Source organism: Syngnathus floridae, chromosome 10 (assembly GCF_059516105.1).
Source record: "Syngnathus floridae isolate MCC-2025c chromosome 10, RoL_Sflo_1.0, whole genome shotgun sequence".
Lineage (NCBI taxonomy): Eukaryota > Metazoa > Chordata > Actinopteri > Syngnathiformes > Syngnathidae > Syngnathus > Syngnathus floridae.
Genome location: NC_142422.1, coordinates 881,529 through 948,815, shown reverse-complemented (window position 1 = coordinate 948,815; position 67,287 = coordinate 881,529). Strand labels below are relative to the sequence as shown.

Sequence of the window (67,287 nt, the reverse complement as noted above, 5' to 3'; positions counted from 1 at the left end):
GAGAGTCCAGACTTCTGCCAAAGTTGAACTGTAGGAGAAATTGTGGAGTGATATATTACTATTCATATTTCTGTCTGTATGTTACCACTCCCTGGTTTACAGAGTTTATGCAGCATATTTGATTGTGGGCAGGAGGAACGTAAATGGCAGGGAACAAAAAGAGAGAGAGAGAGAGAGAATCGACATGGCCGAGTCCAGTTTAACAGAGATGTGACAACTGGAGGATCGCCACGGAGGTGATGGGCGCAATTCACATTTTCTGGGTTATGCTCAGACAGGCAGGCAGGCCCACGTGTGAATGTAAATATCAAGTTTTTCACGCGCGGCGGGCCCCCTACTAATTGTCCGAGGCGAGGTTTGCCTCACGAAAAATTTGCAGGATCAGTTGTGATCAAGTTTTCCAAATGTTTGGGCCACTACTTGGCTTGAGAACATTCCATGGTGTCATGGCTGCCTGCCTGCTTCAAATGCCAAGCAGCTCACCCAAAGAAGTGCTACAGACATTTTCCAACCATCCAAAGATCAGTTAGTATTTGCCAATGACTCTTCTAAAAATAAGTGGCTTTGATGATTTACCCTTTTTGAGGGAAGGAACCATATTTGGTTACAATGAACTATTAATAAATATTTGCATTCAAACATGTGCATAGTGGAAGCCGCTATTCATGGGGCATAAGGAATGGTGACGAATGGGTTAGGGAAAAAACGGTAAACCCCAACAATTCATTCAAGACATGCCCCTGTGCTCAGCAAAAAAAAAAAAAAAAAAAAGTTGTATTCATCAAGGTAGATTTGAAAAAGCCCCAAGTGAGACTGTCTTACAGATGCCTTCCACTTTGTGTCACTTGAGAATTTCCATTTGCCAAAAGCTGTGATGAGCCCGACCTCCGACCCTAATTGATTATCATCCTGTGGGCCGCAAATGCCGGACCCCTGCTGTCGACTCCGGCATTTTTGCTGCGAGCGCCCCAGAAAGAGTTAACACAGAGCAAGAACTGAAAGGAAAAAAAGAAGCTCAAATTGAGACATTTGATTCTTTCTACGAATGCACGTTATTAGGCTGAGGGGACCTGTGCGTTCGTTGTACAGTGAGGTCAGCAGTGGTCATCACCGCCTGACCAGAACACAATGGAAAATCAAACTCATACTTACTGAATGCGAAAAGGAGAAGAAGACTAAAAGTGAAGTGGAAGAGGTGAGGGCAAAGTCAAACCATTGTTTGATGTTACAGTCTTGTAAAGCAGCAGCTGGACAGGGTTGGCCCTCGAGAACCACCGCAGCCGGCTAGTAAACCACACACAAACACAACACACGCACAAGCGCATAGAGAGAGAGAAAAAAAAAAAACCAGTCTTTAATAAAGCGATCGCCAAGGAAACCGAGCAGACTTCCGAGCAGACTTGAGCAATGTTGAGGCTCTTTTGACAGAGTCGTACAGCTTGATATCCGCTCCGCGAGAAGAAATTACTGGTTGTTGCAAAAAAAAAATAACATGTCTCCCACTTTGAATCGTACAAATGGAGCATCTCATTGATGGTGCCGCCTAAAAAGCACAAGTTGAAAATACAGCAGAATCTCTGAAGTTGATGATGTACCATTCAGAATTGGACTCCAATTCCATGCCTTTAAAACATAATACAAGAATCATTGTCTGAATATTTTTCTTCTTTATATTTTTCTTGCTTTTTGTATTTTGAATCGCTATGAGAAGAATACCTCAATGACGTGAACTTTCACAAAAATCTGTCTGCACCATTTGCAGCTCACTCGTGTGTCATTAGGTACCCCCCCCCCCCTCCTCCTGATTGTAGGAATTATAGCGGCATGATGACATCATGCTGCAGCTGACTCGGACCAAAGTCACCAATTTAGTTTCCAGGGAGATGATACTACGTATGCGGCAGTCCAGATGAGGATTGTCTCATTATCACACACACCGCAGCTGACTGTGTGTTTATGTGTTTGTACATGTGTCTGTGACCATTTAAACTCTACTTGCAGTCAATTACCAGAAAATGACTTGCGCCGACTGTTTTCCCTCCAGAAAAACTAATTACAGGCTTTGGGTTAAGGTTAGAATTGGGTTTAGGATTGCAGGAAAGTCCAAGATTGAGTCGTTCCATGTGGACAACGCAAAAGCAAAAGCAAAAGCAGGGCTCGCCACTTCGTGAACACAATCCAAATCCTAACGCTGCTTCTCCCAAACGATATATTTGGACATTCAAACTGGGAATATTGCATCATCTTTGAAGATACTTTGTTGTTCTTCTCGTTATTAATAGAACGCTTGAACACATGAATGATTCACTCGGCTGAATCATTTCTCATTTGACCAAAATTGGAAACTACTGGAAAACTATCGAAGCCTGCAAAGTGATGTGAGGAAATTGGAATAACGGTCATTGTTTGACTTCAACGACCTCAGAATAAAAAATAAAAGAATTGCTTTGACATACAATAGTGACCACGTCGTTTTGCTTCGTTCTATTTCTACTTACAAGTCTGCCGTGTAGTAAAGCCCTTGCTTGCATTGTGTCAGAGAATGTATGTCATGTTTATGAAATTTTGTAACCCAAAAAATTCTCTCCGTTCTCCCCAGTCTGGAACCAAGGCCAGAACCAAGGCCGGGTAATGGAACCCGTTCGGCGGTCAGGGACCGACGGAATCCTCAACGGACAATGCGTACGTTACAATCTATATTTACAGGCACGCCGATACGCTCGGCCTTGAATTACGGCCTCCGAGCCGAGCCGGTCTAACCCCGAGACTCATTTTGGTGGTCGTCATCGAGTTACAAGCCAAGGAAATAAACGGTAAGAGAATCATCCAATTCCAAAAGCTTAAAAGGTATCGTATGAAGCGCGCTGTTCTTTATAACCCGCAAATGAAAGACCCTTAAGAAGAATTTATGACGAGGTTCACATTGCTTTTGTGCATTTGTTTCTACGCTGCGTATAAATTCACATGTCAGTGGTAATCATAGGCCTGAATTCACTTTCACTGCTGTGACCATTCATTGCACTTTCCAACAAGGCTCTTTGTAAGTTCTCATTTTGACCTATGACATGTGGCCCACAATCAACCACTTCCGGCGTGAGAAGCAACCTTGTTTGTTTCTTCCCAAATACTTGAGATATACTTCTTTGAGACCAGGAACACAAGTCCACCCCGTCATGAAAACAGAGGATGCCTGCGATTGGCTGATGATCAGTCCAGAGTCTACCTTGCCTGTCGTCCCAAAACTCTGCTCGCTAATAAGAACATGTGTAGAAAATGGATCGGTGAAAACAATACTTATCACTTGTCAGCATTCTCTGAAGTTGGATCTTCAAATGGACAGGAAAAAGGGGGGGTGGACGAGGACGTAATAGGGTTTCCGACAGTAGCCCAGACCTGACAGGTTCCTTCATATCCGACTTTATTCAGTCCCACGGAGGGACTCCACACATGGTAAAAGCATCACGGCACAGCGACTCCCACGCACTTACGCACACGGACGACACACATGGTCGCTCTCAATCAGGAAATGGTTTTTACTTCGACTTGAAAACCTCAAAAAAATCCAGGCCGAGGGGCTCTCGGTAAATAATTGGTGCCACTGCAGACTTGAAGATGGAGACCAGCTGGGAGAATGTGGACAGTAGAAGAGGACAAGGTGTGCTGGCAGGCAGGGAGATCTCCCTCCCTCCCTCCCTCCTGTCCTGTCCTCTTTGGCAGGCAGGGATTTTGAAAAGAAGCTACTCACCTCAGTATGAAGTTGTAAGAACGGGCTGAAATGGAACTAACACCCGCGCACATGGAGACAAAGTGTGTCTTGGGTTTCCGCACTCAGCGCAAGCACGCACGCACAAACGCCCTCTCCCACCTGGACTTGGCTAACACCTACTGGATGTGAGAGTGATGTTTATTGACTTCACCGGAGCATTTCATATCACAGTTCCTGCCAAGCGTGTTAAGTTGTGGACCCTGGGACTTGACTCCTCCCATTGGAACTGGATCCCAGACTTCCTGTGGAGCAGATTCCAGGTGGGAAGATGGGCAGTCTCACATTCGCTGACTTGACCAGGAACACCCCCTCATGGAGGTAGTGCGTTCACAGATCCAATTTCTGATCATTCGATGAGAGCGGCCCCCCAACTACATTGGACAATACCATCTGCAAAAGTGTCGCCTTGATTGAGAACTGCAGGAAATGATGATTGACACGATTGATTCTTGTTGATGAGGATGACCTCAACTTGTCCAGAGTCCCTTCACAGCTGGTAGTCAGAGCAATTTTATATCTGAGCTCTATCCAATTATTTTTACACTTGGTCGTTATAATCAAAAGCCAATTAGCATTTCCTTATAACTCGGCAAATGTGTTTGCACAGACCATACTAATCCTGTGAGAAACGCTAACAATTGATCCATTTCATGCTTACTCAAAAAAGTGCTGAAAGCATATTTGCGGGAGGGGGACAAATGACCCAAATCTCAGCAAGGCAGTATAGGAACGAATCCAAGTCTCCACTGTCAAAGCAGGAAAATATTTCATACCTTTACCAGCATATCCTGCATGCTAGGAAAGTAGCCCCTCGTGACTGGAAGGATCCACTGCACTATAAAAAAAAAAAACCCAACAACTTGACACTGAATGCCCAGTGATGTGGAGAACGTGTGAGTCATTGAGCATCTCAATTTTTGCCCCTTTATTGTCACATTCATCAAAAAGTAGCGTACTGTACATTCCATTGAAATGAAACGTGCCAATGCACTCTCTCAACCCAATGTCTTGGCTAATAATCAAATAAACACAATATAAATGCGCAAAATACACGGTCACATCTTTAGACCCTTTGGGCTGCCCAACAACATGCCATTCTAAAAAAGAATTATTGTATAGTAATAGTTTACGTGTTCTCCCCGTGCCTGTGCCGGTTGAATGTGAATTGGACATGTGCGCCCTGCCTGCCATCGACTGGCAACCACTTGTGGGTTTGGATAAGTCGAGTCCTAACTTGAAAGTCAATATTCTTCATCGTGGACATTTAGCATTTGCTTATGACATGGACCACAAATGTTCATTTTGCTTGGATGAGGTGTAATTTTGCCTGTTGCCACGAGACGGCGTAATAGAAGTGGATGGGGTGGGATGGGATGGGATGGGATGGGGGCGGCCAAACGTTCTCAGCCATAATAAGCTGCAGACGTGACTCATTGAAGACCACAGCAGCCACAGACAGGTCTCTGGCAGACGCATAAATGAAAGGCAACGCTGCCTGCCTGCCCGGCCGCCCGCCTGCCCACTTTGTGAATGGGATTGCAATCATTTCATCCAACACATTTCTTGATGCTTCGGCTTAGCTAGAGTAGAAATATGATGGCAAAATATGAAGGGTTCATTTCGAGGAAGCTCCTTTCTCTCCCCCCCCCTCCCCTCCACAGTGTGATTTGCTGCTCTGATTTTCTTGGCCAAAGTCCCGCTCATCAAATGGTGGTGTGGAGAGCCTAAAAGGCAGCACAAAAACAACATATCACCTTGTCAGAAGTGATTGTAGCTCTGATCCTCATCATTCTTGCCCAGACTTCCCCCATGGAGAGGTCCACTCAGCATGAAGACTAACACATGTTGGACAGACAGCCTGGTGTGGATTGGGCCGGCCAGCCCGCCTGCCTGCCTGCCTGCCCGGGGCGCTCGCTAATCTGCGGGCACTGGAATAACAGCCAAATAACATATTACACAACATAAAGAACGGCAGCCAGCGAGCCAGCGAGCGGTCACATTACATGAAAAGTGCGGGCAGGAAGTGTTTTGCAACAGTGGAAAATCTTCAGGTCCACCAAACGGTCACACTTCATCTGTGGTGAGGAGATGGATACCTTCCCCACCATAAAGCTCGCTGTCATACATTTGTCCGTGACTCCCCCACTTTGGCTCCGCTCGTATTTTATTTTTCTTCCTCGTTCCTGTCAGTCTGACAATCACAGTCCCTTCTTTGCTCATCTCTTCAAATGTGTCAAATATAGAAATAGCATCCGTAAGCCCTGAAAATGCAGCATTTCAGTTTCTTTTTTTTTTTGCACATTTCTTTCCACCGACTGCACTGCAAAGTCAGCAAAAAAAAGTACGTTTCTCGGGTGTCCTGACTGTTAATCTTGTGTGTTTTCCTCCCTCATCTGCTCAGAAAACAGACATTCTTCTAAAGAAGTATAAATACATTGATTTTCTTGTCTTGAATTGTTTACAGTAAATAGCACTTTGTGTTGTGATCGGTAAAATCCATTTGAAATATTTTTATCACTGCAATATATTGTTGAGACCGAACAAGATTGTATGTCTTGACTTATAACCTGAAATTTAGTGGCAGGTCCACAGTAAATTGAGACTTGTTTGAAAGATGAGCTTTATGACTTCCTTGTGACTTGCGCACCTGTGATAATACCAAATTTGAATGATTGAAAAAGAAAAAAAAAGTTCACGCTCTTCACTCTGCTTTCTTCTCTCACACTCGTGGCCAACAATGAGGCGCCTTAAAAATGGCCATGATGGGGGACAATGTTGGTTCTTTTGCAAGCCTACTTGATCATCTCTCTTTCTCCACTTAAGCTTGACTCTTTCTTGGTGGTCACACACACTTGTGCCATGCACCCATCTGTTTGGCTTCATTGCTTTGGCCAGGTCTGCTTTTGATTAAGATTACATCAGGCTTTGACCTATGAGTGTGTCGTGATCCTTTTCAAGTCATTCTGTGGTTACAGGTTCAGCTCAAAGCCCGACACTCTTCCCACTTCAGCCAATGCAAATGCAAGAGGGGACCCAGGAACATGAGATCACTTCAACGTTTTTGTCATGTGGAGTCTCACAGGATGAGTGGCCGTCTGCCTGCGGACCCATTTGGCATCCCAAAGCATAAACCAAGGTAGCAATTTGTGAATAGATTGTTCTTTTAACCTCATATCCTGAGCATTTATGATTCTTTTTGGAAGGTCCAATTTCTGTTCCTTATTAGGCTAACATTTCAAAGTCAAGCTCATGCAGATGTATTTTAGGAGCCAAATGATAGACCTTTCTTTCATAGCATTCGCCTCATTAAAACACTAATGGTGCACACATCAAACAAAGAGCTTCCATTTCCAGATGTTGATCACAATATCATTTCTAAATACGACGCAAAACTAATCCTTCCAGCTTCTCTATGCAGCTTGAGTGAACTGATGGCTCCTTGGGTTCATGACGGAGGCCAATGGTGACGTTAAGATGACATCTATTGACTGTAATGTGGCAGAGCCAAATGTTAAAGTCATTTAGACTCATCAGACTAAGTGGACACGCTTGACTGAAAGGTCTTTCAAGCTCCCCGCGTCTGCTTTGGGATGCTGACTCTTTTTTTTTTAAATTGATTGCGAGTACTCATCATACACCTGCTTGGAGTGTTTAGATCAGAGAAACAATATGACCTTCTATTTAAAGAAATGTCTTTTAGGGCTTCTAGTAGAAGAAGATGCATGTTGAATTTGTGCAGAGCGTGCCCAAAATTTGACGCACACATAATGGATTTATATCGATGCTTCGCTTCGCTTCATTTATAGCGGACAAGAAAAAGAAACAATGGTCAGATCTTCATTCAAAAACCTACCAGTGGATGTTGTTTTTGAACATTTATAGGTCAATTTTAAAGTATGAACTAAAATAACTCATTATTAGCAGATCCATATTTTATGGTTTGATGTCCAATTTTTGCACAAGCACTGTGTGAGTTAGTTTTCTCCAAGGAGCGATGAAAATGGAAACTGAATTTCTGCGTGTTAAGCTTTATTTCAATTTGAGTGTGTCAAATATGAAGTATTTCCCTGTGGAGCTGATTGGGAAAAAGAGCAAAATGGAGCTTAATGTAGAGTGAACTTTTGATTTGTGTCTGCATGAGATGGCCAGAAAGAGCACTTGAGCTGCATACTAATGTTTCTCTGTGGATGCGTTAAAGTGAATAAAAGATGATCATATGTCAAAGTTAATAGCCACACTTGCAACCCCAAGAAAATCCAAACTTAATCCCTCACTTAAGGAGTGAAAAACAAAAGTAATGCTTTGACACATCATATATGTAGATGACAGCTCAGCAAGTTGGCGGTAGAATTCCAACAAACAACATGCACTTATTGAGAATAGTGGAAAAGTGGAGCAGCCAACAAACACGGTGTCGTCGCCATCTTGTTCCACGGGACAACTCAAGATCATCTTAAACATCATCATCTGAAACAAAGAAAGACTCCTCCCACTGCCCCCCCCCCCCCCCTCTCCCTCCCGCAAGCAAGGCTCCTCATCAGCAAGCCAAGTGTCATTGCAGTGAAAATTTGCCCCATCTCTGTTCAACTTGATTAGCGGTGAGTGATTTGTAATATGAAACTTGCATGATGCTGTTGGTTGCATTATTATTATTTTGATCTGCTCCAGCTTTTGCTACATTTTCTTCTTCTCTTGACGTCCCAGAGATGTTGTCAGGTGCGCTACTCCTGGCCACGCTACTTACAACTTTACCAGGTAGGTGAACATTTCTGCAATCCATCACATTTTAGAACTGATGATTTTTTTTTTTTTTTGCATTATGTCAAGAGAAGTGGTGTGTTTTGATGGACAGATAATAATTCTATATTTATGAATTGGAATGATATCATAAACCAAATTTGAGTATGCTTTTTTTAGTTCATCAGAAATGAAGCAAAAAATGGAAGAGTGACATAGGTCAGGTCCCGCATCCAGGTGCCCTTGCCTTTACGCTCAGGTTCCTATTTATAAGTATTGATTGTCTTTTTGTGCAAGCTTGCAGGCTGCAAGCAGCGCACTAGCAGCAGCAGCAGCAGCAGCATGGAATGGCTTCCATTTGATTTGATGCTGTTTGACACTTTATTCTCCAAGGAGACATATTTTCACTTGTGTGTTTTGGAATGAAGTACGTACTGGATCTGGTCTTGAAGTACACCACGTAGTCCAAACCAGAAAACTCCCCATTTCTCATACCAAGGAAAAAATTTGTCCACGGTTATATTGTTATCCGTGAAGAAGACGAGAGCAGGCGAGCTTTATTTAAAGATCTTCTCCTGTCATGGCTGCCGTGATACTTTGACAGTGTGTCGTCAAATTTGACCTCTTGCGAAAAATCAAAATCCAATATGCTTTGATGCAAATTTGATTGACGACCTTCTTTTTTCCCCAGAGTGTAGTTGACAAATGAAATATTCACACAGAGATGACACGGAAATCAAAATGTAATCCATAACTGTGTGAGAAAATAAAAAACAGTCTTTTGAGTAAAGAAGAAAAATTCGATCTCATTGTGCCGCAGGGGGCCAAGGCGGGTGGAGCGTGTCCTTTTCCCGAAAAGAGATGTGTGTGTGGGCAGGAACCACTGTTACGTTGCCCTGTCGCTACGATTATCCAGCAGGTACGTAGCTAGCTTATTCGAATAATGTCTAATTTCTCGACCTGGTAATGTGAGCACTTTTACACGTCATTGATTTTGTCTTTATTTTCATCTTCGTAGGTCACACCGTGAAGCAGGTCATGTGGTTTCGGGTTTCAGCAGATGGTCAAAGGGAGTTCAGCCATCACACAGACGCAAACCAAATGGGCTTGTCTTTTCGCGGACGCACGCGGTAAGCGAATTTACAACTGGGCTGTCACTAGCCATTATTTTTGGAATTGATTATATCATTATTTTAGAATGAATTTTCTATCAATTAATGGAAGAATCTCATCAAATTTCATTTATGAATATATATGTATATATTAATATACTAAGTCTTATATCGTCAGTATAATATATTTATAAATCATATTTGTATTTCCTTCGCATTGCAGCTACATTGGTGGAAGCTATTCCAGCTGTTCGGTCCAAATTCGGGCTGTCAAGCTGAGTGATGCAGGCCTGTACCACTTCAGGTTCGAGACGGACCAACCACTGGGCAGATGGACCTCTCCAGACACCATCAGTCTCCACGTAACAGGTTGTTGTTGTTTTTTGCCAACTAAAAGTGCTGAATCGGCTGTGACGGGGAGACTGCGGATGAAATTCAAGACGTCTGTCCAAGCAGCACGTTCCTTGCCAGACATTGACTTTGCTTTGGTGTGAATGTGTCAGACCTCCAGGTCCAGCTGCATCCAAGCAGGCCATCCAACATGTTTGGCTTTGCAGAGACTGTGTTTGTAGGCTGCCAGGCCACAGGATGCGCCGCTCCAGGAAGAAGCCTCGCATTGTACAGGTGAGGGGAGGGCGGGAGGTGAGTGTGCAACCTAGCAAAAACAAAAATGCTTTGAGCACAGGAATGGGCTGAACCTGGGTTCCTATGATAAATGGATGATTATCCAACGCTTTGACCGAGCCCACGTCGGAGCGTATATCTGTCGGCCAATCCCGCCGCAGAATGTGCAGTCCCCGGCCCTCTCTCTGGCTCTTGGCCGTAAGTAATTGCAAACAAAATGTGCATTCCGAAATAAAACCAAATGAAAAAAAATCTATGAAACACCTGCTATAGTAGAAAATGGATGGACCTGTGATTGCATGACACTGATTATTTTATTTATTTTTCCATCAGATGCTCCTCGTTCTACCTCCATCCACATTTCTTCTATAGGAGAGGTGTCGGAGGGTGGCTCAGTCACTCTGTCGTGCAGTAGTGACGCGGCTCCACCCGTAGAGAGCTTTGCCTGGTTCAAAGGTATTGCGCAATGGAAAAGCGCCGTGTGAACCCTAATTTCAACAGATGTCGTCCGCAGACATGGAGATGGACAGCATCCCAGACTCTTTTGGGCCTCACCTCCACCTTTCTCACCTGAAATCCACAGACAGAGGAGAGTACTTTTGCGTGGCTCGGAACTCCTTGGGAACTGAACGCTCCAAAGCGCTTCTTCTCAATGTGACATGTACATGCTCACTTTATTCATTGCCAAGATTTATAAGAATAAGAGTCGATGTTTAAATACTGTTTCAACAGCTAAAAGATATGAGAATTAGTATTCATGTTTCGTTGATTAAATGGATCGAGTATGTTTCCACCAATCATAGTTTGTTTTGTTTTTTTAGTTGGTGTTTTGTTCACACTAAGAAATTCTAAGATGTAAGTCCAAATCTAAAATCCTACAAACTGTAATTGCTGACTGTAATTGCTGCTATCAACAGCTGCATCGAGAAAAGTATTGAGCAAGGGCTGTGAATAAAAAAAAAAAAGTCATCTATTTGGCTGCCTTCCGATCTATCTATCGATCTATCTACCTGTTTATCTCTGGAAGGTCATGTGAAGTCACAGAGTGTTCTTTGTCCCTTTTCAGTCTCCCCCAAAAATACCCGTGTGCTGATAACACCGCCCGGTGACATTGGAGAAGGCACCTATGTGAACCTCAGCTGTATCAGCCATGCCCAGCCACCTACCAGCAGGTAGCCAGCCACTTTGCATGACAGTCATCTGCTCTATCTTTTATTTTCAATTATTTTCTAATATCATTTTTATCTTTAATTAAGATCGAGTCAGTCCTACCAATGACTTGAATTCTTGGCATCTTCCTTTAGGCATGCATGGTATCGCATCATAGGAGAGCAGGTGATAGCAAAAGGAAGCGTCCAGAATTTGACCTTCCCCTCGGTGCGCGCTCACCACGCCGGTCTGTACTACTGCACGGCGTGGAACCCATTAGGACATCAAACTTCTCATCCCACCACTCTTAGCGTGCTGTGTAAGTTGTTTTCATGTGTGCTTGTTAAAACCGAGGGAACATCATCCAGGGACAAAGTCATCCTGGAAAAGCCAACAGCTCCGAAAAAATGGGATGCCTGTCGTTCATCCCAAAGATGTTATTAGATGAGGTTGAGGTCACGGAGACGGGATGGATATCTTTTCCTTCCACTTGGTATCTCTCCAGAAGGACTTTTCAAAGAGAGCTGTCACCAGTTTGAATTGTGGTCGTCGTAAGTGATAAAAACGCAGACGCGTGCACAATTGGGGTTGGAAGGCAGGTAGGCGCCCACTTCACAGCAGCCAACTTTCCACATATTCACATCTTCTTGTACTTTCAATCTTCTGCGCGGTCTCCAACCAGTCCGATCTGCTTCTGCGCCTCTTCCGAGGGGAGCCGCTTGGATTGGTTGGCAATTAAGTAGGATGCGTTCACTCCCACAACGGCGCAAAACGCCCATTTCTAAATGTGCCTATCTACGAAAATGTCAAATGAAAGAAAACGCCGCATTTTGACTTGCAGAGGGCCCAAAAACTGCTACAAAGCAGAACGTGAAAGTGGCTTGATGTTGTCACGCAGATCCTCCCAAGAACACTTCAGTGCTGGCTCGCCCTTCCAGCGTGCTGGACGCCGGGCGGCCTTTGACTCTGACCTGCAGCAGTCAGGCCAACCCGGCCGTGGACAACTTCACTTGGCATCGTTTAACGCACAACGGAGCGCCAGTGCAATGTTAGTGAGTGGCCAAACGTTTGCTACACGAACACGTCAATTGATGTATTTCCTTCTCTGAGGTAGCGTGGGGCAGCCGGACCGGTCCCGTGTTCACGTTCTCAGAGGTCGGACCCAGAGAAAGTGGCCAGTACTACTGTGAGGCCAGAAACCGCATGGGAGTCCACAGCTCTCCTGTCCTTACGGTGCAAGTCCGAGGTACTGCCTTTGGGCCTTGCCAGATGGCTTTCTGTTTCTTTCTCTCAGATATGCATTTCATCTCCGATCCACGCTACAAGAAGTTTTTATTAGTGGTGAAATGAAAGTTTGACAGCACCAAAGTGCATCATAACAAAGTTAGGTTAGGATAGGTAGGTAGCGCCATGCTCATGCAGCAGACAAAAAACTGTACATGTGAGTCCCATTCATTTCCAGTCTGGAAGACGTTCCGTCGACATTTTCCACTCAAAACAAAAAAGGATTTTCCCCTATAGGTACGTTTCGAAGAGAAACTGAAAGCGATGTCATGACGAATTTCATTCCGTTTGCGAGGATGAGCGCAAGGAAAAATTCCAATTTCTCTCTCTGGACTGCGTTGCATCTGTTTCTATGAGTCAGTGTGACTCATGTAAAGCTGAGGGAGGAGCGTGAGGAGATGAGGTGTTGTGGAAAATGACTCCAAGAGGCGAGACAGCTGAAGAAGGGGAGCTGCCTTTGGAAATCACAACTGGAAAGACCAGACTTGGGTCTAGACATTGGCAAAGTGTACACAGCTCTTTTTCCATATCGCTTTCTATTTTTATGTCTGCTGAACTATTTCGATCACACGTATTGCGTACCCATTCTCTTTCTCTCTTTCTCTCTCCATTTCCGTCACCAGGACGACTAAAGGTTATTGCTTTGGCATCAGCGGTGGGCGTGTCTGCTGGGCTCATCACTCTGACGGTGGCCATTATGATTAGGTGACATTTTCATTTTTACCATTGCTCCAAGTTGCCCCCAAAAACCTCGTTTCGGCCATCATTTCAAAACGATGAACTGTTGAAAAATTGCACTTTGGAAGTAATATTATGTACTCAAAGGGAATATTGGTATATGGATATTAATCATATTTTCTTAATTGTGCACAGTAAGAACATGCACACAGTTGACATGGAATCAGCTGGAGTAGCATCCAAGGTATGATCTTTGACAACTTGTACCATGAGATTCAGGATGGTTCTTCTAGCAGCCTTTGTTTCTTTTAGCGGCCTTCGCTTGCAGCAGACACCATGTTCTATGAGGCAACCCAACCAATGAGAGAGACCTTCATGTCTGACATACCGGTAAGGGAAGCAACATTGCATCATATCCAAATGGCATGACGTCAGCCACTCTCTTGTACAGGAGGAACCTGAAGACTTGAGTGACAGCTCCCATCCTGCAATTGTTCCTCTCAAGGACGCTCCTCCAATCACAAAAGCTCCTGTCTCCAAATCGGTTACCGTCCACGACTCCAGAAGATTGTCAAGGTATTTAGCTTCACTGATGTGCTCCTCACATCTTCTGCTCTCTTTCTTACTCGTTCATTTGTCATCTGAAACGCAGACCGAGTGTTAACACGTTTATATTCCGACGACATCATCTCATTGTTCTTTGCTTTCTTTATTCTTCTGCGGGCTGTTGAAAGGCAAAAGTGCAGGAAGTGCTAATGATGATGCGAGTCAGATGTGCTCATGAGCTCATATGCTTTGCCTTTTGCCTTTTGCCTTTTGCTGCTGCTGCTGCTGCTGATGTTGTTGATTCAGGGGCGAGCAAGTGCAGGTCCAAAAGCTACCACTTGAGGGCGACACAAACACAAAGGAGTCGACGAAAGTTGTTTCCATTCTGCTGCCGTCGCACCACTTTCACCACTGACCTACATTTGTCACTAAATGTAAGTACATCACGTTGAAGGCCAACTCATGAAGTTCACATGCCATTAGCTCACAGATGAGGATCAAAAAATGATATTTCAAATGCACTCATTGTCAACTACATCCACAATAAAACAATTATGATCAGTCCGCAACTGTTTTCTTTTGAATGATTTTTATTTGAGAAAGCACTTAGCAAGTCTGCCACACAAGCTCAGGCGCTCCTGTCGGCATCTTCTTGCTGTGCTTACGTGGAGTTTGTTCTTCGTCCCTCGACTCCAATTGACCGTAGTTGTGGATGTGAGTGTGAATGTTTATTTGTTGTTATGATGATGACTTCTTTATTTGACAGGAACTACGCAGGCTAACAGTTACAAGTCCTTTCAATTAAGGTGGAGTATTTATTTTGATGACATTCAAATCAATGCATTTCACAATACAGTGCAGCCACACAGCCGGTAACAATCATCTTTTTATGTTGCAAATATTTCTGCAAGGATCTTTTACATTGGTTTTCTTTCTAAAAGGGGGCGGGGGTAGTTGTAACTTTTTTCGTACAGCTACATCACTGGGTATTCATAAAAGAACGTGGGGGGAAAAATGTGGATAAATGACCTCCAAAATTTTCATCACCTCTAAAATACTTGTGTAGTAATTACAGCACAACTAAATGTATTTGCGAACATAATTCATGACGCAATGGTCATTTTATTGGTAAAACAATGGCTAAAACATGCTACATAAACAAAACATCAAGCATTATTTACAAACGCACACAATACGGATTTCAATATGAGCAGTTTAACCTCAATCTTCAGACATAGTTAAGGAAGGAGGTGGTAAGAACATCATTGCCTTTGTAGCAACTTGTTAAAATTACCTTTACTTGCTGCTGCTGTGCTGCTGCAAAAAAAAGAAAAAAGTCCAATAACACTCTAAAAAATAAAGGTGCTTCTGAGTTTCGTATTGCACTCCTGGTTGGATAGAGCACCCCTGGCTCTCCATAGCACCATTGCACACCACCATTCTTCTTCTTCTTCAGGGTTTCTCATTACTAGTCCTATATATCATGCATGAATGTATATGGCACCATGGGCTTTTTTAGAAATGTAACCCATTTGGTTCCCATTTGGTGCTATAGGATATAGAACCAGAGAATAGAAGCGCATTTGTAGACGCTTCATTTTTTAGAGTGAACGTGAGCCTGGCTTTGTCTATCACAAAGGGTGCATTTGTCTTTTTTCAGGATTGGTTTATTAAGCTGCTGTAGTGTCGGATAAAAGTGCTCATGTGGCAGCAGAGGACACCACTTTGTCAGCCCACCTTTGACTTTTTGGCTGTTGTACTAAACTAATTTAGAACGCAGAACATAAGGAGCAAAAAAACAACAACAGGAACTGAAAAGATGAGAACTTCCAAAACATTCATATTGACTCTGTAGTGGGAGAAGCAGTAAGCATAAGCGTAGCAACATAGGTGCTAAGTCATGTCCGTGCCATTTTATGAATCCCCGGTGAGTTGTTATAGTTCTGCAAGGCCATAGAAAAACAAGAGATGAAGAGCAGGTGCAAAACAGCTCAGCTGGACGGTAACAAAGCTCTTACCCTCATGGCGGTAGATAACCAGGGCAGAAATCGGGACACGGTGGTGTAAACGCCGGGCTTCTTGGCCGTGGCGCATCCGATTCCCCAGCTCACCACCCCCAGCAAACGGTATCGGCTGCTTTTGGACAAGCGGTCCTCGGCCATAAAGGGCCCGCCGCTATCTCCCTGACGCGTGGATAGTGATGAGATTGAGAGATTGCTCTAAAGCAATCGGATTCATTGGATGATGATGCATTCAAAAGACCAGACCATTTCGAATCATGCATTAGCCATAGATGGGTTTTTTTTTTTTGCTCCGCCATACATGTGAGTGTCCCCACACTGACCTGGCAGGCATCCGCACCTCCCTTCTCAAAGCCAGCGCAGAACATACTGCCTGTGATCTGATTGTAGTAGTAATCAGGCGCATTACACATGGCGTCACTGATGACGGGCACGTTCACCTCGTGCAGAACGTCCGTTTGATGACCTGGACGTAATCACAGAGTCTTATTAAAGGTGACATCATGTTAATAATGATGTGCTTTCCTCACCAGAGTCTCCTAAGCTCCCCCAGCCTATGACTGTGCCCATCTGTCCATCTCTCACTGTTTGGCCGTACACCGGCAGGCAAATGGGTTGGATATATTCTACAAACAGCAGAAAAACACACATCTATAGAAAGAAAAAAACCACACGTGTGGTGTTTGTGTTATCATGCATTACACATCATGTGACACTAGAGGGCGCACACGACCAAGGTGAAATGCTCTTTTGAGAGCAAGCAAATGTTTTCACATGTTTGTCAGACTGTATAGAAAGAAAGTGGTTCCTTAACTTGTCTATGTCCTACCATTGAAGGTGATGGGCTTAGCGAGGGCAAGGACAGCAATGTCGCTGCTGTAATCGTCAATGTTGTTGACCACAAAGGGCAGGTAGTTGCCGTGGTAAACGATGGTTTTCACTTCGGCCACGTTGGCATTGGCTGCTTTGTTGTAGATGGAGCCCATCAATACACGCCAATGACTAATGAAGCCATTGCGCCTAGTGAAGAAGAAGAAGAGGAAAAAAAAGAGACATTGGATATTATTCTTGGAATTAAACATTTATTTAGAAAACAGCTTTTCCAATAAATAGTGTATTGAGTGTCAAGCATTTTTTTTTGCTTGATTTAAATTCTAATGATACCAAATAAATCTGAAGGACTTCCAAAAATTCATTTTCTCTTATCCTACCACGAATGACCAAATTGAATCTCAAATAGTTATCAATTGCTCTCAGTATGTGAGTTCTAAAAGAAGGAAATGACTTAGTGCGAAAATAATTTTTTGTTTTGTTTTTTCATTGTGCAAAGTCATCACAATGGTTAGTCAACATGAGATTTTGCAGTTCAGTACATTTTTTTGTACTTTTAAATAGTAAAGCTGTTGAATTAGGACTTGTACTTGTGATTCTGAAATTCACAATGTGACTATTTTTGTCAGCAATGGCCATAAGCCATGATGTCAATGTCATGCATGAAATCAAGCTGCGCTGCGCCTCAACTCTTACTTGGGGAAGCAATGAGCTGCAGTGACAATCCAGCGGTCCGAGATGATTGAACCTCCACACTGATGAACTCCATCATACTGCAAGCTGACCTGCCACGGCCACATGCCCTGGCGCGCCTCCACACCGCCGACGATGCGATCTGCTGCAAAACTACGCCTTCCGCAGTCTGGTGGGGTAAGAAGGAATGGATTTCTGAACAAAACGTGAGCACAATCGTTTGACATAAAAAGAAAACAAAGGTGGAAAGGTCGAGATAGATGTTATGTTGCTTACCTTGGCACAACAATGTGACCACCTCCTTGCTCTCGCAGTCACTGCAACATACGTATGGGACACATGTTAAGAGAAGAGCAACCTACATCATCTCAATTTCAAAGTACAGATGGAAGAAATTGAAATGTCGACGTAGGTACCATGGGAACAAAGAGTCTTTAATTTTCTTGCCATAGCGTAGCTCTTCGGGTCGGACACAGAAGAAGCCGCCGTCGCTGCCGTCTTGTACAGACGTAATGGAGTAATTGACCACGCTTAAAGAAAGGCCCGCCGTTACTTTTGCCACCCACGCTCACACCGCAGGCCTTCTCAGATGTTCTCACCTGACAAAGCCCACTTCGGCACAGCTGACACGAGCCAGAAGCTCATTGGCCGAGGACGAACACACCTGACGCCACCGCTTCTGAGTCGAGTCCAACACTCTCAGATGTTGGTCAGCCGAATTGACTTGGACTGTTTGGGATAAAATCAAACTCTTCATCCTTTTTGCCTTTAATCTCAAGCATTTTTTGACTTGGTGAGAGCAGTGTTCATTTAATCATTTGTTTATTATCCTGGCTGTAGTTTGAACATTTGATAGAGCTCTTGTACTAGATGCCATGCATTGTCAAAGTGGTTCAAATTTTGGAGGTGCTAACAAAAAATTACCATCATAGTATCCTGTGTCTTCCTCCACAGAGCAGTACGTGACTACAGAGGAGATCAGAAAAGCGTACGTCAAGTAAGGCAGTGCATCATTTTTTTTTTCTGTAATTTCCACTGTGCGTGTTTGTATCCATATCTGACCTATGACCCAGATTGCTGATCCAATGGCTCCCAAGGTCATCAGCATCACACACACGCCCATCAGGCGGCAAGGGGTTAACACACAAGTGAGCGAGATCCCCCTGTTCCCTGCATAGAAATGAGCAGAGATAGCAATCACAACATTGCCTAATAATGTAATCAAGGCGTACAGCAGTTCCCACGTTTAAATAGCCATCAAAGTTGCTTTTGGCATCCAGCCGGGCGATGGCAGCCACGTGATGAACGACAATGAATGATCTTTCTGCTACCTTGACATTCTTTTCCTTTTTCTCCCCCTCGGGACATCCCTTGAGGCAATTACAGCCGAGGGAGAGAACAACAACTCTTTTGTCTGCTCCACTTCTACCTGAGATGGACGGCGAACGATGGTGGCTCTCCACTTGCCGGGTTAGTTTCTGCTTTATTCGAGCTTATAGGTACATTGGTTATTTTTAACCAGAGGTGTGTCTTGTGCCATTGCCACACGTCACACAAATGGCAAGGAAAAGTCTTTTCACTTTCGTTCTTGACACTAGAAATGTGCCAGAGAATTGATGGTGGCTATTACTGTTTTGGTTCACTTCCATGAGAATTATTATAGCAGTGAATATCCTTTTTGACCTGTTACTGACATTTGGACTTTGGGAAACAGATTGTAAAACAAACTAGAAATCCGGGAAGATTTTTTTTTTTTGTAATTCATCCGTGTTTTTTCAGTTTTGCTTTTTTTTTTTTAATGCTTAGCTAAATTCAACATCATTTCTTTCCAATCTAAATAGGAAACGTGCCATTCATGTGTCAGCAGCAAAGACGGCTTGCTTCCTGACGGCAAAGATAACGTTTTTCAAAAGATCAACGGCAAGAGACATCTATGCCATATAATACAGCAGCGGCATGAATATTCTTTCCATTTTCATGCACATCATCATCGTCTCACAGGCACACTAGACAAACTTCTCAGCCAGTTAGGGAAGTGTCCAATGCAAGCACAAAGGCTCATTTGATGCCATTCTTTGAGGATAGAGCAAAGCGTTGTAAATAGATCATTTATCTGCTGTGGGATGTCGAATTGACAAACAGAGGTAAAACAGCAGCAGTTGGCTTGGAACAAATCTGTTAATAGTTAACAATAGTCAAATGGACTGATGTCTGCAAACTCTCCAAATGCAGACAACATGCAGCATCTGAATATGAGTGTGAGTGTGTGTGTGTGTGGCGTTTACCCATCTTCCCCTCTTTTACAATTTTTTCCGCATACATCTGTGCAGAGTAGGAGAGTGGTGACAACTATAGATGTCCTCTTCCTGGCTTTCCTCTCAACTCCCTTGATTTCCTACGGCATTAAAAGCACACATGGATGGATGGATGAATGGATGGATAGATCTGATATGGAAACTGGCTAAGAACCTAAAAGTTTCAAATGTTCCACACGTAGTAAAGCAAGTTTTGTAACAATGTACAAAGTATAGATAGGCAGGCAGGCTAGGATAATATTATTACTGACAACATTAACAAAAAATGCACATTATTTGGAGGGACAAAATGGCTAAGCCTTCAAGAAAGCATAGCGCTTGGTAACTATTTCTATTTCTAAATGAAAATCCAGCTTTCAAGTAGGCTCACCTTGTCTCCTCTGAAAGCAGGTGTACTGGCAGCTCCCTTCAGAATTAAACTGCAATTTGCCTCAGTCCAGTGGTGGAAAAAAATAAAATAATTATAAATGACCAAAAGGTATTTGAGTCCCAGTATGCAAATCTCTTCCCCCCTTTGGGTTCCTTCACAGGTTACTGACCTGACTTCCAAAGCGCTGAAAAAGACAGAAAAGGTTTTGGACGTCGGCTTTTTCTTCTTCTTCTTCTTCTTTTCTGGCACTTGCGTCAGCTCGCAATAGAAAGTGCCACACCATCAGAAAGAGCAAATTGCACGAAAAATCACTTCGGATGACTTTAGTCGAAGTTGCGTCGTTCTAAAGTGCTTGTCTTGAGTGAGGGGCAAAAGAGGAGGGGCCTGCGCGCGCGCGTGCGTGCGTGCGCGACTGCGTCATTAGGCGCACAAGACAATTTGTATACATTGAGTGCAGAGTAACCTAAACAACTGAGTTTTAAAACGGATTCGTTTTTGGATTAGCTTTTCGTGTGACTAAAACATGGCAAATTGTTTCTTGTAATAAGATATTTTTCTTGTTGATCATGTCATTCAAATGAATGGTTAATTGACCTAATAAGAATAACAAATATATTAGCATTATTATTTTACTATTATTATGCGGTAATATTATCATTTGAAAGCATAAGGTTTGTATGCCACTAAAATTTGTATGTTGATTTGTATGGTGTGCTGTCCACCTTGACCCTGACCTGCTCGCCAGCCACTTGCAGGCAGGCCACATGTCACATCCACACCTATGGACAATTGACATTGACCAATCAAGCTAGCATACATAAAGCAGAGTATCCATAGGAAAGCCACACAGTAGCTAGCCACTGTGACCTCTGCACTGTGCTAATCAGTCGGCCCAAAAAGTCAATAGTGAAAGCTGTGTGAACTGTGAACGCCCCACCCATCTCTCCTCTGATTCACCGAAAAGTCATGACAATTCAAGCCCAAGCAAGGAACAATCAGAGGCAGCAAATGGCAGCAAACGTTTGCAAATTGTTCACCGACAATTTCAGTGATTTTGCAAAATGTCCTCGCAACAGCAAACGCACAGGCAAACTTTTACCTCCTGATTGTGGCGAGTATGGTCTCGAAAAAATCACATTTTCGTTCAAGTGACTGGGCATGCTATTAATAGCAGCTGTATGATGTATTTATCAAAGTTCAGACATGATGTCCGGAAAGATCCAATTAAACAAGCAGTGAGAGAGCAGGCAGGGTCTTCTTGTTGATGGAAATTCTCAAGTTGCGATAAGGCAAACGGTCAACAGATACTACTCAAGTCAGGATGGAAACCAGAAGGACAGTGACTCCCAAAAACAGGCACACTTGTTTACAAAATGCTTTTGGACATCAACGCTTTTGCTTATTGAGAAGAAGAGAACATTTTTCTGCATTTGAATTGGAATTCATTTCACAAAAGCTTTCTGATTCTCATTTCAATTTGAATTCAAAATTTCTGATGATCTTACTGACATTACTTGCCCCGAAATATTCATATTTTTCAATGTTAGGTTAGGGTTAGGTTCTTGGTGGCTGGCTGTTCAATCCCAAAACATCTTAACAGGCCAAGTCACAACCTCTTTTTTTTAATTTAAAATTATATCACCTTTTTGATATCGCCTTCACGATTCTTGCTTTCTGCTTGAGTTTCTCTCCTTTTAGCAGCCAATAACACAGATGTAGGTATTCTTTGCTGCATGGTCACGCATGAAGATCATTTTGCTCAGAAAGCCTTCCTAATAGTAGAAATATTTTTGTTGTTGTTGCTAATAGTAGAAGTCGTCCAACGGAATGTTTTTGCCAATGTGCATGTGTCCACCCACCTCAAGGAGGCAGCATAGCTATTTGTTTCAATGTATGAATTGGAGGTCTTGCAGTGATTACAGAGCCTGAGCACCTTTCAGCAAAACTAAATGTTTCAATGAATTGAAATGGTGAGCAAGTTAAAAAAAAAACAGGAAGTCTTATGAGGAGTGATCATGGCTGTCTAATGAGCCACTTGCATGTTTACACGCTGCCTCTATGTTTCTTGGCTGTGTGTGCAATAGCGAAAAAAAATCTAAATCACAGCCACTTGAAGCCAGCTCAACCTGTTTGCTTTCTTTCTTTCTTCTTCCTTTCTTTCTCCACTGCACAGACTTTGCTCTCACGCTCATCCTCTGCTCTGCACCTGAAAGAAGACGGAAGATGATCCATTTGTTTGATGATCCCTAATTTATCATTTGGAGCAATTGATCGGGTTTATTTCCAAAGCGGTGTCGGTATCATCGTTTGAGAGGTGGAAAGATTTGATTCAAGGTCAGTTATGTTTGATGATTATTCCTTCACTTCCTTATATTGAACAGATTTGTATGAAATGAAGCTGGACAATTGAAAAGCTCCGTTTCAAATCATGAACTTTTTTTTTGTATTCTTCATCTTGAAGACCAGAACAAACTATTTCTGAGCCGCTCAAACAATGAACGTTCACAAATCTTTAGTCTTTGTTTGATTCTTTTGAGAATCATTTCTCAATTGCCTTAACAGTTTTTCTGAAACATGATTGCGTGACAGAACTGAATAATATTGTCACTTGTTAACGTTGTTATGAAGTGAGCATGTCCACATTTGAACAGATTGAGGATGAGGAAGAGCATGAACCTGCTGCTGCTGCTGATCTTGATCCAAATCCTTCAACCCTCATCAGGTATGCGCTTTGTTTTTTTGAAACAGCTAATCTTGACTTTTTTACAGTGGCGTCTTCTTCTTATTGTTTTGCATGGGATGTCACACCTAAATATTTCTCATAAAACAAATGTCAATATTCAAAGATAATACAGTCAGCAAGTCTGGCTTGGGTGGCGTCAGTGAAAATGAACTCCAAAAATGTGTTTAGCCACAGTCAGTTCCTCATTGAACAAGGTGAACAGGTACTTTTTTTTCACACAGTAGCTTTGAAGATTATTTTCTGCTCCAAAAACTCTAATGAACATTTAAAAACTGCATTTTATTGAATGTTCTTTTTCTTTTATGAAGCCTTAACTTTGGTAAGGTACGTGTACCCCTTGCAGTATCTCCCAACGTGTACCCCTTGCGTATCTCCCAACACGGCAGCGGAGATTTTGATCCCACCAGAGGATGTCTCGGTGTTTGTGGGGGACCCCGCCGTGTTTACCTGCGCTGTGCCTGAAACATCTCCCGCCGTCACTTTCAATTTATCCGGGGGTCACGGAAATTACAGCCTCACCTGCCCCGGTGGCCGTGTGGAAGATATCCCCCAGGTCAGAAAACAGAAGATGTTCCCGTTGCCTTGCATTTTAAGCAAGCAATTGACTACAATCCAGCAAAAATGTAAGACGTGATTATTAATGATTGCATGCAGTCTTCTCCGTATGTCCATAGGCTCTTTATGGAAGTTGTCTCATAAAAAACGGACAATCGCTGGCTGTGTGGACCTTCAAAGGAACCTCCAATTCAGACAATAACACCAGAGTTGTTTGTCAGCTGCCAAATGATTTGGGCCGCTCCACTGCCACTCTACGTATTTATGGTGAGGACCACCACTGCACCCATCATTTCTTGCCATTTTTATCTTCCATGTCGAATGTGTTTCTTTAGATAATGGCGGTTACTTGGCAATCCTCATTGGCTGCGCTATCGGGGCCTTCTTTGGTATCATCCTGGTGTTTGCTTTGCTGTACGTATATCTGCAAAGATCCGAGGGCTTCCGCAAATGTTTCCGTAAGTAGTGCACCGACATGTTGATATGGCGAGCTATTACTTGAAGTTGTTCAAGTTGCAATGTTTTTTTTACCTGCAGGGGGCAAAGAAGATGAAGATGACATACTCTCAATTATAGCCAAAGATGTTAAAAAGAATAAGGAGAAGGATTGATAACATCACCTTCAAAACAGTAAATCAGGTGACCAAATCAGGCTTGAAACCAATCATCTGCTAATATGAAATGGTAAACAATACATCATAAAATATCCCCAAAATATACATATATTAATAAACAAAACAAAAATCAGCCTTTTTTGTTTTTCTGAGGTTTTATTGACACATTCTGAGAATAATCAGTTGAAATGAATGTTACAGAGCTGTTTAGGTGTGGGGCAGTGCTTGGAGGTGTTTTGTTTAAAATTAACAAATTATGAACCAAAATAAAGGCCAATTCCATTTGTGTTGTGACACCTGTTGTGTCAGACCTACGCACGCACGCACGCACATCAGCCAGCCAGCCAGCCAGCCAGCGGGAGGCAGGGAGAGAGAATTCTTGTGTTGCTTCAGCTGCTTCCTTAAAACTTCTTTGTGCATCTAGTGCAAGAATGAGAGTTGAGTGGTTTGTTTTGTTACCTAGGATTTGCAACTGTTGATTGACGGGAGGGCTTGTCAGATCAGCTCCTCTAAGCACTTCCACGTACTGTTTAGAGCCAAACACACCAAATGCCACCATAACAGCACAACTAACTGTGTGTGTCAGTGACGTTGGAAAAAATAGCTTGAGGCCTACTGCCCTTGACTTTCTTTTCCAACCAATAAGCGATGTTAAAATACAGTCATGTAAGGTGTATGCAAAGTTTGGACATTATGAAATAATATTAAAAATAAATCTGAGTCATTTATGGCTGTCACTATCAAACCGTTTTGTAATCCAATGGACTATTATTCTATCCATGAATTGGTCAAAGGAACACAATTTCAGCCTCAAGGTGTATGAAAACAATTTCAGGCAGTCAGGAGAGGGCACCCTTCACACCCGATACTTTTTGAAAACATTTTTAGTATACTGACAAAGCGTCCTGCTCAGAGGAATCAGACCATTTTTGAGAAATATATTGAAAGCCGTTCTGAAAATGCTCATTGAAATTGGGATGTGTATTTATTTACTTGCTTGTTTTATTTATTTATTTATTTGTGTTTTCATTTATTTTTGTTGAAAATCAGTATTCAACATCAAGTGCTTTCAGTAGCTATTTGACAATGTGTTTATGGGAAAACATTTCGTTGGCCTGCCTCCAAGCTAGGTGCGAGCAAGTCACCCCTGCACCTCACACACACGTGCACGCACTCACACACTCATACGCACATGCTTTCACATGCACATACACTATGGTTTATACTCCAAACAAAGAGGAGGAGCAGGTGAAACAAAAACAGGTGCTACTGAAAAGAAAGACTTCTGTCCAGGCTGCCGCTGAGCAACATTCGCACACCATTTGCACCATTTGCTCAGGTAAGCATTAAGAGGCGGGGGGTGGGGGGGGGGGGGTCAGCTTTCTTTAAATAGGTTGCTTTGAGTTTTGTTGCAAGTTAATGAAAATCAAAATGATATCAAGAAGAACAAATGTTTAAAATGAAGAGTAAGTGTTGGTGTTGTTGCAATCTTTGAGATTTGAAAGTCAAACATCTGCATGGCCTTCACCAATGTCATGCTAGCTGATAGTCACGGTGACCCAGAGGTCATGATGCCAAATATTCTTTCTACTATATGTTCATTCCTTCCATTTGGGGTGGACTAACTCCAAGAGATGCACGTTGCAGATCAGAACAGAAAAAAACAAATGCTTTGGCTCATTTTCAAATTGACTTTTGGAAGTTCACCTTGCTTCTGCTTCATTACTTTGCAAGGTCAAAGGTGAGTTTCTAAATAGAACATTTCTGTCACGCTACAAAAAGGTTCGAAATGTCTACTCATTAATAGAAATAGAAAATGACACCAAATTAGATGTACTTGTTATTTTCCAAGAATGTTTTTTGATAAGGTTTGATTACGTAAGACCTTTGATTTTGTCTTTGTGTGACTGCGTGTGTATTTAAGAAGGGTTTTATGAAAGTTGATTGGAAACTTTGCTGTTTTTTCTCCAAACATGCAAAGTGCATCCCTGCTGATGGGATTGTGCCCTTTCACACCCCAAGGACGTGCCTTCTAAAGAGTGTGTGCGTGTGTGTGTGTGCGCGCGCATGTCCAAAGCAAGGGCAAAGTCATGAGAACCAAATAGCATGTCCTATTCAATTTCACTGTGATGTTTTCTTTGACCTCTCTCCTTTCTGTCCAAACAGAGTTGAAGATGGGACATTTCACACTGCTAACAGTGATAGCAGGTAGCATGCAAAATAAATCCACAGCATTTATTTCTTGTCATGACACATTTTCCTTTCATAGTAATAATTAATAAATAAGAAATATAATAAGAAACACAATAAATAATAAAGAAAGTAAGAGTGCCCCATTCGCTTCAGGCTAACAAGCAATTCCACAAGTAAGAAATTGTCTGTTTTTCTCTTCTAGTACTCTTCAGTCTCTTCGCTGAAACTGAAGCAGGTAAGGCGAAAACTTTGCCCCCCCCCCTCGTCTGCCTTGGCTTGTAAACTGGTTGGTGGGTGGAGAAACGTAACCTTGCTGTTTTCTGTCTCTCCTGTTTGCTGTGTAGGTGCATTTGTTTATAGTAAGTACACATCCTCGATTTCATCTATTGAAAGGGCTCATTGTGTATTTCGACATATTTCTAAAATGAACAGATTTATTCTGGCCAAGATAAATATCTGCTCTTACATAACGTGCTTGAATGCAAAATCGATTTCATATTTGATGAAGTTGATAGATTTATTTTTATGAACTAGATCAACATGGAAGAGAAGTGAATCCCTTCAATGTGTAAACTCTTTTTTTTTTTTTGACAGACTATGAAAGGCTTCGAATTGCGGGTCTGATCTGCTCAGGCTTTTTATTCATCGGAGGACTTGCTGTTATACTGTGTAAGTGCCGCACACTCAAACGGAAATTCAAGTTGCATTATTGACATTATTTCACATTGCCTCAGGTCACTCTTTAGGAACGAGTCAATATTCTGTCATATCATAATTTCTTATTTTTGATAATGAGTGATGAGCTTTCAAACATAATTGCGCTTCCATGAAAGCTTGTCACTCCACATATGATGATGATCACACAAAAATCTGTGATCTCCTCTAACCAAATGACCTTGGTTTTCTTTCACAGACAACAAGTGCTCCAGAGGCTCCAAGTAAGATTATTTATCTCTGTTTTTTTTTAACTCCCGCCCCTACTATTGAGTGAATTTGCAAACAGCCTCCCCTAATCCGTTTGTCTGGTTTTTGTTTGTTTGTTTTCCACCATGCTAAATAACTAACTGCTGCCTTTCCTCCCCTCCCTCCCTCCTCCCATTGCAGGAAAGACAAAGATGACAGCAGTGAAATCTGATATGGAACCTGCCAAACTGGTTTTCTTGTGGGACAAGAACCGACTGGAGAAGGATAGGAGGAAACGCGCCACCTCAGGTTGATCCGCAAATTTCAGGGTGGGGAAGAAAAAAAAAAAATAATGGTAGACAAAACTTCTCAAGACTTGATGCTTTCATAAGATCTGAGTAAGCGCAAATCTATTGCAAATGCAAAATGTTATATAATAACACTTGCTCAAGCATGATTGCATGAATGATATGTTTTAGAAGCTCGTTCCCTTGGTCAAATATTTCAGTAAGAGAAATGAAATAAAAAGATATAATATTGTATACAATACAACATGAAAGCCTTGTAACTAATGTCAATGCGGAAAGGTTGATGGGTGAATCAATGACGGGAGCGAACGAACTCGACATGTTCTCTCTCGTTGAGCAAACACTGGAGCGAGCAAGCGAGCGAGTGAGCCAGCGAGCGAGAGAGCGACACTCCCCCTCCCTCCCTCCCTCCCTCCCTCCAGATTGCAAGTCCTGACCCAGAATCAGCCCGGTTCGTCAGAACGTCCCCCCTCAGCTGCTTGTTACGACATAAGAAACCGATTTGGGATCGGACCACGAGTCCACTCTCTTTTGAACTTCCCATTTGCAAACTCCTGCCAACCTGTGGGAGCGTTTGGGTGGTGACGGACGCTGACCCACAAGAATCCACGGCGGCGATTGTGTCGCGTGATCTTCCATCGTCTTCGTGACACAAACTTTTTTGGGATTCCCGGCTGTCGAGGGTAAGTCAAACGAAGCGTTTAGAAGTGACTTTTTTGAATGTCCTCCTCCTTTAAGATATGTGGTAATCAAGCTCCATTTTCGGAGCATCTTTCAAGTCAGTTGACATATGTAGTGTGGTTCCTTGCGCAAAGCAATACGCAGCATAATAAGACGCTCTGTGTCGTGCTTACAAAAAACTGCTTAAAACTTTTGGTATTTTTCAATCACCTCTTACAATACTCAACAACCGTGGAGGGAGGGAGGGACAATAGCTGATCGACTGGCTTTCAAAAAGAAATGAGTGACACTCATTCTGTGAAAAAGCATCGAAATGTGTGCACATGATTATTTCATTTAACAGGCATTACTGCGCCTTTCTATTCTGTTCTGTGCGTACGCGCGCGCGTGCGCGTGTGAAAAAGGCCAGCTGATAAACGCACTGCTGATAACTTTGACTTCTGTGGACTTAGACAAATAGATGTAAATAGATGTGCCCTTCAAATGAATGCGCATTCTGGACAAGTCATATCACAACTATTGCAACTATTGAGTTTAGTGACGTCTAGTTGATAGCGGGTGCTTTACCTCCCAAGCCCAATTCATGGTTTCAAATGTTCATTTAGTGTTGATTGATATTCTCTCAATTAAAGCTCTCCATTATCATTTCGAAATGTAATTTCCTCAAGATCGTGGTCGTGTTTTCATGAATGACTTGACCTACTCGTAATTGAACAGTTCAGATGTTGGAGGATTTTTTTTTAAAAAAGTTCCTTTTATAAAAAATAACGTAAATGAAATGTGCTTGCCTCTGGTAACCATTCAGGGTACTGCCTACTGCCTGAAGTCAGCTTCAGAAAATGGATGGCTGGAAATGTGCGTTGCAAATGAAGCAGAAAAAAACTCATAGGTCAACTAAATAGATTCGATACATTTGCTCTTTATAAAAGTTCCTTTCAAAAGAATTGTATGACCAAATGATGGTGTGAAATGCCGTTCCAGAAACAAAATGCAAAATTTAGATATGAAGGGAATTGCACAATATTATACTAGCTAGCGAGTGTGAGCATCACAGGCTTGACTTCTGATGAGACGTTTGATTGACCACTTTTTGGAATATTGTTGGTTGAATCTGGTGAGACAGGTTCAAGTTAGTATTAAACTTTAGGCAGCGCTAGCATTGTTTTGCGCTCAATCGCCAGAGAGAGAAATTCCCGGCCATTTTCACCGTGATTCCCGTCGCTTGGCCTTGAATACTTTATTTTAGCGTCCGCGTTACGGCTTCCGTGATTGGCTTCAGCATGAACCGGCTCCTCATCTTCATTAGGGTTGGTTGAAAGTGGCAAACATTTGCCACTAGTTTGAATGTGTTTTCTTGTCACCAGAAAAACTGACGCCGACAATTACAACTGTCGACAAAAGTCTTTACGACCCTGAACAAAAAATCAATATGCACAACCCTCGCAAACGTTGGCCAGACAGAGACAGCTTGATCTATCTTTCCTTTCCCAGACGAGACGAGACGAGACGAGACAGAGTCTCCTTTCTTCTGTCCTTGTATGACTGGAGACAGAAAGAAACAAAGGGACTCGGAAAGAACGGCCAAGAGAGGGCATCTCCACGGGGAGCTGCTCTTGCTCTTAACATTATTTTTCGGAAATAATTGCAACTTTTTCCTCCTGATGTTCTCATCCAAAAATGCCTTCTCAATACCTGATACAACCTTTGGAAAATGTTTTCTGGAGGGAAGTCCTTCCTGATGGCCCTCAATGACAAGAGAATGTGACTCACTGCCTCAGTATGTATCACTCCCTTTTTTCCCCGCCTTCCCTTTCCTTTCCTGACAGTGTCACTCCTTCCTTTCATAAGCGCTCCCTCTCTTTTCCTCACTCACTAATTCCTTCAGGATGAAACTTTTCACTTTGTCATGAAAGTAGTTCAACTATACTAGCGTCTGTTTCTCAGGCTTGTGTGAAAATGTGGAATCCAGTGCTGCCAATGTAGGAACAAAAAAATGCCGCACAACAACAGCTGTCTTTGTTGTGTTCTACAGGAACGCACACACACACACAGGAACAATGACGACAATGACGATATATCTATCTCCATTTTTAGCAAAATTCTGGGATGGCAGCGGCCGTGCTGAAGTTTGACTGTGTACATGAGCTCTCGCTTTCCGCTGTCTCCACCTTGAACTAACATTTCAACTCCACAAGAGAAGCGGCAGTGGCGGTGGTGTCAATTCGTCTCCGCCCACACTATGCACTTTGTTTGTCCTTGCATCTGGAATCACACACCCAACTTAGCCTTTTAGTTTTCTCACCTTCAGTTTGCCCCCCCCCCTGGGGCTTCTCTTCTTCTTGCTCTCTGCCCTTTTCTCTCCTCTTTCAGTCTTCTCACCATGATCCTCCCTCTCTCTCTCTCTCTGTCTGTCTGTCTCCTGAGGTTAAGCGTCCTCTTGTGGTTGTTGGCTCGTTTCCCATGCTGCACATTCTCACTGCCTCATCCTGGGTTGCTGTGGAGAAGCACCAAGAGTGAAGAAGCACTTTGCCCTGCTCTTCCTCTTTCCTGCCAGCCTACCATCAGCATAGCCCTTTTTGTTTTCCATATCTTAGTTTTCACTCTGAGCTCCGTTTGTTCGTGCACTAACAACGTGATTTGCTCGCCAGTAAGCGACACCGTAAATGAAGTGTTCTCGTAGATCTACAGGCAGCAGCACATTTACGTATGTCATGGGTGCAAGAAAACAGGCCCAGGTGTGTTTGCTCTTGAGCTCTCAAGTGCTCTCGTGGAAAATCACTGCAGTGATGCAGAAGATGTTTTTCTTACCCTTTGCTGCGTCGTCATCGTTACGTAGACGCCCCGAAATGCTTTGGGATCTAATTATACACCGCTCGTAAAAGAAGTTCCATACATACGTACATATTTTATATGAGGACTTTAGAAAATAGGATTAACATTGGGACAAGAAGGAGCTTTGAAGGCTTAGTGCACGCTAACAATGTTGTCATGGATTTTTCTGTCAGCCGAGAAAGCCAATTTGTAAAAACAGCATCTCCTAGGGGACATGCATGATTCATATTTAATGTCATAAAGTTTGAAAAAAAAAATAGAAGGCTATGAGCGATTCAATTGCACAAAAGTCTTGGCTGAAATCAGCTTTGGCAGTCAAATTGGAAGACATTATGCTTATTGGCACCATTGTTACTGGAGCTAATATATTCACAAGCGAGCATTTGTTCATTGGAATAGCAGGAGTGCAGCACCTCCAAATAATCTTTTCATTGTCATCATGTTAGGAATGAAGGTGGCAAACAGGTAATTTCATATTTTCACATGAGAACAAGGGACTAGGCCAAAATTTTGTTGTTGTTGAATTTACTCAATTTCATTTCATCAAGTGGTTGCAAGAAATAAAACCGTCTGACCCCGGATACATTTTGAAGTAATTCATGCATGTAATAATCACCATTAAGTTGTGTTTTGCATCCTTGTTGATACCCATTTCTATCTTACAGGTGAGCAAGCGAGAAGATGTCAAAGATCTGTGCTTTGGTGTTAATGACAAGTGAGTCAAATTAATTACATTCTATGTCATCCAAGATTATCCACAACAATTAAGTCTGAATAATTAGAACTCTGGAAGTAGTCGAACGAAAGAACAGGCAATCTGGGTTGGCAAGTGAAGCCCTGCCGCCCTCTGCTGGCCATTTTCTGCATGTGAATGTTAAAGAAAAAAAAAACATCGCGACCATTGTGAGGTTAAGCGGTTAAGAAAATGCTTGCACGGATGGACATTATGTTCCATTTTAGGCTCCAATAAAGTAATCATCAAGTTCTTGACTAATATAAAAGCACAACCAAATGTTTATTTTGTTCAAAGAAAAGATATTTAAAAAAGAAAAAACACAATGATCATGACTGTCTATATTTTAATGACGCTAATGTTTGTGTTTTTGCTGCTATTTGAAAACTAATGTCTGCTCACCCTATGATGTGCTTCTCCCATCTTTTCCAGCCATCTCACTGGTGATTGCTGAAGAACAGAAACGTAAGAATGCCTTGACTGGGTGTATATTTTTGCCCCAAAAAAACCCCCCCATCTTGACACTGGTGGTCAATCATTAGTTAGGACCTCAAACTAGGTCATAGTGTCCACTCATTTCACATTGTGTTGACTTTTATGTTCCTGCTGAAAGTTCTAGGACTGTCACAAAATCAATTGTCACCTCTTCTTGCTCACTGAACGAATCAAAGTTCACAGGATCTCTTTGTAGACGTGCTGGTTGGATCCTCTGGCCATCAATGAACGGGAACATTTGTTCAAATCTCTTGTCCTAACAGTCCTGGACCTTTTCTGACATGATTTCCTTTACCTGATCCTCAAACCAACTTTGTTTTGTGTCTTACAGCTGACGATGACCCATTTACCTTTGGTAAATACTCTTATTTGACCTGTTTGACGATATGACCTGCTTTTGTATCATCTTACGGAAATCCCGCTCCCCACAGACTACCACAGACTGCGTGTTGGAGGTCTGATTCTCGCAGCGGTCCTTTGTCTTATTGGCATTACCATCCTGTTCAGTAAGATGCAAACACACACACAGTTCCTTTGACAGTCATGTGTAGATAAGAACCGTCAAAAAATAATAAAAGAATGATCTCCCGTATCACATAAAAGCTCCACTTTTCTCTTGGCACAGGTGGCCACTGCAGGTGCAAGTTCAAGCAAGACAAAAGGTGCACTAAAGCATGCTTACAAGATTACAGTTAAAAGTGTGGAAAAAGGGATTTAACTTGTCTCACTTATGGCGCTCATCTTTCTACAGGAGGAGGGCAGGAAGCAACGTTCAGGCAATGCTAAATGACCAAGGTAATGTCAACTCATCGAACAGACACGACAAATGCTGCTCAAGGCCCTGGCCAAGTCACATTCACATAGCGGCTCAAAAAAAAAAACATCAGCAACTGGAAACAGTGCAATCTTTGCTGTTGAAATATTGACAATTTGATCACCATCCTGCCAAAGTCTAAACTTATGTTTACTCCATTCATTTGTCGACTATGAATGGACTCCAAAAATCAAATAAACTAACCCTTGGTTTTACTGTGGTTTTGTGCTGGTACTCTTGGAGTCATCATGTACCAGCAAGACAAAAACAAAATAGCTGAGATTCAAACAGCCGAAACGTTGGGCAACCCGTGCTAGCTGGTAACGGCCTGTTTGGTTTTGCTTTTGCTGCTGCTGTTTTAACTTGCTTTTGAGACCAGCAGAATAAAGAAATTGCATCTGCAGGAAGGGAAACGTAAATAATCCATAATAACATTCAAATCATTTGTGTGTCACCCCTTTCATCCCCTTTGTCTGCAGGTCATGCTTGTGATTGCTAGAAGTTCACAAGAACACGACTTCCCCGAAAAAAGCAGCAGCAGCAGCAGCAGCAGCAGCAGCAGCCTATTTGAGGCGGGGATTTTCAACGTTAGGGAAACCAACAGGAAGTTGTCAGATGTCGGCTTGTTCCGATAACAGTTGCTCTGTAGCCAGCTCTTCCCGGCACTCACAAACACACACACACACTTGCATTTGAAAACACACACTGTTATTGAATTCCATTTTTTTTTTTACTTTGTCATAATTATTCATCACTTTGGGTTAAAAGCTTGAATTTATTAAAGTTGATGTGACCTGTTACACAAACCAATTACCAAAACATTTTCTTATATACAGAAGTTGTGTCAATGTATCTCACTACTCTGTATTGCGTGTTCAAGAAAAATTGTAGAGCTAAACATTAGCTATGCTATTAGCAGCCTAACGCGTGTTTCATGTATCCATGCCAAATACATCAGATGCACCGAGTAATAATTATTCATGAGCTACGTTACATTTCGAGTGGTATCACTAATTGCTGATCATCTTTTAACTTTCCAATTTAGCTTCTTTGAGCAATGCAGTTGATGTCACCATCACCATTCAGAAACAGTTTCTGCCATGTCCCAATTAAAGAATTGTTCAAATAAATACGAAAAGCACTTTCATTTGGGTATTTCGAGGGTGCGTGCGTGACCGACCGAAGCGACTGATGCGTTAAAAGTAGGGGGGCGTTTTTGTGAACCAAGGATAAATCTAATAAAAATGATTTGCGTTTATAGAGCACATTTTTGAAATGCCAATATTTGCTGCGGATATCTGCTACGTCACGCACGTCTGAGCGCGCTGATTAAATGGATGCTTTTATTTTGAAAGTGTTGAGGAACCTGTAGCGTTTTCTCGCTCAACCTGACACAGCTCTGCAAAGACGAGCCCTCTTCGTTTCTTCAAACATCACTAGGTCAAAGTGAGGTTAACTTGGTAAACGTACAAAAAGTATCCATCTCTATCAAAAGGATACTGACCTTGGATCTTATCGGCGTCCTATTTTCCGTCTCTCTTTCCGAAAGCAGACTATTATGGACCCCAGCGGACCTCCGAAGGAATGGCCGAATGAGAAGTCGTCCATGGGCCAGGCGCCCCCTCCGCCCTACCAGGACAATCCGTACCCAGGTTACAACCAGCCTGGGCCGGGGTATCCCCAGCCAGGGCTAGGGTACCCCCAGCCAGGAGTCGGCGGTTATCCACAGGCTCCGGTGAGTTGTGTATGCCTGTTTGTGAAGTTATGTTAATTTATTTAGATCTAATAAAAAGCCATGTTTTTCTTTTGAAGAACAATCGAACAGCATGTTACTTTATTTAGGTATAATAAAGTCCTGTTTTTCTTTTGGAAAACAATCAAACATTTTGATGAACGCTCTCAAATTGTTCGCTCCACACAATTTCTGACCTTGTTTAAAACATACAAAAAAGGGTGATATTCTGCCATATTTATTTTATTGAAATTTTCGATTTTTAATGTCAAGTTTTGACCTCAGAGGACAGGACGGCGTCGAGTTGAGAATTGCGGTCTCAAATTCACAACGTAGTTTTATGACGGCTGTGATTGGGAAATTCACTACCCGTTCTGTAGTATGTCAATTCCATTGGAAGTAGAAGTGAATATTGTAATCATGGCTCTTCCAGGAGTCTGGATATCCGCCATATGGCGGCGGCCCTGCGCACGGACAGCAGCCGTACGTGTCGGGTCAAGCGTACCCGCCCCAGCAAGGCATGGTCACCGTTCAGCCCACGGTGTTCGTGACGCGCGGGCCGCTGGAGAACCCTGTCAACGACCACCTGTGCTACTCCATCTTCACGCTCATCTGCTGCTGCCTGCCTCTTGGAATTGCAGCCCTCGTCTACTCCATTAATGTGAGTAATTCAAGTCATTAGCAATTTTTCAGCCGGCCGTCCATCCGTCCGTCCGTCTGTCCGTCCGTCCTCAAAAATGGGCTGGGAAAATCCAGGGCTTGTTTTTTTCTGAGAATGCTTGGCATTCAAAGAGTTAACGTTAAAGAAAACAAAAACAAAAAAAGGAATATAAAATATAATTTGATCCACTTTTTCGTTTGTAGCAGAAACAATTTGAAGTGCATCAATTTGCCTGAAATGGAAAAAAGACGAAATCCTTATTTCAACTAGAATCATTTTTGGCATATGAACAATGAAATGAAAGAAAATCAATAAATAACAATAATCAATTCCAATTGATCAGCAACATGAATTCAGGAGCACAATAACATATTAACACTTGAACCTACAAACCAACAATTTGTGCTGTTTTTTTTTTAATCATCAAAATGAGGAAGCCAGAGCGAATGACTACAATGAGCCCGTTTTGCAGCAGCCAGGTTTGAAGCGTGACACTGCCACTCCCAGCTCCTGTTTAATGTTTAGCTAGCACCCACTGGACCTGCTCTTTGTCTTAAGTGCAGCCACAGCAGAGATGATATGATGTTGCAAAAGGGTGCCCATAGAATTCCCTCAGCCTCAGCCTCACCACTTTTCTCCCCAGTAAGCGTGCATCTGCACAACAACAAAAATTCACAGCAGGAAATGAATCTGTGGTGATTTCATTAAGGGCTCTTGGAAGATGAGATTTATGAGAAACTGGTCCACCCACGTTCGGAGCTGGCTTCCTGTTTCTCAGTGTGTCTACAGCCCAGAAGTCAGAGGCAGGCAGGCAGGCAATGTCATGTATTTTGTTTCCTCCCTTGGTTAGTCATGTTATCTTGTCAAACTTGGGCTGTATTACCACCAAAATTCATGTTTTAATAAACAATGGCTGCAGCATATTCAAAGTTCCCCATGTCAAGGAATAGCTTCTCTTTTCACATGGAGCCAGTTCAGTTCCCACTTCTGCTGCAGCAGCTGTGGAAAGCAAAAACACACTTGAGTGGCTGTCGATGATGCAGATATATTTCCTCGTTGAGAAATGGACTCAGACGGCACGAAACGTCGTCTGAAAAACAAAATGCCCATTCATCACATTGGCAAATGTGAACACTCATTGCATTCAGCCACCTTCCGTTCTTCTAGCTACAAATGTTGCTATCCCGGGACACAATTTCTTTCTTTCTTCCTTCCCATGGTCCATGTTCGAGGTCTCATGCAATGCACCATGCAACAGGGCCATCCTGCTGACTTTGTCTTCTTCCACCATACTTGGCAGCGGCTGGCTGAGAGCCCCGAGTCAGGAAAGCACCCAAGATAAAGAAGTGCCATCTCATTGGTTATTCAAGCTTTTGCGTCATTGCGACAGCTTCTCTTTCAATTTCCTTCATACAAACAAGCTTTGCCCATGACAAGCTCCAGACTGTAGAAAGCGGGAACATGCCTGTTTTACATCATCTTTCCACTTTGCTTTTCAAAGCCATACAGCACAATTACCTCCTGAAGTAAGCTTGGATGGGCTCCAGCATTCCACCGACCGACCCTGGCGAGCGAGCGAGGGGGGAGGGAGGGAGGATGGATAAGCAGTTCCGAGAATGCATTTGAATGTTTTGGGAAAACTAGGGAAAGTACATTAGTTTCATTTATGGGATCTTTTCCTTTACATTGAAGGTTTTTTGTTAAGATATGAATTAGATGAAAAAAGATTCTGTAAAAAAAAAAAAAAAACTCACACCAGAAAACAAGCCTAAAATTACTATTGAATCTGTTCTGGAGTTTATTTTCCTGAATACGCTATTTTTAATGCCCATGTACGGACCATCAGAGAGGTCTTATGATGAATACTAAACAGATACTCCCAATATCAGAAAAGGGAAGGGAGGGGGCGGGGCGCGTTGCACAAGTAATGCACTTGCAGGAACACATTAGGGAAATACTGTCCAATAAATGGACATCATTGCTTTCTACAATAGCACGTGACTAATAGAGTAGGGAAAGATAGAAAGCAGCTCCCTCGCTGAACTGCTAAGAAAAATGAGTCCCATATTTGTGTTTGCTTGCTGCACTTTCAGCAGCCGGCCGGCTGGCTGGCAGGCTGGCTGGCTGGTTGCACTTTCAGCAGCTTGTCTTTTCTAAATACGTTTGTCTTGCTTTTGTAACCTCTTGTCATGTCCTATTTTGGGTATCTTAAAGTCCAATTCCCCCCTCGCTCAAGCTCACTGGGCCTGCTACATCTCCACCAATCTTTGGCAGCGCTCGGACTTTTGCTGGCGCCAATTTATGTAAACAGTCTCATTTCTTCATCCACTGCACGGCTCACGTTGAACTCTCTCTCTCTCTCGTCCGTCCGTCGATAAACTCCATACGATATTAATCCTGGCTAATGTTTTTGCTAACGTTAGCATATTCCATGCCAAAGTTCTTTTCTTCACATTTTCTATGCTTCAGAATAAGACAAGTTTGGCGAGTAGATGTGCATACTCGTGAATGCTTAGTTCATCTAATCATTGTACGTATGTGAACTTGAGCTCAATGGGACCTTTTTGAATCCTGATCTACACCTGCTCACTCGCTAACAAAACAAAGTCAACAATGACAAGAATGGCCGCCTTACTGTTGTCTTTTTGTACGTGGCAATCGCGATCATATTCATCATTGCGTAATCAAGTGCGTGTATTGTTACAAGGCTCCAAATCCTAATGATTTGATCTCTCAGGAGGAAGGAAATTTGAAATGCAGCATCCATACAAGAAGGGTCCTGTGACTGTGTCATCAAACACGTCTTTGTTCCCCAAATGGTTAGCAAGTAAGGAGCCCAGACAATATCAGCCACTGTTTGTTCTCTCTGGCTGAAAATATGATTCGTATTTCCTGTTGTTATCAAGTGCCCTTGGGCTGCCAACAAGGTACTAGTCCTCACTAAATGGATCATTCAAACTAACACAAAGGTCCATGTGCTTTTAATACAATGTCCATAGACTAGACTTCAGCAGTTATTGCGTAGGTTTTTTTTTTTTTTGCTTCTGCAATGTTGACAACTCTCATTTTGATGCAAATGTGGAACAGGATGTAGATTGGCTGGAAATAAAAGTCTAGTTTCCATCCCACAACGGCACACAGAGCGCTAGCTAGACCTGCGCAACCAAGATAGGGCCCTGAGTCTTTTATGACTTTTCAGATTAAAGTTCAACGCATGGAAAAATTGTTCCACGACAACCTTTTGGACAGTAAAGCAGCGCCATTGTGTTTTGAACAGTGGCGACAAAGTGAGAAAGGCAGCTGCTGGCAATCGTGAGCTTATGCACAGCACGCCCACAAACATGTGTTGTATATGATCACATAGCTCTCTCTCAGATTTCCACAATTGTCATACCTTGCCACTTCCACTTTCCCCTTCTTATGTATGTCCCGCAAAGCAAAAGCTACACTCATGTAACCAAGTGTATGATAAGGCCGCTCCTTTCGTGGAATTTGAACCAGCATTTTGGCTCCAGACCATCTCAAACTTCATATCTTTGAGGATTATTTGGTATTTCCGTTGCATAAGTGTGTTAGTATAAGAAGGAGTGTCCTTCCTAACTTTATTGGGTCAAACACAGTTGGCCGGCCTTGTTTTTCTCCACAGTCATATAGTGTAACGTGATCCCTGTATCCCCTGCTGAGAGGGAATTTCAAGCGTTTGGTCCTCCTCCACCACCACAACAAGGGCGGGCGGGCGGGCGGGCACGGCACTCTCCAGGGGAGGGGCGGGTCCAGTTAAAGAAAGACCCATACTTGAAGTTGTTTGGTGGGGGCAACATTTGATTTCATCTGGCCGTCGGGGTCTTTGTGTTAAAGGTACGTTCTCCAAACATCTCCTGCTAAACCTTGCTGGTGTTGCACGGTATACCCATACCAGTACTGTCCCTCCCTCAATATTTCACCGGCTTGACAGATTTGAATGCAAAAGTCAATCACAAACACCAACCATGACACTGACAGCTGATTTATTTTCTCATCTCGTTATGGAAGAAGTGGCCCGCTGAAGCCTCCCTTGAAACACTTTGTGTTGGATAAAGACTTGTGCTATAAATATTAAAGAGCCGCCTGCTTGTTATTGGTTTTGGAATGACGTCAAAGGGAGGTAGTATTTAACGTCAGCAGCCACTCAGAAGCGCCACGTACTTGAACATTTTGCTTCTTATTTACGTATGTGACTTTTTTTTACATCAGACCCGAGAAGCAAACCACAGCGGGGATCGGCAAACGGCTGAGCGGTGCAGTCGGACGGCCAGGACCCTGAACCACGTGTCCCTGGGACTCGGCATCGGGGGCTTCATCCTCTTGATTATCTACGCTGTGGTCGTTTTCAGCCTGGTGTAAATGGTAAATGACTCGTAATCCGATTCCCCGTTTTCAAATGTATTCAGATAAAAGGCTGCCGTACAATTGAAGTCACCAAAGGAAAAATGTGCGAAAAGCGTGTTAGAGCATTCGATACGTTTTGCTTTTTTTGCAACTTTTTGCAACAAAATTCAAGTTATTGCGACCAATATTTGAGCCAGGTGGATTGTGAAATCTTTACAAGCCAGCTTCATTGGTGTTTAGTACATGCATGATCATTACCTCCACTAAAAATATCTTGTTTTCAGAATTGGAATTTCTCCCTGAGAAATGTTAATCACTTCAATAAATTGGGGATTTAAAAAGATAAATAAATCAATGTCTTGCAACTCCCCCACCAAGTTTCTTAGAAGTCGCTTATGTAGGTCTTTTTTTTTTTTTTTGGGTGCAGATAAATGTTGGTGGGGGTTTTGGATTCAAAAGGGATCACAAGTGGTCTTCCTTCCCCTGTAAAATGAATGTCAAGGATGATTTCCTCGCCCTTTACAAAGATGTATGACTTGTATTATCTCTGGCTTAGTGGTTCGCCTTTGATGCCTTAAAACTTGATTGTTGTTCCACCGCACATGCCATTGTCAAAAAATTTACTTTTACATTATTATTACTGTAGCTTTCTTCTACCGTGCTTTTGAATGTTACCTGTGATAACTAACCTTCAGAAATGTATGCTTTTCCATCACGTCATGAAAACTAATCAAAGAATTTGCTAGAGGAGAGATGTCATCATCTCCTTCTCCAAGAGCTGCCATAATTAAGTGATTTTTTTATTTTTTTTGGGTGAAGCCAAATAGTACAATGTACCCCTGGTCACAAAACCAGCAGAAGGTTGGCCATAGCCAATCCATGGTGATGGTTATGAGGTGGTTGTTGTTAATTGCAATTTGTCCTTGCAAAGTGTTTATGTTCTTCTCTCACGCAAAGCTGAAAAAACATCGTATGTATACTTTGTAACAAACTTCTTTATAAATAAAGTTCAGAATAATTTGAAACTAAAAATGCACACTTTGCTTTTGACTCATTTTACCACCAGACAGTTTTGATTTGATCTGTTATTTTTCAACAAAATACAAAGAATAATGGCAGCATTTATTTGACATTATGACAAAGTGGGTCAATATTTGTCAAGTTAGCGACTGATTTCTCCCATTGGCACGGAACAAGAATAAATGATCTCTGACGTAATACAGTTGAGTAAATATCCTGTAAATCATTCAACTACAATGTCGTGAATCGAACGATTTGGTGAACGATTCTTTTGAACGAATCTTTTGAGTGAACTGATTCTAAAGATTCAGTCCACTTTAAAGAACTGGAATGCACATCACTACAGTGAACTGGTGTGCCCACGGTAAACGAGAAAGCTCAATTCAAATAGAACCAAGCGCGGGTGCACGCGCTGTCTTGCCATGCAGGTTTCCTTGTTTTGACGCAGAAAATATTGAGTTTAAAACCTGAATAATTTTCACAACTTTGCCCACATTTACAAATACAATGGCCTGTTATTAAGTGTGGCTAGTTACGGTCTACCTAATAAAGTGTCCAGTGTCCCTTTTTCACTTTCAGGTAAGTTTTGACTATGATTTTTCCCTAATGAAGTGCTCTGTTATTAGGTACACTGGAAAATGGCAGCTTTAATGATACACTCTCCTATTTTCAACACTTTATTGAACATCGAATATCACAAACTATGAAAGGACCGAAACAGTCATAGAATATTCAACCATAGAGCATTGGCGCCCTCTGCGGGAAACATGTTGTACTGCACCCAGTCCACTAATTTCTATGCCTTTTGACCACCACTTCTGAAACTCATGGCTTTGTCACGGACGGCGAGGCCGGAAGGTGCGATTGGGACGGCGTGGACGGGAACAAGCCTTAAATGGGAGCAGACATTAGCCGGAAGAACGTCATTGGAGAGCGACGATGACGGCCAATCAGACAGCACCCAACCCGAGCAAACCTGTCAATAAACGTAAATAATAAATATTTTCATTTGAAATACAAATAATATTTTTTCAGTACCATAAAACACCGACGAAGGTTTGCGAACTTTTTAATTCATTATTGATAGGAAACAACTTAAAAGAAGAAATACAATAATTTATTATTATTTGGCTTTTATCACAATGCCGATGAGCTATTGCAAATGTTTGATTGAAGCGGTAATTATTATGTAACATAAAAAAGAAACGCATTCATGCTTCTTACACCACAATATCGACAGAAAGCGGACAGCGGTGCTGTTTGGCGGGCCTCATCTCCGACATACGGCAGACGTTGGGTCTCTATGAACGACACAAGCCCAAAAAGACATTGCAACGACCCGTTGACCATCAGAGAGTCCCCTTCTACCAGGTTTGTTGGAAACACGTCTGTAGCACTACAAAATCAAGCAAACTTATCGAACAGGGCGTACCAAAAAAAAAAGTATAAACCAATGGATGAAGAAAAGGACAGAGATGGTGCAGGTAATGGTTTTGTATCTGTCAAAACAAGCAGTGCTGGTAGTATGTCGCAGTCCCACCGAGAATTACAGTTAGCATCACATGACTAGCTTACATAAAACTGCAAAGTCGCTATCAAGATGAGACAAACAATCCAATATCCTATTTGAATGTTTTACCACGGGGCACAATGTGCCATTCTTGCAGTAAGTTACTTGTGTGCTACCATTGACAATGATGAGTTCATCAGAATATTGCATTTGCTGCCAAATGCTAAAATTGATAGGCTAAATGTAACGTAGTCAAACAAAATATGTTAATACGGAAATGATTTGAGCTTAGTGTTTTAATTGGCAGATGAGCAAGATGGCAAACTATAATGTTCTTTTCTCTTTTCTTCCTCAAGGTTCTATACAGTTTTGTTGTTGAGGAGAACAACAACACAAAACCTCTTCAAATCCAAGTAAGTCTTTATTAACTTTGCTTCTGGTTTAATGTTCTAAAGTCAACTTTGTTTGCCTGCTGATATCTTAGTGAGAATAAGTGGTATAGAAAAATGTCTCAGCAGAAACATGTTGCCGCGTATGTTCCGCCATATTGCAGATAAGTGCATTCTTGCAAAATTTTATAACAAGGGCACCATTTAGGGAACAGCCACAAATGTACAGTGAGTACACAATCATGAACAACACACTTTAAGAGCCGTCTGTGCAATGCCTCCTAGTGAGGATTTTTTTTACTGCAGTGGGAATCTGCTTGGAAAACCTTTGAGGATATACATATGACAAACATATGATGATCCAGATGTTTTCCTGTGTGGCAGAGGTGCTCGGAATCTCTACGCAGTTGTGGCTAAGGTTTAAGTTAAACAAGCTCAGTGTAACATTGAAATGTACTTCACTGTGTGCATTTGTGGAGAATATTTCAACGCTCGCAGAGTCTGTGCTTTGAGTAAAAAAATAAAATAAAATTTGAAGAAAAAATGGGAACACCAGCGAGCTCAGACAGATGATGATTGACAGCTGATGAAGACTATTTGGAGGAGTTTTGCATTTTGTCTTACTCCTATGCTGAATTTGTTGTATTGAAAGAGTGGCTCAAGATGAACCATAGTAAGTCATGCGTGGAGTGCCAAGCTTAGAGTTCCTTGAAAGCTTTAGTGATTTTCCGGAAAGAAGAGTGTGCCAAAAATCTGGTACAAGAAATCTCTCATTGCGCATGCTAATAAGTCTTCCTCCATCAAGTACAAACACATGTTTTGATTTGGGTTCAAATACTTCTTTAATTCTGTAAATTGGTCACCATTTTATGACTTGTGCTTTTTTTCCCCCATGCTTTTTTTTTAATTGATGACAAACAACCATGGTTATTTGAGGCTATTCATTTCTTATGTAAGTGAGCAACCTTTCAAATTCCACATGGGATCAATTATTCCTCCATTTATATGGCTTCCGAAGAAATACAAATAAATGCAAATTCCGCATGGGATCAAACAATTATCCCTCCATTTATATGGCTTCCAAACAAATACAAATAAATACAAATCCCTCATGGGATTAAACAATGATTCCATTTGTATGGCTTCTAAGAACCATTTAAAGGACCGATGTGGACCAAAAATCATGCCAGTCACCATTGTGTCAAAACTGATTTTGGATACTACATTTATTCCATCGAAACATTTTGGAAGTTCGCAAGAAGAAGAAGAAAAAAACACCATCACAAATCAACTTTCACTATCTTGAAACTTGAAAGCCACTTTGTAACACCGTCCAAGAGTTATTTCCTTCACAGTTGTCATTGGAAAGGCATTTTTGCTTCCATTGGTAAGCACTGGAAAGGGAAGACGCAGCTAGGAGCTTCTGTCTTCTTCTGTGTCGCACTCTTCATTTCTATGCTGAGATACCACGGCCCGTTTTGACAATTGACTGGACCCAGAAGAAAATAAAGATCATGTGAGGATGAATCCCACAATATTGATCCTTTCCAAAAGGTGATAAAGTGATTGAAAATGTTTTTGTCTGGCAAATGTGTTGGTAATTTGTAACATGCCTTCAAACGGCCCCAAAAGTGAACAAATCTGGACTTGGAGAAGTTTAAAGTAGCCTAAGACTTAGCTAGGAGGAGACCAAGACTTTGAAGGGTCAAGATCAATCCAGTCCAGGTCAAGACTAAAACTGTCGAAGGCTGAGACCAAGTTTATTAAGATCCAAACTTTGATCTGAGTCAAGAGTGAGACTAGAACCCGACCAACGTAGGCTGAGACCAGGTCCTCAAAACCCAAGCTTTTCTGGGGTTGAGATTCAAACTCCGCTTCATTTCACATTTACGTATATGACCGTTACAGATGTTAAAATGTCAATGACTTTATTTTCATAAAGACCCCACGCTGATGACAGCAATAAAAAAAAAACCCACTACCTCTTTTTTTTAGGAAATGATGTAAATCCTGAGAAAAACAAGCTTGGACTGTTTGACAATGAATAAAGGCACGCACGTATTTGTGACTAAGTGGAAAATGTGTTGCTAATGACTTACAGAGCACCTCTTTAAGCTCTTTGTCACCATCAGGCTGTGAGCCACAACTGCTGTTCCAAAACCAAAACTTCATTCATTATGGAAAATCCCTCAACAAGTCCTCCAGGTGAACTCAGTGAGTTAAACTCTCTTCTTCTTTTTTTTTTTTTTTTTCGTTAAGCTTTCGCTTGCTCATGGGGAAATTATTAAAGGAGCGTGATAGTATAAACAACCGTAATTTAAAGTGACGTTAATGGAACCATTTTGCAGGCTGCACTACGTCATTTTGTGTACCGTCTCACGACAATAAGGGAATCGTGACTATTGTCTCCACGGATGGAAAAAACCCAAATCTCCTTAAGTATTTGTACTTGCTTTCTTCCCACCATTTCTAGCTGCTAATATAAACAGCGAGTTGAAGATTGGCTTGGGCGCCAGAGCGCCTCTTGCCAACAATGTTCTCTGGCTGAATGGAACCAGTGTCCACCCTTTCCTCTATCTGGCCGCATCCCATCTTCAGCGTTTATCTGCTGCCCTTTGGATTAGATAGGGATGACAGAGAGGCCTATGGGCCTATGTGCCGGGGAGGTCTGCGTCACGGCGAGGCTGTGAGCTGCCACCGCTGAAGTCATGCCTCGTAAGGGGAAGCGAGGCGCTACCGTTTCCCCCCGAGCGGCCTGCAAAACAAACAATTACGCCGGATGATCTTTCCAAGGGATCCGCACTGGTGAGGATCAAAAGCCAGACCACCTGGAACCTGTCTTGGTCTCCAGACAGTGCTCGCGGAGGGTCGAGGGTCTGTGGGAAAAGCCACTTCTCCATCCTGATCTCACTGAGAAAACACGACGGACGGACGGACGGACGGTCCTTTTCGGATTCGTGTCACGTGCGTGAAAAGAAGAGCTGACTCTTCTCAGGATCTTGACACAGGCAGGCTCTTCCAATTTTCCTTCTCATCTGCCAACTTGATTAAGGAACTCAACTCAGGAGCAAAACAAACTTTCTGGTGCCATTGTAAGTCAAATAAATGGTTGAAGCAGTCAGGAAGAAGAACCCCACCACTTTTACTTCATGTCTTTGGTTGATTGGAAAGCGCTTTGGGTCCATTCTGTTGTTTTAAATTAGCAGTGTAAATAAAAGGCCATTTGAAATGTATTTCTTTCAGCTCTCCTTGCAACATATCTGTAAACGCACCAATGTTTATGAAAGGAAACAGTCTAAAAATATTCTGCCAAGGGTTGTAACAAGAGCAAGTGAAAGTGTTGGAACATTTAGGGCCAGAATTCCGATCGCTCAGGCCAGTAGTGTATTTTGGCCCCTTTCAGAGTTTTGTGCAAGAGAAGCTTGACCTGGATGGTCAACTTATTTCTTTGGCTATTTCAGAAAACAAAACCAACGAGATCCAAACTCAATCTGTCCTTTGTGGTCAGAAAACGTATCCAAACTGACATTTGCTGTTTATTTAACACGTTGCATTGTACAAAAAACAAAAACAGTAGTCGGAGTTCTAATGAAAACAGTGGAAGTGGTCACAGATACTACGTAAGTCAAAGATTCACTTCATACTTAATGGACGAGTGGTAGAGTTAGTAAGAACCGGACCAACGTAGGCTGAGACCAGGTCTTCGAGGCCAGGTCTTCGAGACCGGGTCTTCGAGACCAGGTCTTCAAGACCAGAGCAAGCGCTCACTGACTTCAATTCAAATGTGTTGACCCTGGAGAAAGTCGAAGGTTCTCTTGCCTTCCTTGTTTCTAACCCTGAGCACCTAACCAGCATGACTTTGAGAGAAGAAATGACCCAGATGGTGGTGTTCATGGTCTCCCAGCTCAGAAATGCCATTTTGGCCAGTTTGCATATTTGTAAGGAAACGAACCCCAGCGGGCCACTTTTCACGGCCGTTTCATTTTCACGACCTATTCTGAGCTGGGTACTTTTGAGTGGTTGTGAGAAAGCTGCCAGAAGAAAAGGAAGGAAGGAAGGCCACTATGACCGCTTTACGGAGTGGACCGAAAGTTGGAGCAAGAAGGGGAAATCCTGGCAACGAGTCTTGGTAACGGCCATGGAAAACTGACTAATCATCGAAATTAGGTCCTGCAAAGACCCGTGCGTGCGGGTCAAAGTCGTTTCAAGTCCTTTAACGGCCACCGTCAAGGTGATGGGGAACGTCATGGATGCGCCTGCAAACAATGACTGACCTTTCCCTCCAGATGTTTGAATGGAACATTTGATTGTCTTAGTCGCGTTCACATTTGAGCTGACCGCACTCGAATTTGATTTGCAAACAGACCACTTAAGTGGTCTTGTTTGGTGCATACCAAGTATGAAGGACTTGGAGTGTCTCGGTCCGACTATATTGGGCGCGCAGCAAGGTTCGGAGGGTTCACCGTCGATTGCGGTGACGGGAATCCCACCAGATATTGTTTGCAAACGGACCGAGCCCACCTCTTAGGTCGTCTCGGTCTGTGTGTTTGGTGTACGCGAGGGGAGGGTTCGACGGGTTCGCACTTCTCTGGTGAACTCTTGTGATCTGATTTACTGCTGTAAACCTTCCTGGCTATCTGCCCTACTCGAACCGTGGTGAAGAGAACGGCCATTTGGCCAACGACAACACTCTTCACGGTGGGAACGAGGACCTGTAAATTAGACTTGCTGCCTTCAAACCAAAGTCACTCCCTCAAACTGGATGCAACGGAGTTTTTGGCAAACCCCGTGATCGTCTCCGCGGGATCCCATAAATTTCTTGGTGCTGCTGCTTGTCTTACTCCCTTGCTGGGGTAATGTTACGTTCAACTTTGCCCAATATCCCTCGCTTGCCTATGTATGGGCTCGCTCATGCCGGAGTCACTCAGAAGCCTTCCATTGTCCGTGCGCCCTTTTTATGAAACGGTGACATTTCTTAGCTCACATTCGGACAAATATCGGCATCAGGCTAAAAAAAGAATCCACAATTGTCGGGCCCTCGTTTAAAAACAACCCATTTGTTCTCAGAAGCGTGCTTTGTGATTCGGTTCTATCCTGCACAGGACTAAATCGGCGTTAGATAGCGTCGGAGGACCACCAAAGGCGAAGCGGCAAAGGCGGGGCACCGCCGCGCTCGTTGAACGTTGACGAAGCCACACCGTGAAATGTATAACGAGCGTTTTTAACACCGTACGCAAAAAGCTGCAACACATTTTTGGCAGAGCTTGGCAGAATGTAATGGTACATTTTTCCCGTTTTAAAAGGTAATTAAGCTTAAATAAACAGTGCGCTGGAGGCACCTTTTTGCAAATTAGACTAAATATTCACTGGCACCGTGATGTGCACATAATCATTGGAGTCTTGTGTTTGTGCAGCATTTAGGGATAATCCGTTTCTGGCCTGCGAACAATTTGTAGACAGTCGAAGTGACTCATAAGCTCTTTCCGGGAACATTAATCGTGTGAAGATTTTTGCCTTTGTTTTGTTGCACTCTGAACCGCTTTTCAAAATGGGACATCTTGATGTGTAAGGAGCCCCGTTTTGGCGATCGTGTTACAACGGGCTATGTAATTTGGGTCAAACAAAGCGTGTCTTGAATAAAACGTACCCTCGTGCAAGACCGCACAATTGACGTGTCTGTAATAAATGAACATCATTTTTCAACCACGAGGCTGACAGCTTTAAGACGTCCGACTCACTTAAACTGTCTAGCAGACATGTCTTTGAGAAAATAGGCTTGACCATTTGTTTTGGGAGCACGCACAAGGGAGAAGGTCCCAGATGATTTCTAATCTGTTTCAGAATGACGTCAATCCGCATTTTGTTCAACTCGAGCTCATATTGTCTTCATCCCTTAACACTAAGCGAATCACCGTGGACTTCTTTGTGTCATAACTGGCTTTTCTCCCGTCTGGATCAATGTTCCATCCTGACAAAAGTACATTGGACGCTGAGAAAAAAACAAAACAGGACGAAAGTACTTTTCTGGCGATAGGGGACGTCCAATTGCTAATCTGAACAGGCCAGCTTCAATCAGCGAGAGAGGATCCAGTTTTGATACAGCCGTCTGTGACTCACTGGGCTGTTTATAGCCGCTTACTTCACATTTGGCCAATGGATGGCTTCCTCTTTCTTCAATTAAAGACAAATCTTGTGAAAAACAAAACATCTTCAATAAAAATCCTCGCTGGATAAAATTGCATGCTAGGAAATGGACAAGTGTAATTGAGTTATGATTGGATTACACAACCGTTTTGTTTATATCATTAAAATGCGTGTGTTTTTGTTTTTTGCTGTTCTTGAAGGATTTTTTTTTTTTTAAATCAGGGCGAAAATAAGGGTAACAAGAAGTCCTTTAGCAATGCGCTGTCAAGAACTTGGGCACGTTGTAAAAAAAAAAAAAAATAGTGAAAACATGGCCATTGTGATCGAGTAGGGTTTTAAAATGTAATCCGTACCAAGGCCACACTTCTTTTATGAGGTATTAAATGATGTTTACTGTTTATGTCAGTAATGCAATCTCTTGTTTATGACCTCCGCAATTACACAAAGTCAAATCGCCCTGACCCAACCTTTCCAGTCTTAACCCCGATTGAAATGCATACCATTCGATTCCATTTTCACTGCTGGAAGCAGAACTTCATGACCAAGCGGCCAAGTTACACAAATTTTAATGACTAGTGGAGAGAAAAACATGTATGTGCAGGAGCATTATTGTTAGCTAGTGCTAATCTGTGCTGAAATTGCAGCTCAGGCTACTTTATAGTTGAGACACGATAATTCGTCTTTGCTTGAAAGTGACACCGTTTTTTTTTTTTTGCCCGGGCAAGCTGTCATGTTATAGGCAAAGAAACTTGGCGTGGGGGAGGTCGGTATTATGCAAATGAGCCGAATCATGAAACAACCAACAGTCCTGCAAAATAATTGATGTTATGTCCTCTTTAAGAGAGTTAGCAAAGCTTTTGCGTCCACAAAGAGGTCCTTCCACCTGGTATGAAATAAAACTTATGTTCGTTGAAGTTGCAAAGTGCAAATTAGTCATGTCCTTCCACCCCCCCCAAAAAAAACCTGCCCCCACATTTTTGGTTTTATTTTTGAGCTTGAGTGATTTTGACACGAGATGTGACTGGACGTATTAAGAGCAAGATTTAAAGAGCCAGCAGCACGTCTTGCAGTAAGGTGATAGCGAGTCCGTGAGCGCCAATATGGCAAACACATGTTAGCCGTCTCCCGGGCACGTCGTTTGAAACGTGATAAATCTTGTTTTTGGAACTGCAATGATTCCAATGAACAAGGGGGGGGGGGGCGGCGATCTTATTTTCACTTGGCATTTTATGATTTTATGAGGTTGAATAATTGCGATAAAATGCTGTACTCCTGATGTTTATGACCGCAAAGCAGCAGGCTGCGAATGTACACAATTATTGATTTACCCTCTTATGTTCTGACATTAGTCAAATAAACTAAAATATTGAATATTTGAGTTGTACGCACATGCTACGATGGAGTTTCCAAAAGTACCAACTGTAGGCTTTCCAGTTGAGTATGTGGGAGAACATAAACGAGCTAACACCTTTTTTAACAATACTCTCAATTTAGATTCTGTGACTAAGCAGACACCCAATTTTCAAATTCAGAGGCTGGCACATAATTAATAATGAATCAACTCGGTGATGTTGTCTTGACGTGGATAGTCCGGTTCTGAAGACTTGGGGAATTTAGAAGGCTAAAAGCAGGTGAAGGATATCTCTCTGTTCACTTCCATGTGCTTTCTGAGTTGAGATACGAGTATCCGCAATGATCAGGTTTCACCCAATGTTCTTTCTTGGCGCATTTCGCTTTTTCTAATCCAAGCACAATTGCAGTTTTATCCCACTCGTAGCAGATGTCTGGCCACCAGATGGAGGCCTTGGCTCTCGCACTGTGTCTACTCCTGGTAGCTGTGGATTTGATTCAGGACATTTGTTCCCAGCGGTGTATGGATGTTTAGGTGTTCAATGTTGGTACAAGCTAGGGTCTCGCTGACTCAGAATAGCTTTTTTTTTTTGTTTTTTTCTCTGCAGGCCAAAATGATGCAAGCACCTACTTTTGGATGCAGGTGTCTAACTGCATGGTGATAGAACTTCATCATCAGCTTGTTTACTGCCTCAACAACTGCCAGATCCATTGTTTTTTTGGAATGTGTAGAGCCTTTTAGTGCCATGTGGTCCAGATCAGAAAACGTACCGAGATATTCTCAGTGCTTGACCTCATTTAAGAGGTTGTATCTATCTGCTCTTTCAAAGAATCCTTTCTAGTTCGTAGAAGACTTGCAGACTGTAGATTGAAGTGTCTGGATTTGGCCAGAGTGGACTCGGTTCTGCTAAGTTTATCTCTGCTAAAAGAAAAATGTTGGCACAATGATGAAAAGGTGGGAACCTGGGACATACATAGATCTGGATTAGGAAGAGAAGTGCCCCCGAGATAGAGCCCTGGGTCACACCCGTGGTGGATGAGTCATTCCAAGTGCCTGGGATCAGTCTAGGCTGAGACTATCTACTGATTTGAACAATACTTCCAAGAAAGTGCAAAGTGATTCCAACACCTGTGAGATTCAAGTGAACATTTTGTTCTTTGTTTTTGTCGTTTTACAACCATGACTAAGGTTGGACCGTGCCACTCTCCTTATGGCACATTTCGAACAACTCCAACTTCATGTTTCTTTGGCTCTGTTGTCTTTTGCCCCCACGTGTCCTCATATATCCCTTGAAAGCCTTTTTTATTTTTATTTGCTCAAGTAACACCTTTATTTCAGCTAAGGGGCTCAGATTTGAACACCTGAAAGTGTTTTGCTTTGAACCGCTCCAAATGTCCTGGGCAAACTCGAATTCCGAAGCACAGGTTGTTCTGTGTCCTAATAGATTCAATTGTGAAGGAAATGATAAAGATCAAGGAAAGCATAACGTGTACTTCACAGTTCATTATCAAAGAGTTTGTCAAGCATCCTGATGAAACACAAGTCACGGTTTTATCTCGATGCCTTGTCTGAGTTGGCTCATTCCTCTTCACAGTTCAACAGTTGGACCGTCGGTCTCATTAGTAAAGGTCTTTCTTCAAGCTCCATTTAGCTCCTTGCCTATAATTGTACTCGGCTTTGAGGCCAAAGCAGGAATGATGACCACTTGTTGCATTGTTTGCACGCATAAGCGCTCTCGTCAGTGACACGGAAAGAAGCGTTTCGCTTCGGCTTTAGGGCTCCTCCGGGACGCCTTCTTGGCCGACGGTGGACCTTCTCCGTCCGTGCAGGTTGTTATCGAGATAATAAAGGTGCTGGCAAATTCAGAGGAACTCTTTTCTTTCTGTTAGCGCTTATTAGCGCTTAGTTGATTTTGGGATTGGAGTTCATTTTAAGGTCTTCTTGGGGTTGAGTTTGACATTAGGCTTTAGTCTTTACTGAAGCCAACAGAGTCGAACCCAGACCCTCGCCGCAACTGCCAACCGCTAGTGTGCTCCATGCTCTAATATCGACCAATCTAACACACACAAGCGGGATGACAAAATGATCTATATGAAACATTGTCATAATTCACTCCGGCGTTTGGCCGCATTCACATGTGCTGTGTCTGTTTTTCTGTCAGCGCACGCATCAAAATGCTTGACTGGCAGCCACAGAGATCAAGTGATGATGATGTGCAGCCGTGCTTTAAAATGCACTTTTTCTTTTCCCCTGGCTTGGCCACGGGATGAAGAAAAACAAATAGACTGTGGCGTAACTTCATTCTCAAGATAAATCTATCAACGGGAGCGGTAGTCGTTTCACGCGGCGCACGGATAGATGGCACATTCTGGATTGAGTTTGGACAAATCTTCTCAATCGTGCTGTAAATAAGCCGATAGTCCTTTCAAATTTACTAAGCCATATTTTTGCGGTATCTGGAGATGCACCAAAGTTGAGTGTCGTTTTTTTAATTGTAGAAATACTTTGGTGAAATGTTGATTTTTGGCCATTGATTGATTGATTTTGCCTTATACTTGCCACTTGCTGTCGACTGAAAACGGTTAGCTTATTTTTGCACTTGCGCTGCAGGTACAAATGCCCTCTTGCAACTTTCCTTCATTCAAAAGTTGGTTTTAAAACACAAATACAAAACATTCTGGCACCATACACGATAGCAAAGAATTATTACAGTGCAGTGCAGTGCAGGGCAGCAGCGTTTCTTGTGAGCGTAGAGTTTGTGGGCGGGGCTTGAGCAGGTCCTGGTAGCTGGGACTATTGGATGCAAATATCACCTCTATCTCACGCTCTCTCACACACATTCCCTCCCTCCCTCACTCAGTCAGTCAGTCAGTCCACCGAGTCGCAGCAATGGGAGGCATCTGATGGCTCCGACGAATTGGAATAGAAAAGCCACAGCCGAATGGCATTGAAATAGAAACACATTGAACTGAAGACAAAAGGAAAAACATCAAGCAGGCTTATTCCAATGGGAATATTTTTATTTTCTTAATTTGACCCTTTTTTCTGATATTACATTTTTTTTTTTTTTTTAGGAAAATAAAGTGTACCGAGTGAACCCTGGCACAGGTGGGTTGCTCCTTTCCATTTATTTCTGATTTCTTTCCACTTGAGCTTGTGTAATGACAGTGATTCGATTTGATTTTGCAAGCTGCTTTGATGTGGCATATTGGCACTGTTTCTTTCTTATTGTGGTTAAACACTAAATCATACTAAAAGTTGTTTTTTAGTATTTGGAAATGTGTCTAATTCAATCAGGCAACCTCTCTGTTGTTTTTTGCTTATGAGATATCAGCATGTGAAAAATGATTCTTTCATAAAAGTTACACATTGTGTGTTTGATGATTTACAAATGAAAAGAGAGATGAAAGCAGGAGGAAGGCGGCTTGAAGCTGATAGCAGTGAGCCAGCGAACCGAACCAACCATCAGTTGACTTGACTTATTTACAATGGAGTGATGCGACAATTAAGATTTGACCAGAGATAAAAGCAGGAGGAGAGTGGACAGAAGAATTGCGAGCGGGGACTAAGCCACCAGGCTAAGTGAGTGATGACTATATTTTTGGCGTTCTCAACTGAAGATTAGAAAAGTTCAACTGGAGATAAAAATAAGAGGAAACCATGAAAACAGGGAGGTAGAAAAAGGCTCATTTTGTGCTAAATTAACATGCTAAGTTTGTGTTCATGATGAGTGTTCTTGTGGTTGGGGAAATAGAGGCAATAATAAGCTAACGGCTAGGAAAAGTACATGTCACAACAGCTTTGGTTTTCTTTGTGGTCATCCATGAGCAACTCTGGCTTGCTTTTTTTTTTTTTCCCATAAAAATATGGGTCTCCCATATTTGAAAACAATCGGTTGCACTCTGATTGAAAAGCTGGTAATGTTCTTGTCATTTCTGCCGCACCAGAGACTTTCGTTTTGAATCTTCAGTTAAACCACTGAGGTTGCACGCTTTGATTTGATTTGAAGAACATGAGAAGATGTTTCAACCAGTACAGAAAACACATGTTCTTCCATAAGTTTGATTCATTGTGGTCCAGGTTGGCTTTCATTTCACAAATACCCCATTTGATTTGCGATGTTGGATTCTCATCCTTTCATTGATTGGCTTGCTTAAAAACTCCTATCTTCACTTCTGGTGTCCACATGATAAAATTTCATGTCACAGCAATTTCATATCGAAGAGGAGAAGATATTTTAAGTCTGTGTTTTGGTTACTCCAGTATTATTGTCAAGACAAATGATCAAAACAGGATTGGGAATTCCGTGACTTTTGTATATTGAGGACTTTGATTCGTTTTAGTATTAACTAGGATGCTAATATAATTTGAAACCAGCCACTAATGTGAAACATAGCACACACAGATAAGGTCACAAATGACGACAAACAGATGACTCACTCGTGTAGAATGCCGCATTCTTCGTTTCGTCTTCAATGCTTCCGCTCCTCATCAAAAGGCGAGATTTTAAACACAAAAGACAATCTACGGAAATTTCCATCTTGAATTTACCCGACACGGGATTTGAATCCGTAACTTTTGGACCGTGAGGCAGACAAATTTACCACTGAGTTCTCGTGTCTAGTGGCGTAGAGCTCTAGCCACTGAGCCACGTATTCACAAAAATATATTTGTGTTCTGTGAATTGGCTTGAAAGTTTTATTTCAAAATGAGGCGCATCCACCTGTGCCTTTCCAAAAGCACAACTTTCCAAACAAACAACAAAAGAAGATTTCTCCCAGATGGTCTAGCTCTATTGCTAATTGATTCGCACGAACCAATCCTGCTCAGCGTCAAATTTTGCAACAGGCAATGAAGACATCAAAATTGCTTCGGCACATGGCGCACCAAGAACAGCGAGTACATGGCGCACCGAGCATCTGGCCGGCAATAAAATGAAAGCCTTTGGAGTTTTGGGATGGAAAGGAAAGATCCGTCACTTGAATGAGAAACAAGCACAGGACTTCACTAATTGCAACAACTAAATTCAGCGGTAACGTTGTAACTCCTAAATCTCTTGGGATGCCGAAACCAAGAAAGCAATATTTCCGACCATTCATCCTAACAAAACGAGTGTGTTGGCACAAAGAGGTTGGGGGTGGCTGGATTAAACATCACCCACAAGGGTTCATCCACAGGTAGATTAAATAATTCATGCATCCCTGTTTGGGTTTTTACAAAGGAGGCAGGTCGTTTCATCCGCTGACTTTTTAATGACCGAGCCCTCAAGGCTTGATGGTGGCGGTGGTCTTTAAACACTAGTTTTTTTTTTTTAATTACGCTCACATAAACGGCCAAGGGAATTGATAGCCGGAGGAGCCCCTTTGGTCGTAGTGTCCGTCCGTCCGTCCGTCCTTTTGTGGGGTTATAAAAGGGGCTCTGACGCAAGTGAGGAGTTACTCAAGCGTTCTTCTCCAGCCGTGTGCTGGTGGCCAGCTCCTTTGGAGTAACAAACAGGTGCTGCATCATTTTTTCTGGCTCCGTCTTATAAATATAACTCGGAGCTGCAGAGTGTCACTGATGTGTTTTTATTATGATGACTAAGCACCGTTTAGCAACGACTAAGTATCCCTGAGCGCTTATCTAAGCACTTGCCTAAATGACCAGAGACAATAATGCATCCTGAATTGCGTGTGTCATCCAGGCTAACTGGCATGTCACCGTTAGCATTTATTTATCGCTGATAATGGCCGCCTCACACATCATTGTGACTTGTTTGCCTTCCTTTAAGTCCGCTTAGGTACGTACAGGCAATGGCTGACCTTGATTTATAAGGCTCTTCTTGGCTCACTTCTTATTTAATGACTTTTCTTCAGAGAACTAAAAGCTGCTTGGCCTCGTGGTCCTGGGAGCGTTCACTTTTATTACCCCGGCCGGCCGGCACTTTGCAACGCTTTTAAAGACGGAGCTGAAAATCTACGAGCTTAATGCATTCCGAGTCTTCGGACCCACGCTAATTGCTAAACGGCGCGAGACGACCGAGCGCCCGGTGCCTGTGTTTGTTTAGGGCACCGAGCACAACAGCCTAATATGGTCTTCCTTTTCTTTGGTTATCACGCTCATAAGTAAAGACCACCCATTGTCGGTCGGGGTCCTCGTGTCTTCTCGGTGTCCTCGTCGCAAGCGAGCTATAAATACACCTCGACCTTTCCACTAAAGCTGTCCCGAATGTGTTTTGATTACAATTAATATTGTGAGCATAAACACACTCCAGTCATCATCCAAGTCCAAATATAGTTTTGCAAATTGTCTGCTCGCTCTTTTGGTATTTGACCAATGTTGCTACTCGCTAAGCATCTGCTAGGTCACTGATAAGAGATGACAATCTTACAGTCCAACCAAAGAAAACGGCAAATTCCTGATTGATTACAAAACTTCACGGAGGAAGACTTTGAAAAGGGGAAATGCCATTCACGGTCGTTGCGGGAACAAATCAGACAGCCACGAGCTCGTCGGAAATCAGGACACGAAGGATGGTCGGGGACTGGAGTTTGTCAAATGTTGGCCTCCTTTCAACGACGTCATACCTCAAAGCGACCTGTTCTCGGTTGTCTGCTGTGTCTTCCGCTAGCCTTCTCACCGACAATTCTGCCTTTGCAGCTCGTCACTAGGAGCCACGCCTCTGTCCTTTTATCGATCTTTGGAGCTGTGACCACCGACGAGGAAGAGAAACCCTAACCCTTCAGCTTCATGGGTTGACGGCCTCCGGCTCCGTTTTACTTTGACGATGAATCATCCTCTTCATTGAATAAGAGAGTGGCAGCGTGGCAGATCATCATCGTTCAAGAGACGGACGGATTGGCCTAACTCGCAGAGGAAGGGACATTCCTCTGCCCCACGTCGTCCAGCGAGGGACCTTGCCTTTCCGGAAAAACCAACAGAGACTATGCAGCTGGGACTGCTGGCGCTGACGATGGTCTTCCTCAGTTCCGTAGGTGACAGTGATGTCACCAAACCTTTCAAGGCCAGAAGGCAGAGACGGGGTGAGTGACCACCCGGATGAAACACAAGCGAGCACCATTTGTTTGGCACGCTCCAAAAAGTCTCCCAACATCGTGAATCAATAACAAAGCAAAATTAGCGAACGACAAGTGAACGAAAAATCCCACCTTTCCCCATTGGTGACATTTGAAATGCCAGATGCTGGTGGTTTTTGGGCTGGTACATTCACCGTAAATCATTCTTGAAGCAAACAACATCAAACCATTCTCTTAAATAAGACCATATGCGGATGGGGAATATCTCTTGGTCGAATCTGCCGCCTTTGTCGGTAATACTCCCCCGTTCGTCGCTGCCGTGACTAAGCTCTCGACCAATAAGCCGATGATGGCTTTAGGCTTTAAATCAGGCTTTTAAGTCAGAGTTTAAACTTGGGGTTAGGATTTCAAACTGCGATTTCCAGCCTCATGCCGCAGTGTTGTACTTTGTCTCGTTGTTTGTGGGGACCAATGGATGAAGTTCTATACAAAGCGGATTTCTTATGAGCTTGACGTGGCGACAACTCAATTTGAATGCACCGTCACAAGCAATAGCAACATTGGCGCCTCAACCTTTTAGTTTTCAATTTATTTGGAGCTACACTATTACTGCGGGCTAATGTCGAGCAAAAAGATCCGTGCAGTGTGACACACACAGCCAATGATGCTGGGGGAAAAAAAAAAATGTTACTTGGACGTCCAAGCCAAGACTTTATTCGTGATCCAAAAATAGCACACTGTGAACCGAGACAATAAATTGTTAGCTACGACAGCTTCATTGCACAAGTAATGTTTGAATGTTTTCAGAAAACATGTATAAAATACAATACGATACAAGGATTTCAACCATCCATCCGGATGACATATAGTTACGAATGCGCTTTGATTCGATGTCCTCGCATCTTTGAAATCAAAAGCGCAGCTAGCAATTATGCTATTAGGCTAAGAATTTTGTATGTGAAGCGGGGTGTTTGTTTGTTAACTGAGGCGCCGTGGTTGTTTTGATTTCACGCCGTTCGCATCTGACTTTGCTTTGATGCTCGTTGTCGCCTGTCTGCTGCCGCTGCCGCTGCTGCTGGCTTTTCAACATTCAAGAGAAAATATGCGAGCCGAGACAAAAGATTTTGTACCGCAAGTATTTAAGGGGAAACCTTAACGACATGGGGATGGATGTTTGTTTTTTTCTGAGGAGTTGGCAAAGTGCGCGTGCGTCTCTGCGGGCCGATAAGGCCGACGTTCATATATGAGAGTTGAAAGGCCAAACTTTGTTGAAAGGACGCCTGGCACGGCAAGGCAAGGCAAGGCGAGGCGAGGCGAGCAGCCGACGAGCGCTCATCCCGAACAGCACTGCGTGTTCTGAGAAAGCCGTAAAAGTTCATCGCCGTTGTCTCCTGTGGATAAACGAGCTGTTGACAATCAAGTCCTTGTGGTAAGGACCGCAGATTGGGTTTTCTTTGTTTATGAAAAACGGACGGACAGACAGACAGATGCGGGCTGCGATTGGGTTTTCTTTGTTTATGAAAAACGGACGGACAGACAGACGCGGGCTGCGATTGATTCCATTTGGTCTGCTTCGGCGTGATAGCGTCTGGCCGTTGCCAAGTGAGACTTGTGTTTGCCATATTTGCGTGTGGGAAAGAACGGGCGCGCGAGACGTGACAAAGATGAGCGGCGGTTCCGAATGACGCTTGCTTGTATCGATGTGACAACCACCAAGACAAAACTACTGTGAGATCAATCTGACGGCCTCATCAATAATATTAGAATATGCCATACAGTTTTTCAAAGAAAATATTCCATCTTCATAATATCATCATACTATCTATCTGAAAAACAAAAAAACGAATTATTTTCATGATTTTATAAAATAACTATTATTTAGTGGGGTATTTTTTTGCATGTAATGTTTTAGCTTGAAAAAATGAAGTCTCTTACAATTTGAATATTTTTTTTCTCCCCAATTTTTTTTCTTAAATAATATGCCCTATTTTTTCTTCCAAAACCATTATCGAAAGTAATATTTGATTTTCATAAGAATAAAAATAGGTGCCGTTTTTCAAGGGTGAGAGATTATTTTTCTAAATATATATGTAGATAGAGCTAAAAATATGTAGGTAGAACCTCTTTCTGCACAAATCTACCTTTTTTGTTTTATGGAAAAAAATTAAATAAAAAAATAATAAGCATTTTTGTTTTCTGTAAAAATGACCGATTTGGGAGTTATGTCGATATTTGATAGAATCAAACAAATGTTCATTTTCCTCCATTATATAACAAGCAAAATCTGGAAAAAAAGACAATTGTGTGGCTCTCTCATAATTTACTCCAGATCTGTATGGCATGTTTTTTTTTTTTAATTCCTTATGTTTCTTATTGCTATACGCATTGTCATGCCAGTAAACTCCGAAAACATCACCATGTTATTTCATCAGGTCGACCGTGAACAAATGTCCTTCATTATAGCGCTTCATATGTTACTGGAAACAATGACATGCTTTCCTTTCTTTCTTTCTTTCTTTCTTTCTTTCTTTCTTTCTTTCTTTCTTTCTTTCTTTCTTTCTTTCTTTCTTTCTTTCTTTCTTTCTTTCTTTCTTTCTTTCTATGTAATATGATTGGACCACGCATTATTCTTCATTATTTTTTTTCAACTTTTTTCTTGCCAGTGAGCGGCGAGGTTGTGCCATCCTGCCCGAAAGGCTGCGAGCGCTGCTCCGAGTACAACGGCTGCCTGAAATGCAAAGCCAAGCTCTTCATCTACTTTGTGCGCAGCAACATCAGCCAAGTGGGCGTGTGCCTGGCCTCCTGCCCCACCGGATACTTTGGCATGAGGATCCAGGGAGGCAACAACAGATGTTCCCGTGAGTCCCGCTCGCTCGCTCGCTTCATATGTTTAGTTCTTGCAAATGTCAATTTGTTATTGCACACACGCAAGCAAAAAAAAAAAAAAAAAGTATTTATCTACCCAAAAAAATAAAAAGGTCCGTTTCCGAGGGCGCCATTCCCGTATTTTGTAGCCGAGGTGAGCCAGCAAGTGGGCGTGCAAGTTAGTCTGCTTCTGCTTACCTTCTGGAACACAATTCTCAAGCAAATGTTTACACATGTATTATTGACTGCTGTTTTTCTTTTTTATAGGAGGGAACATCTGTATTTTCCATTTGGCCCTCAATTGAAGAGCAAATGCCAAAGAAAGCCACAATCTATGTTTGCTATGTGATCACTTTCACACAAATTGAATTTTCATGTTGTTTTGTAGTGTTATTATTAGCTGTTGATGAGTTTTTTTTCCATGTCTTGTCCTTATCTACCTTTCTCACTATTCTCGGTAGCGAGGGTCCGAGCTGACCGCCAATGATCCAAAAGCAACGTCTGTTGATGCATTGGTGGGAAAAAATACAAATTTCGCACCGCTGAAAACCCAGCGTGATTTTTTTGTATTTTTTCACGTCAAATGTCACATTTGACGCCGAATGACGTACGGCTTAATCATTCATTTCAAACTAAGTTGCTCTTTTAAACTGCGCAGTGTTTAGATCCGGTGTCATTGTGGCGACGAGCCACACGCGGCCGAGTCAGCGCTCTGCTCTTTAAGCTCATCTCGGAAACACAAACAAAGCCTCCAAAATTGGCATCGCAAGATTCCCAACTTTTGATCTGCCCTCTTCCCGGAAGGCGACGGCGGCGACGGCGGCGGCGGCGGGCGTTGTGACGCCAACGCCTGCTTCGTGAGGAAGTAGCGTTGTCGTCGGCGTTGTCCCATGTTTTGAATCACGCCCGTTTTGGCGCGTTGTTTGGTGACCAGCTCCTTCTCATTCCCGCGCTCACCTGTGTGTGTGTGTGTGTGTGTGTGTGTGTGTGGTGGCAAGTCACTGAAACATTCCATCTGTGTCTTGCAGAATGCGAACCCGACTGCGACATGTGTTTCGAACGCAAGTTTTGCATTAAATGCAAGGAGGGGTTGTATGTGAACAGCGGCAAATGTTCCGTCAGCTGCCCTTCAGGCCTGCACCCGGCCAACGACACCATGGAGTGTGTGGGTGAGTCACCGCCATTTATTTATTTATTTATTTATTTATTTATTTGCGTGTGCGTGAGTGGGTGAGTGAGTGGGTGAGTGGGTGAGTGGGTGAGTGGGTGAGTGAGTGAGTGGGTGAGTGGGTGGGTGAGTGAGTGAGTGGGTGAGTGGGTGAGTGAGTGAGTGGGTGAGTGGGTGGGTGAGTGAGTGGGTGGGTGAGTGAGTGAGTGGGTGAGTGGGTGAGTGAGTGAGTGGGTGAGTGGGTGGGTGAGTGAGTGGGTGGGTGAGTGGGTGGGTGAGTGGTTGAGTGAGTGGTTGAGTGAGTGGGTGAGTGAGTGAGTGAGTGAGTGAGTGAGTGAGTGAGTGAGTGAGTGAGTGAGTGAGTGAGTGAGTGAGTGAGTGAGTGAGTGGGTTGAGTGTGGGTGTGTGCGTGGGTGTGCGTGGGTGTGCGTGTGTACGTATGTACGTATGTACGTACGTATTTATTTAATGAATTATTTATTTATTTAATGAATGTATTTGTTATTTTCATGTTTTTATTTTTTGATTTTTTTTTTTTATTATATTTATTTTTTCATTATTTTTGTATAAAGACATTTTGGAATTGAAAGTGTGGGAAATGTTACTTTAAATGTGTTTTTTCTTATAATTTGAGTAACAAAAAGGGCCAATGACAAGTACTCCTATCAGTAAAAATTATTTGTTTTCAAAAGGAAATGATCCCTCCTCTTCTTTTCCAGAGTGCGAGCTGTCCGAGTGGAGCCAATGGGGTTCGTGCGTCAAGAGAAACAAAACGTGCGGATTCAGAAAAGGGACTCAGTCCCGGGTCCGACTCCCGCTGCAGCACCCCCGCACGCGAGGCACCCCCTCGGCCGCCGGGCCCTCCCAGACGTGCCCTCCGCAGACCGACAGGAGGAAATGCGTCGTGCCCAAGACACCTTGCCCGAGAGGTGAATTGCATCACGTCATAATCAATAGGTCAATATCGCGTCCGCAAAGCGCACGCGGTGAATTTGGTCCTTGTCGAGGAAAGTCGGCTGTTGGGCGTTGAGAAATGAGTCGCGTGTGAATTCGCCCTGGAAAGAATTTCATTACGACGCTGGGGAAAGCAACGAGCGGTGAAATATTATAAACCCTCTGGTAAAAACGTTCAAGGTGTTGATGCTGAGCGAGGCTCGGAATGAGGCTTTTGAATTTTACAAAGCAAAGCCGCCGTTGTTGTCGTGTTTTGTTTAGACTTGTACTATTCCAATCTTAGGAACTACTTTTATGACGGTCTTTGCTTTGTCATTGGCATACGAAACACTGTCCAGCGTTTTGGCACGTTTTCTCTTTTCTCCTCTCAGGAGGTGCGCCGAGCCATAAGCACTTCATAACAGACATCCGTCAGTGTTGCGAGCGAGCCCGCCTCGGATAAACAAAACGAGCGCAGTCTGAATAATAGCAGCACATTGCGTTCATCATCGTGGCAACCGAATCATCTTCCACCGTTTGCTAAAAACAAAACAAAGTACTGATGTTACACTGCCACATTTTTTAGGTAGCTAGGAAATGTAAACAGAATAAAAGTAGGAGAAAGAATTTTTGGTGGCGCAATACATCCGTGACTAATATTTCTTTTTGTCTCCCCAGAGAACAGGACCAAGGGGGGCCGGCCGGTGAACGGACCCGGCGGAGGCGGCGGCGGCGGGAGGAGGCGGAAAGGCCAAAGCAGGACCACCGTCGTTCCCAGCGAGGCGACCAGCTCCGTAACTTAAAGCGGGAAGGATTCCTGCAAGAAAAGCCTCCCGAGATGACGCTGCCGCCGAGCCGACATCTTGATGAGAAAACATTGCGTAGGGCCGCTTGGACATGCTGACTCTGCAGGTTTTCCCAGTCACGCAAGGAGTCCGATGATGGCAAATCTGCTCCCGGTTTGCATCGTCGGAGGTGATGGACGGACAGACGGACGGACGGACGGATCCATGCCCTGGAGTGCGTGCGTGCGTGCGTTTTTTTTGCGACTGGGAGCAAAAAGGCAGCACAGGTCGCTGCTAATCAATACTGCTTTGTTTGCAACAGGGTTCTGATGTTTTTGCAGTCGTGACTTTTTGACGTAAGCATTTCTATGTGACCATGTCCTCATGCTTCTACTTTACGGGAACACACATAAAGGTTTTTGGAATGGTTTGGAGGCTCTTATTTTGTTCACATTCAAAGTCCTAATAAAAGAAGGAAGCTCGTTTCACTTGTCTCATATCATTTACATTCAGTGTGTGCGCAGAATTACAGTTAAGGCTTGAAATGAGGGTTTCAAATAACTGCTAAGGTTTCAAATGAAACTTATATGTTATGACACAAATGACATGGTGTCTGTATAGCAATTGCATTTATTGGCCCGAATTTAAACACAAAACAACATATATGCAATGACAAAAACATATTCACACTAACAAAAGGCACCATCTAGTGGCCAAACGACGTAAGTACACCTTTAAATGGTGGTGTACCTAATGGTGTGTGTGTGGTCTGTGTTGTGTGTGTGTGTTGTGTTGTGTGTGGTGTGTGTGTGGTGTGTGTGTGGTGTGTGTGTGGGGGGGATCTATGTCTGTGTGGTGTGTTTGTGTGTTGTTTGTGGTGTGTTTGTGTGGTGTTTTTTGGGTGTGTTTTTGTGGTGTTTGTGGTGTGTTTTTGTGGTGATTTTTGGGTGTGTTTTTGTGGTGTTTGTGTGGTGTTTTTGTGGTGTTTGTGGTGTGTTTTTTGTGGTGTTTTTTGTGGTGTGTTTGTGTGTTGTTTGTGGTGTGTTTGTGTGTTGTTTGTGGTGTGTTTGTGTGGTGTTTTTTGGGTGTGTTTTGTGGTGGGTTTGTGTGGTGTTTGCGGTGTGTTTGTGTGGTGTTTTTTGGGTGTGTTTTGTGGTGTTTGTGGTGTGTTTGTGTGGTGTTTTTTGGGTGTGTTTTTGTGGTGTTTGTGGTGTGTTTGTGTGGTGTTTGTAGTGTAATTTCGTGGTGTTTTTTTGGGTGTATTTTTGTGATGTTTGTGGTGTGTTTGTGTGTTGTTTGTGGTGTGTTTGTGTGGTGTTTTTGTGGTGTGTTTGTGTGTTGTTTGTGGTGTGTTTTTTGGGTGTGTTTTTGTAGTGTTTGTGTGGTGTTTTTGTGGTGTGTTTGTGTGGTGTTTTTTGTGGTGTTTTTTGTGGTGTTTTTTGTGGTGTGTTTGTGTGTTTGTGTGGTGTTTTTTGGGTGTGTTTTGTGGTGTTTGTGGTGTGTTTGTGTGGTGTTTTTTGGGTGTGTTTTTGTGGTGTTTGTGGTGTGTTTGTGTGGTGTTTGTAGTGTAATTTCGTGGTGTTTTTTTGGGTGTATTTTTGTGATGTTGGTGGTGTGTTTGTGTGTTGTTTGTGGTGTGTTTGTGTGGTGTTTTTGTGGTGTGTTTGTGTGTTGTTTGTGGTGTGTTTTTTGGGTGTGTTTTTGTAGTGTTTGTGTGGTGTTTTTGTGGTGTGTTTGTGTGGTGTTTTTTGTGGTGTTTTTTGTGGTGTTTTTTGTGGTGTGTTTGTGTGTTTGTGTGGTGTTTTTTGGGTGTGTTTTTGTGGTGTTTGTGGTGTGTTTGTGTGGTGTTTGTAGTGTGTTTGTGTGATGTTTTTTGGGTGTGTTTTGTGGTGTTTGTGGTGTGTTTGTGTGGTGTTTGCGGTGTGTTTGTGTGGTGTTTTTTGGGTGTGTTTTTGTGGTGTTTGTGGTGTGTTTGTGTGTTGTTTGTGGTGTGTTTGTGGTGTGTTTGTGTGGTGTTTTTTGGGTGTGTTTTTGTGGTGTTTGTGGTGTGTTTGTGTGATGTTTGTGGTGTGTTTGTGTGGTGTTTTTGTGGTGTGTTTGTGTGTTGTTTGTGGTGTGTTTGTGTGGTGTTTGCGGTGTGTTTGTGTGGTGTTTTTTGGGTGTGTTTTTGTGGTGTTTGTGGTGTGTTTGGGTGGTGTTTGTGGTGTGTTTGTGTGGTGTTTTTGGGGTGTGTTTTGTGGTGTTTGTGTGTGTTTGTGTGGTGTGTTTTTTGTGGTGTTTGTGGTGTTTTTTGTGGTGTGTTTGTGTGTTGTTTGTGGTGTGTTTGTGTGTTGTTTGTGGTGTGTTTGTGTGGTGTTTTTTGGGTGTGTTTTGTGGTGTTTGTGGTGTGTTTGTGGTGTGTTTGTGTGGTGTTTTTTGGGTGTGTTTTTGTGGTGTTTGTGGTGTGTTTGTGTGGTGTTTGTAGTGTGTTTTCGTGGTGTTTTTTTGGGTGTATTTTTGTGATGTTTGTGGTGTGTTTGTGTGTTGTTTGTGGTGTGTTTGTGGTGTGTTTGTGTGGTGTTTTTTGGGTGTGTTTTTGTGGTGTTTGTGGTGTGTTTGTGTGGTGTTTGTAGTGTGTTTTCGTGGTGTTTTTTTGGGTGTATTTTTGTGATGTTTGTGGTGTGTTTGTGTGTTGTTTGTGGTGTGTTTGTGTGGTGTTTGTAGTGTGTTTTCGTGGTGTTTTTTTGGGTGCATTTTTGTGATGTTTGTGGTGTGTTTGTGTGTTGTTTGTGGTGTGTTTGTGTGGTGTTTTTGTCGTGTGTTTGTGTGGTGTTTCTGGTGTGTTTTTTGGGTGTGTTTTTGTGGTGTTTGTGGTGTGTTTGTGTGGTGTTTGTGGTGTGTTTGTGTGGTGTTTTTTGGGTGTGTTCTTGTGGTGTTTTTTGGGTGTGTTTTGTGGTGTTTTTGGTGTGTTTGTGTGGTGTTTGCGGTGTGTTTGTGTGGTGTTTTTTGGGTGTGTTTTTGTGGTGTTTGTGGTGTGTTTGGGTGGTGTTTGTGGTGTGTTTGTGTGGTGTTTTTGGGGTGTGTTTTTGTGGTGTTTGTGTGTGTTTGTGTGGTGTGTTTTTTGTGGTGTTTGTGGTGTTTTTTGTGGTGTGTTTGTGTGTTGTTTGTGGTGTGTTTGTGTGGTGTTTGTGGTGTGTTTGTGTGGTGTTTTTTGGGTGTGTTTTGTGGTGTTTGTGGTGTGTTTGTGGTGTGTTTGTGTGGTGTTTTTTTGGGTGTGTTTTTGTGGTGTTTGTGGTGTGTTTGTGTGGTGTTTGTAGTGTGTTTTCGTGGTGTTTTTTTGGGTGTATTTTTGTGATGTTTGTGGTGTGTTTGTGTGTTGTTTGTGGTGTGTTTGTGGTGTGTTTGTGTGGTGTTTTTTGGGTGTGTTTTTGTGGTGTTTGTGGTGTGTTTGTGTGGTGTTTGTAGTGTGTTTTCGTGGTGTTTTTTTGGGTGTATTTTTGTGATGTTTGTGGTGTGTTTGTGTGTTGTTTGTGGTGTGTTTGTGTGGTGTTTGTAGTGTGTTTTCGTGGTGTTTTTTTGGGTGTATTTTTGTGATGTTTGTGGTGTGTTTGTGTGTTGTTTGTGGTGTGTTTGTGTGGTGTTTTTGTCGTGTGTTTGTGTGGTGTTTCTGGTGTGTTTTTTCGGTGTGTTTTTGTGGTGTTTGTGGTGTGTTTGTGTGTTGTTTGTGGTGTGTTTGTGTGTTGTTTGTGGTGTGTTTGTGTGGTGTTTTTTGGGTGTGTTTTGTGGTGTTTGTGGTGTGTTTGTGTGGTGTTTGTGGTGTGTTTGTGTGGTGTTTTTTGGGTGTGTTTTGTGGTGTTTGTGGTGTGTTTGTGTGGTGTTTGCGGTGTGTTTGTGTGTTGTTTGTGGTGTGTTTGTGGTGTGTTTGTGTGGTGTTTTTTGGGTGTGTTTTTGTGGTGTTTGTGGTGTGTTTGTGTGGTGTTTGTAGTGTGTTTTCGTGGTGTTTTTTGGGTGTATTTTTGTGATGTTTGTGGTGTGTTGTGTGTTGTTTGTGGTGTGTTTGTGTGGTGTTTGCGGTGTGTTTGTGTGGTGTTTTTTGGGTGTGTTTTTGTGATGTTTGTGGTGTGTTTGTGTGGTGTTTTTGTGGTGTGTTTGTGTGTTGTTTGTGGTGTGTTTGTGTGGTGTTTGTGGTGTGTTTGTGTGGTGTTTTTTGGGTGTGTTCTTGTGGTGTTTTTTTGGGTGTGTTTTGTGGTGTTTTTGGTGTGTTTGTGTGGTGTTTGCGGTGTGTTTGTGTGGTGTTTTTGGGGTGTGTTTTTGTGGTGTTTGTGGTGTGTTTGTGTGGTGTTTGTGGTGTGTTTGTGTGTTGTTTGTG

At 42.7% G+C, this 67,287-nt stretch overlaps 7 protein-coding genes and 1 long non-coding RNA gene across 19 annotated transcripts; 6 read left to right on the top strand and 2 right to left on the bottom strand.

Annotated features, from left to right (window-relative positions):
• The first annotated feature begins 6,782 nt into the window (after positions 1–6,782).
• On the top strand, positions 6,783–14,515 carry LOC148391550 (sialic acid-binding Ig-like lectin 16). Of its 2 annotated transcripts, none has more exons than XM_088386407.1 (19): positions 6,783–6,902; positions 8,296–8,364; positions 8,471–8,521; positions 9,324–9,422; positions 9,522–9,633; positions 9,839–9,984; positions 10,119–10,239; positions 10,301–10,437; positions 10,573–10,695; positions 10,754–10,900; positions 11,306–11,411; positions 11,544–11,707; positions 12,287–12,436; positions 12,503–12,634; positions 13,296–13,377; positions 13,546–13,594; positions 13,663–13,740; positions 13,802–13,926; positions 14,203–14,515. In XM_088386407.1, exons 3-19 carry the CDS (start codon positions 8,473–8,475, stop codon positions 14,309–14,311), a joined length of 1,929 nt encoding a protein of 642 aa, XP_088242533.1. In that variant the 5' UTR covers positions 6,783–6,902; positions 8,296–8,364; positions 8,471–8,472; the 3' UTR covers positions 14,312–14,515. The 2 variants fall into 2 exon arrangements, with proteins under 2 accessions (XP_088242533.1, XP_088242532.1); XM_088386406.1 differs by having other exon boundaries at positions 8,435–8,521.
• Positions 14,516–14,697: 182 nt separating this feature from the next.
• hpn (hepsin) lies at positions 14,698–20,505 on the bottom strand. Of its 2 annotated transcripts, none has more exons than XM_088386408.1 (14): positions 20,296–20,505; positions 20,127–20,175; positions 19,727–19,836; positions 18,504–18,611; positions 18,366–18,407; positions 18,041–18,170; positions 17,858–17,971; positions 17,718–17,758; positions 17,445–17,610; positions 16,747–16,937; positions 16,448–16,543; positions 16,241–16,383; positions 15,915–16,079; positions 14,698–15,839 (listed from the first exon to the last, which is right to left on the bottom strand). In XM_088386408.1, the coding sequence occupies exons 3-14, from the start codon at positions 19,761–19,763 to the stop codon at positions 15,795–15,797; spliced, it is 1,278 nt and encodes a 425-aa protein (XP_088242534.1). In that variant the 5' UTR covers positions 19,764–19,836; positions 20,127–20,175; positions 20,296–20,505; the 3' UTR covers positions 14,698–15,794. The 2 variants fall into 2 exon arrangements, with proteins under 2 accessions (XP_088242534.1, XP_088242535.1); XM_088386409.1 differs by having other exon boundaries at positions 20,127–20,162.
• A 1,757-nt stretch (positions 20,506–22,262) lies between these two features.
• On the top strand, positions 22,263–24,171 carry LOC148391548 (uncharacterized). Its single transcript, XM_088386710.1, has 6 exons — positions 22,263–22,460; positions 22,778–22,848; positions 23,256–23,422; positions 23,544–23,691; positions 23,760–23,882; positions 23,962–24,171. The coding sequence occupies exons 2-6, from the start codon at positions 22,785–22,787 to the stop codon at positions 24,033–24,035; spliced, it is 576 nt and encodes a 191-aa protein (XP_088242836.1). The 5' UTR covers positions 22,263–22,460; positions 22,778–22,784; the 3' UTR covers positions 24,036–24,171.
• Positions 24,172–25,238: 1,067 nt separating this feature from the next.
• LOC148391547 (FXYD domain-containing ion transport regulator 11-like) lies at positions 25,239–27,686 on the top strand. The gene is made up of 7 exons (XM_088386716.1): positions 25,239–25,377; positions 26,205–26,246; positions 26,434–26,466; positions 26,576–26,590; positions 26,826–26,900; positions 27,145–27,169; positions 27,336–27,686. The coding sequence occupies exons 1-7, from the start codon at positions 25,254–25,256 to the stop codon at positions 27,364–27,366; spliced, it is 345 nt and encodes a 114-aa protein (XP_088242842.1). The 5' UTR covers positions 25,239–25,253; the 3' UTR covers positions 27,367–27,686.
• A 187-nt stretch (positions 27,687–27,873) lies between these two features.
• On the top strand, positions 27,874–34,127 carry fxyd3 (FXYD domain containing ion transport regulator 3). Its single transcript, XM_088386717.1, has 8 exons — positions 27,874–28,125; positions 31,621–31,670; positions 32,121–32,153; positions 32,515–32,538; positions 32,615–32,689; positions 32,809–32,845; positions 32,935–32,978; positions 33,477–34,127. Exons 2-8 carry the CDS (start codon positions 31,637–31,639, stop codon positions 33,494–33,496), a joined length of 267 nt encoding a protein of 88 aa, XP_088242843.1. The 5' UTR covers positions 27,874–28,125; positions 31,621–31,636; the 3' UTR covers positions 33,497–34,127.
• A 152-nt stretch (positions 34,128–34,279) lies between these two features.
• On the top strand, positions 34,280–40,794 carry LOC148391545 (proline-rich transmembrane protein 1-like). 3 transcript variants are annotated; one of them, XM_088386715.1, is made up of 4 exons: positions 34,280–34,443; positions 34,550–34,732; positions 35,163–35,390; positions 39,624–40,794. In XM_088386715.1, exons 2-4 carry the CDS (start codon positions 34,556–34,558, stop codon positions 39,771–39,773), a joined length of 555 nt encoding a protein of 184 aa, XP_088242841.1. In that variant the 5' UTR covers positions 34,280–34,443; positions 34,550–34,555; the 3' UTR covers positions 39,774–40,794. The 3 variants fall into 3 exon arrangements, with proteins under 3 accessions (XP_088242841.1, XP_088242840.1, XP_088242839.1); XM_088386714.1 differs by having other exon boundaries at positions 34,280–34,457; XM_088386713.1 differs by having other exon boundaries at positions 34,280–34,732.
• Positions 40,795–41,360: 566 nt separating this feature from the next.
• On the top strand, positions 41,361–63,427 carry rspo1 (R-spondin 1). 8 transcript variants are annotated; one of them, XM_088387752.1, is made up of 9 exons: positions 42,066–42,149; positions 42,645–42,701; positions 44,810–44,891; positions 53,247–53,280; positions 56,812–57,194; positions 59,852–60,046; positions 61,082–61,222; positions 61,941–62,150; positions 62,833–63,427. In XM_088387752.1, exons 5-9 carry the CDS (start codon positions 57,098–57,100, stop codon positions 62,955–62,957), a joined length of 768 nt encoding a protein of 255 aa, XP_088243878.1. In that variant the 5' UTR covers positions 42,066–42,149; positions 42,645–42,701; positions 44,810–44,891; positions 53,247–53,280; positions 56,812–57,097; the 3' UTR covers positions 62,958–63,427. The 8 variants fall into 8 exon arrangements, with proteins under 8 accessions (XP_088243872.1, XP_088243878.1, XP_088243876.1 ...); XM_088387750.1 differs by having other exon boundaries at positions 42,126–42,262; XM_088387746.1 differs by lacking the exons at positions 44,810–44,891; positions 56,812–57,194 and adding an exon at positions 41,361–41,766 and having other exon boundaries at positions 42,019–42,149.
• Positions 41,443–42,304, bottom strand: LOC148391544 (uncharacterized). Its single transcript, XR_015860962.1, has 2 exons — positions 42,003–42,304; positions 41,443–41,754 (listed from the first exon to the last, which is right to left on the bottom strand). It is a non-coding gene; the product is annotated as an uncharacterized LOC148391544 (long non-coding RNA).
• Positions 63,428–67,287: the final 3,860 nt, after the last annotated feature.

Bases quoted from the DNA above. Each gene is read 5' to 3' on its own strand.
- rspo1 (XM_088387746.1), top strand. From the start codon at position 41,718: ATGACGGCCAATCAGACAGCACCCAACCCGAGCAAACCTGTCAATAAA. The intron at 42,702-53,246 runs GTAAGTCTTTAT...TTTTTTTTTTAG, and splicing joins CAAAACCTCTTCAAATCCAA to GAAAATAAAGTGTACCGAGT. The intron at 61,223-61,940 runs GTGAGTCACCGC...CTTCTTTTCCAG, and splicing joins CGACACCATGGAGTGTGTGG to AGTGCGAGCTGTCCGAGTGG.
- hpn (XM_088386408.1), bottom strand. From the start codon at position 19,763: ATGTATGCGGAAAAAATTGTAAAAGAGGGGAAGATGG. The intron at 16,384-16,447 runs GTGAGGAAAGCA...GATTACGTCCAG, and splicing joins GGGGAGCTTAGGAGACTCTG to GTCATCAAACGGACGTTCTG. The intron at 15,840-15,914 runs GTAAGAGCTTTG...ATGGCCTTGCAG, and splicing joins GGTTATCTACCGCCATGAGG to AACTATAACAACTCACCGGG.
- LOC148391547 (XM_088386716.1), top strand. From the start codon at position 25,254: ATGGTTTATACTCCAAACAAAGAGGAGGAGCAGGTGAAACAAAAACAG. The intron at 26,247-26,433 runs GTAGCATGCAAA...TTTCTCTTCTAG, and splicing joins ACTGCTAACAGTGATAGCAG to TACTCTTCAGTCTCTTCGCT. The intron at 27,170-27,335 runs GTAAGATTATTT...CTCCCATTGCAG, and splicing joins AAGTGCTCCAGAGGCTCCAA to GAAAGACAAAGATGACAGCA.
- LOC148391548 (XM_088386710.1), top strand. From the start codon at position 22,785: ATGAGGAAGAGCATGAACCTGCTGCTGCTGCTGATCTTGATCCAAATC. The intron at 22,849-23,255 runs GTATGCGCTTTG...CCAACACGGCAG, and splicing joins AATCCTTCAACCCTCATCAG to CGGAGATTTTGATCCCACCA. The intron at 23,423-23,543 runs GTCAGAAAACAG...GTATGTCCATAG, and splicing joins GTGTGGAAGATATCCCCCAG to GCTCTTTATGGAAGTTGTCT.
- LOC148391550 (XM_088386407.1), top strand. From the start codon at position 8,473: ATGTTGTCAGGTGCGCTACTCCTGGCCACGCTACTTACAACTTTACCA. The intron at 10,240-10,300 runs GTGAGGGGAGGG...CTTTGAGCACAG, and splicing joins AGAAGCCTCGCATTGTACAG to GAATGGGCTGAACCTGGGTT. The intron at 10,901-11,305 runs GTACATGCTCAC...GTCCCTTTTCAG, and splicing joins GCTTCTTCTCAATGTGACAT to TCTCCCCCAAAAATACCCGT.
- fxyd3 (XM_088386717.1), top strand. From the start codon at position 31,637: ATGTCAAAGATCTGTGCTTTGGTGTTAATGACAA. The intron at 31,671-32,120 runs GTGAGTCAAATT...CATCTTTTCCAG, and splicing joins TGCTTTGGTGTTAATGACAA to CCATCTCACTGGTGATTGCT. The intron at 32,539-32,614 runs GTAAATACTCTT...CGCTCCCCACAG, and splicing joins CGATGACCCATTTACCTTTG to ACTACCACAGACTGCGTGTT.
- LOC148391545 (XM_088386715.1), top strand. From the start codon at position 34,556: ATGGACCCCAGCGGACCTCCGAAGGAATGGCCGAATGAGAAGTCGTCC. The intron at 34,733-35,162 runs GTGAGTTGTGTA...TGGCTCTTCCAG, and splicing joins GCGGTTATCCACAGGCTCCG to GAGTCTGGATATCCGCCATA. The intron at 35,391-39,623 runs GTGAGTAATTCA...TTTTTACATCAG, and splicing joins CCCTCGTCTACTCCATTAAT to ACCCGAGAAGCAAACCACAG.